The following is a 72089-nucleotide window of genomic DNA, read 5'->3' as shown; positions in this document are numbered from 1 at the left end:
CTTTACCAAACTCTAAACAAATGTAACTTCTTATCTTTCGTTCAATTCTGACATCCTGCCTTGCCTTTGCACCTGACCTGCAGAAATTCTCCTCATTCTTGAGTTGTTTCTCTAGGCTGCGAATCACAGAAAAGAATGGGAACGATCAAAAAGGAAAACATGCTTAATTTCTGCTGGTGGGATGCTTCCCTCCACCCACACTGGCCTTGTACAAGAGGCTGGCAGTGGTGCCTTCTCTGTGCCATGCACACTGCGTGGCTGACAAAGTTCACCCAGGGCAGCAAAACCAGGTCACCTCAAGGTCATCATCAAATTAATATCTGCAGTGTTTTGTGGCCCCTCCGAATGTTCTTTAGGGAAGAGACAGGTCAAAGGGAAGGCTATAGAGTTTGGAGGGTTTTGTCTTTTAAGTCACAGGCACATCCCCAGTTGAAGAGCAGCACTGGGAGCATCAGAGCATCATTCACCATGGGCAGGCAGAGGAGACAAAGAAAGGGCAAAGCTCTGGAAACTAGCCAATGCCTCTATCCCTGCAGGAGCTGGGGATCACAGTAATAGAACGGTATGGGGTGTCTCTTTTGGTCTTTGTGCTACAGCTGACACAGCTCCACAAACTACAGTTTGTCATCTGGCCTCTATCAGAACCCACCCTAATGCTCACACGCAGTTCAAAATAATGTCTCCTAACTCCTTTCTGTTCTCCCAGCTAAAACATAAAAAGGCAGAATTCACTTGAAAACCAAAATTTCAGTACTTCTTTGTTTTTTCAGTAATCTATTTTACAATGATGTATACTTTTCCTCTTTTACCTTTCTCATCTTTCTTTCCGCCAAACATTTTCCAACGGACACAGGCTAACAATAAAAGCAAAATATTTAAAGTACCAGAAAGAAAAATCAGATTTATACTGGTTGTAATAGATCACAGCCATGGAAAACACACAGAAGCAGCAAGAATGCCAAAACTTCAGAAGAAGCACATTTAACAACTGAAGGAATTGACCAAAACAGATTGGAATGAGTGAAGCCTTCTTTTAGAGGTATTGGTTTCTAGATTTTCTGTCTGCAAAATCTTGCGCTGTTTGACTTACGCTCTTTGTATATCACAGGGTTCTTATCTGAACTTCTGTTCATTCATAACTATAAATACAATATTTTTAGTTTAATTAAATTTAAAATAGGTAAAGAGAAAAAAACTGTTTGAATTTCATATGTCACAAAGATGCTGTAAATGGTAGGATACAGGACAACTGTAGAAAAACGGCAAATGTAGATACTTATACTATGAAGAGATACACGCGGTCCATAGTACTATCCGATGCTTTTTGAATAGCTTGAATTCTGGGAATTCCTTAGAAATTTTACTTCATTTTTCCCAAAAAAATATACATAGTTTTTTTTTCTCCATTTTAAAAATAGATCCTTAAGGTTGACTACAAGCATGATTACATTTGAAATAGGATTAGCGTTCTAGTGAGTTATAATATTTAAAAAGTGTATAGTAAATCATAAGTGATTTTCAGAAGAAATCATCCATTTGTACAAATTAAATATGCAGAAAGTCAGAATGAAATTAATCTTTGTTTGCCATATGTCTCTTTCTGTACCAAAAGGGCAACAGTTAATTTAATATTTCTAAGTTAGCAAACAGTCAAATTCCAAAATATTATAACAGAAAATACTCTTGCAATGATTACAAACTTTATGCTCTGAAAGAGAAGAAAAGGTGTAAAGAAATGGATTTCAAAAAGTATTTTGTTTCTTTAAATATGGATATTTTCGTGCAATCCTGTAGACAGGAATTTTGTGATCTATCTTTCAGTTTATTTCATTTCTTATTTCCCTTTTCTCAGCCGACAAATACTTAATACAAAGACTGTGATTTGGTGTGGATTTTGTTTACTGATTACATTGAAAATACCACCTTATCAGTTCTGAAGACCTTTGTTATAGTGTAGATCCCTCTTGCCTCAAAATCAGTTGATCTTAGTGAATGTTTGATTTTCTTTACCGACTTGGATAAGCTGTGCCAGGGACACAAGCAAACAGCAACCTAAGTCTCTGTTATGTGGGAATATGTGCAGAAGCAATTATTTTGCTGGAGAGCTCTGTGAAACAATTCTGCAGACCAGCCAAGAATTGAGCTGCTTTATTGATGCGAATAAACGAAATCCCACTTATGTTTGGGTGTGGTACTGAGCTATTTCCGTTTTAAAGAAAAGGAAGGAGTGTCATCTACAACCACATAAGATGTGCAAGTGTGAGTGGAACCAGATCATCCCAAACTCACCTACATTCTTTGTGAAAGGCTCAGAAAATATGTGCAATGGATGTACGAATTTTGTTCAATTCCTAATTCTTACTCACACTTCAGTCCATTATTCTTGGTGTTTTGGCTTAAAAATATGCATATATGCATATATTTTTTTCTAAGCCTTTTCTTTGTAACCCCTCTCTTCTACCAGTGCTGAAGTTTTACATGAAAGCAACCAAAAATACAGGCTTTCTTTTTGAATACTTCTAGGTTACATGGAGTTACCTGCTACTGGATATTTGGTAAGAAATTTTTTTTCCACATACAGGTATGTGAATCCTTCAGAGAAGCTGTCAGGTGACACTTAGATATTTACAATTCAAGCTACACCTGAAAGTGTCATTAGTTAGCCCTGGGGCTCTGATTCGTGAATGGCTGGCGCAGCTGTTGCAGCTGAGAAGAAAATAGTCCCTGCATGTATTCCCTGTCCCATATGTGGGGTTAGCTAATGTTCATGTGAGCAAACCACCGACTTGCTGCAATTTCTAGTCAAAATGCTACAAAAATTAAGCATAGACAGACCTATAATGAAAATATTCAAGGTATGTAATTTGAAGCAATAAAAAGCTCCTTAAACTTAGTGGGAGTCATGGCCCGAGTGTGCCCACAGGTACAGCATTTTGGGGGGTAAGGTTGAAAAAGTGGATGATAAGAAGATTTGGAACATTTTAAATCCAAACCAGTTCCAACCAGATACCCACTGACTTTTTTTTTTCTTTTTTTTTTTTTTTTTTTTCAAGAGGTGTACAAGAACCTGATTATCATTTTGATGCAGCCAGAAGAAAAGTTGTGGGATAGTACGACTTGTGCACTATAAACCTGTCTGGCTATTTTTTGGCATTATTGTTAAATTAGAATTATATTAAAATGAAACACTTCGCTATTTAGCTTTCTGTCTGCCTGGCAGGTTTTGCTACATAGTTGGAGAAAATTGGCCCACTTCAAATGGACATTGGATATGGCATTTTTGCACCATCAAGAAAAATGGCTGCACATTTTTTTAATTGTTTCCCTCACATATAATTTTTAAACAGTCTTATAAAAATGTTTTCCTTGTTTCACTCCCCACTGAATTAAGAATGCACATGAATAGTTGCCAGTTGGCCTATGCAATACTCATTCCAGCAGACAGCAATGAGAAAGTATGAAGTGGTTTTTGGAAGAACTACCTTTCTTTGTAGAACACACTCGACTTTGCATAGCTTGAAAGAGATGCCTTTTATTCCCTGCAGACCACTTCCTTCAGCTCAAGAAGAAGAATTTCCTAATTGGTGAACATACAGAATAAATGTAAGGAGTCTTACATGCACTACTTACGATCTGCTTTGCAAGTAAACAAACTTTTGCTATTTTCTTGAAATTTACGTGACATATATTCTCCAAAGATCTTGCTTGTGTATTAAGAGAGAAGTCTCTTGTTGCTGTAGGCACGTATGGCGTTTTAATTCTCTCCCCATTCCCTCTGAAATCTGCCTTTCACAGAAACATACGCATACCCATTACCACGTATAGTTGCCCAGCCATGGTTCATAAAGACATTATTTGGGGGTTGGGGAGGAAATTAGGAGGGGGACTCTCACTCTGGAAAGTCACAGTTTCCTGGAAAAACATCATCATGCCAAAACACAAAATGACATCTGAGATGTGTGGAAGTCAGGACAACAACCAAAATATTTTGTGCTGCTGGCCCATTGGACAAAAGCAGTGTGAAAAGGTGCAAGTGGTGCTTTTATTCTATTTTGTTTCATTTTATTAAAAATAAAGGTCAGTCAACTTTCAGAAAATAAATAGGGAAAAAAGGTGACACAGCTCAGATGGGGAAAAAAAAAAAGGAGGATAAGGAGAAGGGACTGCAGGCAGGATGGGTACATGGTGTGAACGAAGCACAGGCATTAGAGGGGGCTGTAGGGGCTCCCTGCCATGCTCCACCGACCCCTGCCTGGGGGGCACAGGGGCTCCCTGGGGCCCCCGGCCACTGAACAATTGCTCACTTGTTGCAGGGACCGGCCGCCCAGCTGGAACAACACTCCCTGCTCCCAGACTGGCCTGGGGACCTCCTCTGCCGGGTAACTCCAGGCAAACATACAGGAAGTGTGAATAATTGAAGGCTTTTAGGAAAGAAAAAAAAAAAAAGAAAGAAAGAAAGCCTCACAACTAATTTTCTGTTCTGGTGCTCGCTTGCCCGACTAGTGAAGGTGATTTATTTGGGAGCACTGCTGCAGGGGAGCGCAGTGCCCACGAGGGACACGTGCCTCTCCCAGTGGAGATGACAGTCCTGGGGCAGTGTCTTGAGCAAATCGTGGATGCTCCCTGCCACCTAGCAGACACCGACTATTTACTCCTTCCATGCAGCTCCATCTAGAGAAATGCCAGGGAAACTTTGAAAAGACATCTTTTGTAATGATCTTTTCTCCTTTCTGTTTTCGAGGGTTTGGTTTCTTTCAGCGTGCTCTGGACTGTGTCATATGGCGAAATCTGGCTCTATCTAGATCTAATTGTTTTCACAATTAAGCCTAGAGAGAGAGATTTTCCCTCTTGGATTACCAGGCTCATTTTAAGGAGGTAATTTAGTGGCTTAATTTAGTGACATTAAAATTAAATTTTAACTTCATTTTTTCTCCCCATGCTGAGGCATGTAATGAATAAGTTGCCTCCTGGGAGGGGTAAATTTTCCTCCTGTTTCTCCTTAGTGGAGAAGACACTAGGGAGGAAGTAAGCAAGAGGTGAGCTGAAAAAAATAAAAATAAAAAATTAATCCTTTCACATTTGGACCCTAAGTCAGAGAATTAAGACTAGGATAAGAAAAATACAGGTTGATCCTGACACCCCCAACATATAATCAGAAGATCTTCCTCCTGCTGCCAGGATTCTTCTACCCAGACCAAGTTGTGAGGAATAGAACAAGCAGTGAAGATGTCTTTTTTTGGGGGGATTTGGAAATACAGCACCATGTGCTCCCCTTTAAATTGGGCAGACCAAGGCATGGGCATCTTGATCCACTCCTTCCTGATGGCAACTGTGGTATGGCTGGAGGAGCAAGCAAAGAGAGAAGAGCATTTCAACCACTGCTTCCTCACAGAGGGACTGGAGTTTTAAGGGGATTTATACACTTACAGGTTGCTTTTCTGGATCCTATTCAGGTCCCTTTGTTTATGCTTTGCCCAGACAAATCTCTTGACTTCTTGAGGTCAGTGTGAGCTTTGTCTGACAAGGATGTAAGGAATATTGAATAGGGCTTCTTGTTCCTGTATTCAATTTTATTTTCCAAAACATACAGTGACACACAGGACAACATGGCTTTATAAAAAGACGAGGAAGGATTCATGTGCCAAAGAATCTGTAAAAGAATGTCGATTACATTAAGAAAACTGCCATCTGAGAGTCGACGTATAGTGATGTGTTTCTACTAGTACTGCTATCAAAGGAATGGAAAACACTTAAGTGGCAGCTATATTGTAAAGCACAAACATTGTTCTCCAAATTCGTCATCTTGAAGATGTATGCTTGTTGGGCTATGATATTTTCTTTTTGTAATGCAATTCACAATGCATAGATGATAAGTGTTATTCCTTACCTGAATTTTTACATAAACTTTCAAAACACTAGGACTACTAATTATGCCTGCCTTACAAAATTATTAGTAATTTTGTCTTCCTGACAAAATTTGCCTTTTAAACATGCGCCTCAACACTTACCCATTTATTTCTCTTTCCCTGTCACGCACAAAAGTTCCTTTTCACACCTCTCCCTTCCCACACACGATCCCTCACTCATACCTCACACGTCTGTGCAACAGAGAAATAACAAGAAAAATAGCAAAGCAGGCTTTTTTCCTGATGTCAAGAGTAAAAAGCATCTTAAAAATTCTCACTGAGAAAGAAAATTCACTGTAATCAATTTGATCTTTTAAATGTCCTAGCATTTTAGATTTTTTTTTTTCACTTTTAAACACAAATTTCATTTCACATTCATGTACTTCCTAAAATTATGGATGCTTTCTAGAGATTTTTTTCTGAAAAGGCAAATAGTTCACTATTAAACCTTTCAGTAGATAATAATTTTTTGACTAAGAAAAAAATAAGTGATTGTTTCAAGAAAAGTCTGTAAATGTGTTTTTTTTTTAATATAATTCTGTTTGTCAGTCTTGACTGATCCTCCTGAGTACCAATTGTATTTTATTTCTAGGCATGCTTCTAGAAACGAGTCCCATAAACATAAAAATTAGAGTTTGAGATTGAAAGTCTATTGCTCCGTGCTAATTTCAGACTTCAGTTTAATGCTCTAGGCTAATTTCAAACTTCATTGTATAGGCTGAGCTCCGTTTCACATGGCGTGCTGCACAGAAAAAGGCAGGCAGGCAGGCAGAAATTCACCTCTGCTGTAACTCTTCAAAGCAGCCCCAGAGATGACTCTGCTTTGTTAGTATGGCAGTTGAGTCAGTAGTAGCTAATTCAAAGGTGCAATGAGGCCTCTGAAATGCTTTTCAAATATTTTTACAAGAAATTGAGAGATTCAGCCTTGAGAATTCAATGTGCCTTGCAGAGGGCTCATAAATAAACAGCTTTCAGGATAATGTTTCACACTTCAGCTAGCTCAAGAAAAGAGAGTATGTTACTCTGAAGATTTCTATGGAAAAGAGTTCCTCACAGAGCCTTGTAAAATACAGAAGTGCTTTCTGTCAGGCTTCACTTCCACATGACCGCCTTTTCTTCAATGTGAATTAATTACCTGTATTCTTTTGGTCTCATATGTAACTATGATTTTATTACTGAGTTTTCAGTGGCAAACCCTTGCAACCCCCCTAGCTGTTTCTCAAAATCCTCACCACTTCTTTTCTGCTTGTGTTGTTGTTGTTTGGTTTTGGTTGGGGCTTTTTCTGTTTTTCTGGGTTATGATTTTAAAAATGTTTCCTGTTTCTCTTCAGTTGTGAATTCATAGCTCCATCAGAATAGCAGAAAATGCCCCATAGTCACAAATCACACATAAATCTGATCCCACATGGCAAGAACAAGAATATACCAACCAAAAAAGTCCTTTCTCATTAGCTAACTGTTTAAGCAGCATTTACAGGGAGCACTGCAGAATATGCCTACTGCAAAAATAATAATAAAAAAAATGACAATAGCCTGTTTAAGTTTTAATTTTGTTCAAGCTATTTGATCTATACCATTACAAGAGAAAAAGGGTTTATGCCTCACCTTGGTATATCATTTAAGAAACCTCTGTGCCGTGTGTGACGATCCGTTTCATTACACTGGATCTCTGCTCAGGGATTTGAGCAACAGCTTCGGAGTTACTTCTATCGACTTTATCAGATGCTAAATCAGTCTTAAGTTATGAATACTGTGTTTTTCTTTGCTCCATGCTGTTGCTTCTAGTGGGGTTTCTTGACAGCTTCTCAGCTCCTAATTCAGGTACCTGTGAAATGCACAGAAATGTGCTGTAGAGATCAACTGCCTGCTCTTATTCTCAAATAAGAGGATTAAAAAAAAACATGAATATTTCTGTTCAAAACCAGAAGTTTAATCTATGAATGAGAAAAGTCCACAGCAAATGAATGTCACATTTTATCTTGCTCCCTTCTTTTCTACTGCTTCCAGTTTTACTTTTCCAAATTTAAAATCTATTCAAACAGTGTTGTCCTATTCCTGTGAATGGGATGTAGGATAATAACTGCATAGTAAAAACAGCTTCTCACTTCTTTACACTAAGGTATAAATTCTTGACTCATTTCTATGTTAGTGCAGACACAGCAACCTGAGTCAATGTGCAATCATAAAGTTGATCATGTATTTGATTTTTCAGGTCATAAGTAAAAAGACAGTATTTCTTATTTTTATTTTCACCTTATCCTGAAAATAATATTTTTCCACCTTATCAAAAATAAAAATTTCATTGTGAACCAAATATTTTGTGAAAGGAATTCATTTCCTGGAACATTTGTCAACTAGATTTTAATTTTTGTAAACTGTATATTGAAATATTTTTATTTTCAGAATAAAAACCAAGCTATTTTAGTTTGAGAGTGTCAAATCCATACTGTGAAGTTCTCTCACATTCTTTGGAGGGACTTTTTTTTTCCAGTCAGAATTATCCACCTTAATGAGGAAGTACATCAAGCACCGAAGATCTGGAAGGTGGCCAGAGCAAGTCCTTTTGAAGTGATTAAACCTTGTGATTAAACTTTCCTTCAGGATTTTTCGCACGGTGCCCTGCCCTTATAATCTTGACTGCAGGTGAATTGACAGAGGGATACTTGATAGAAAAAGCCTATGGAATTTAAAAGCAAAAAGGTGAAACTAGTGGAGTTTCATAGAGATGGTTCAGGGCTTCACACTTACAACCCTAATGGCAGTGAAGTTTAAAAGAGAAAAGTAATTTTCAGTAACTTGTCAGCTTGTCCAGCTGTTTTCTAAATAATGGATGTATCCATACACTGTTTTACAGTGGGGATAAGTTTACTTACAAACACAAGCCTGCAGTAAAATTCGGAAAACCCATCTAAAGCTTATTTTCTCCGCTAAAGTGCGACTGGGATGCCGAGACAGGGAGCAGAGTGTGGTGGCCAGGGCGTCAGGTCCTGCTGTCTCGTCACCCACCGTGGTGTGAAGGACCGCTGGTGGCCTCTCCTGGCTGGCTGACCTCCCCCTGACTTGGGGCAGGGAGAAACAGAAAGATTTTGTGCTCTGGCAGAGCTGCGCCTTCCCGTGACCCGGGCGAAAACCTCCAGCCCCTTTCCCACAACGCCGCGCCGAAGCCTTGCTGCAGCTCTCCGTTTATTTTTTCAGGTGAGTAAAGGCTGTATCAAGTGCTGGTTTCTCAGTTGCTTTTAATTAGGCTTCTGGAAGCCACTCTTTCATCTCGGGCGAAGCCTGCGTCACTTCGCTCCAGCTATTTTCAGTCCTAAAGCTGCGGGTTCACTTTCATGAGGCTAATTGAAGGCACACGGGAAAGCAGAAAAGGACTAATCCCAATGATTTGAGATATTTTATGGTTTGGGTGAAACCACACGTTTTTTAGTTGCAGAGAACCACTTTCTAAATTTTAACCACACAACCACTTCCCTTTGGGGGAGGAGGGGGCATGGGAGAAAGCAGTTGCAACGGACACGAGACCCCAACAGGGTCGTGCTCTGTGCGGGGAAGGTCGAGCAGGTGATGGAGACCTGATGTGATATAATAGGCTGGTTTGGGTTTTAAGGTCCTGCCTGTCTGGTCAGCTCCTCCTCATCTCCCAGGTAAGCAGGTGAAGAAAGCTGAGGGAAGTCCACCAGATCACCAACCAAAGCGCCATGCGAGGATGCTTAAGGTGTGTGACTGCCATTAATGTTAGTTGGACTCCTGCAGTGGGAATTACCTTCCTGGGCTGGAAAATAAAGAAATAAAAGACATTTCACCAGCTCTCACAAATGGGAGCCTTTCATAGTCACCATCCAAGTTTTCAGCTCTAACATCTGTGCTGCATTTGGCCAAGGCATGTCACCCCATGATACAGCCACCAATTTTCTCAGTAGTGCCACTGAAGTAAGAGCTTTTGATAAGTATTTCTCCTATAACATCAATATCTAACACTGTCTGGCATTTCTTATTTAATTCTGAGGCAGGTAACCCACAACAATACTCATGTGTTGATTTCTAAACATACATATATAAACAGATACAGATATAAACATATACAACAGTTTGCAATTGTCTGTTCATGAAAATATAGCAGTATGCTTTGCATAGTGGTTGAATGAATAACACATGCAGTTAGGATCAAAAATCTCTCCACCTGAAAACCTGTTAGTGTTATGAATTGCCAGAGAATGTTTAAACACAAAATATTTAAGAAACAGCCATTTTCTGCCCTGGTTGTTCCGCAGGCTTTTGATAGATCTTGTCCTTCATGTTGTTGGATTCATATTTTTTTTTCTGACTAGTTGGTGTATTGTGCAACACATCAAGCATGTGAGCAGCACTAAGAAAGAGTGAAAAACCAGAGAGAAGGGACATCACCGACATGGTGGTCTGTGGCTCCAAGTACAGGCACTCTTTTTCCTTTGACAGAGGAAGACTAAGAGATATTCAAGAAAGAACCAATTTTATGCTCACTGCACCTTGATTAAGTTATCTAGATGAATGGACAAAGTTTTGCTGCTGTTAATTCCTCCTTGCAACATGGGTGCAACCTCTTTACTGATGGTGATGTATGCTTGTACCTGGGGGGAAAACACAGTTCTCTGCTCAGGCATTGGTGGTAGAGATGGCTGTGTTCTAGGCCAACAAAATCAGCATAATCCCAAAGGTTTGGGATCCAAAGTATGCAAATGGATGGGTAGTGTAGGGTAGACAGAGCAAGGAGACCGAGAAGTCAGGGCAATAATAGTCAGAAGCAAACACAATACAGTATTTTTGGTCTTTTATTCTTTTGAACAACAAATTAGTAGAAAAAATATTTTTTTCTAAGGGTGGGACAAGGCTTTTTGCAAATCAGAATCATAACTTTTGAGAAAATATTATGCATTTATGGGAGGAATTGGAATTGTTGAAGCAGCTTGTCCTGATAATCTTCCAGGGCGATAAGTTTAGCGTAACCAAACCTCTCCGAAGTCTGATGGGACACCAGGACTTTCACTCTGAAATGACATTTTTCACTTCACAGGCAATCTAGAGCTTCTAAAGCATTTTAAAAGGATTAAGTAATTTAAAACAGAAAAGAAATAATTCCAGTCTTTTTGCATTTCAAGAAAATTTGAAAAATTCTGCATTGGTTTAAACCAAATGTTTTTTTCCTCTGATACTTCTGCTCAGCAACTGAACTGAAAACCCACTATTCATCCAGTCCCTACATAGGTAATTGCAGTTTGAAAATGGGAAAGGTTACATAAATTATGCTCAACGGTCCTTCTACTTAAATATTTGCTGGCTATTTTCTTGTAGCTTCAAAGCACAAGTGGCTCTCAAAGCAAGGTTTGAATGATGTGAAGGTATTGGGCTAGCTTGCAGTGGTTATGGGTTCATATTTTGCATATGGAGCCATTATTCCAACTAATAGATCACCACCAAGAGAAGCCATTTAAAATATCTTTATGGCCTATATCCTGACAGGGAAGAAGTTGTAAAAAGGTCATAAACTGTGCCAAGAAGCATAAAAAGAAGTTGGTGTTCTGCATTACAAGAAATGCAAGATAAGGTACTTGCACGTTCCAGGCATGGTGGGTGGGTGGGCAGGGGGCCTAACAATATCCAGATGGGCCCAGAGCACGGGCTGGAGGTAGACTCTGCAGAGCTGACCCTTTTTCTCTGCTGCTTCTTACCCACGCCATTACCTCCTTGACCCTTAATTTCAGCCTTCTCCTTTTGCAGCCTATGGTCCTTGCTGGGCTTGCTGCCTGGTGTCCCTGTGACTTCCTTCCTTCAAAGCCTGGGCTTCTCTTTGCTTTTCCCAACTAGCTAGAGGCCAGGCCCTCCTGGGCTTTGTCCCAGCCCTCAAGCCATGCTATACTGCCCTCTCCTCTGCCCAAGCCAGAGCAGGTGCCAGCTGTCCCACGGGCTGCTTCAGGGATGGTGTAGGGGTGAAGGAAGCCAAAGGGGTGGTCTGGCTCTGCAGGAGTTTGCAGTTTCTGGTCTTGTCCCCTGACAGCTGTGAGGTTGGGGATTCGGTAACTCTGTCTGACTCCTGCGCCCACGTCCTCTCCCAGTTTCCCCAGGGAGCTTTTAATCAAAACACTGTGGTGGCTGGTGGCTGACCGGGGTTTGTCTGCTTTTGCACTACCACAGATTGCCAGGCAGGACACACTTAAGTCCCCAGCAGATTTTAACCCTTAGTCTTTATGCCCTTATGCATAATGCCTTATGCACTCCTGCTCTGAATTTTGTTTCAAGCAGAATCTTCATTTTTTGTTTCTAAGCTGACTAATATTTGGATGTTTTGAGACAGCTTCAATGCCCTTAAAATATATATATATGTATTTTTTTTTCCCTGAAGGAATGTTGTTTTTTTTCCAGACTTGTTAACAAAATCTATCAACAGAAACTGGAAAGAGACAGATCCACATTTGTGCTGTGCCTTTTTTACCTTATTATGACCATTTAGATGGATTGTATGCTGGGTAAGTTGGGTGCCAAGCTCTTTTCAGATATCACAACTGTCCAGAAGAACATTAGTGTAAATAAGAAACAGGCTGTAATGACAAAATGTTTGGGTATTAATTCAGTCTTTACTTTGGCAAAAGCCTCCTACTGTCTTCAATGAGAATTTCCATACGTGAGAATGGAGCAAATGCTATAAGCCAGTTTTCACAACCTTTGTACATGCTTGCATGCACTTATGCAGAAGTTTAGTCACACTGGGATGAATTCTCTGGGGAACTGCTCGCCTATCCTACTATTGGTTTGCACAGTCTGCTTCTGAGTAAAACCCAAGAAGACCTTTGACTCATAAAAAACAACATATCCTTGCATGGGACACTCAGGGCTTCCCTGTCACATTTGGTCTTCTATAGATAGTAACAGCAGCCCTCTATTTACAGCTGTGCTTGCATAACTCCTGCAGCTGAGATCCACTGAAGCCAAAGTGGCAGTGTCAGCGTTATGCCATGATTTGCTGGCATATCACACGTTAATCCCTCTGCTGCAGAGACTCACAAACCTGCTGGTGCTAAATAATCACTCCCTTTCAGCCTCTTCACTTGCACCAGTCCTTGCCAGACCCCAGTAGAGATGACTTAGCCAGTACCAAACTCTGCAGGAGAGCATGGGTCTCAATGCCTGCATTTGTTTCTGACAGACCTCCAGCCAACCTGGTTCTCTTTTTTTTTTTTTTTTTTTCTCCCAGCAGGATGGAAAAACATACTTTACCGTTTCTAGCTCTGCTCCCTGCTATGCAGTCTTATGAGCTCTTTGTCTCACCTATGTATTATGTAGCTCTCATACTTATGTAATGGCTCTACAAAAGCCAAAGCCCAGAGGAAGCTAATCCAGGGATTTAGGTTCATTATGGTATGGGATCCCCTGGAGTGTCTCCTTCCACTTGCAGTAGACAAGGCCAGAAAATCCCCTTGTTTCCGTAAAGGTGGGTATTGTAGCCAATAACACCCTTGCCCCAAATGCACCAAGCACCAAGGGAGTGTATATGGGACTGGAGATGAGAATAGGCTCATTTTGGATGCTACTTGAATTGTAGATAGCACTGAGGATTTAGCTTTGCATGGCAAAGCCCCTGATGAAGTTTGGGGGCTCTGATTCTGAGGGCTCTGCCTGAGGAAAACACACTGGTATCAGTTTCAAAAGGCTTGAGAGGCTTAAATACTGCACCTGAGAGTGCCTAAAGCCCTTGCTCAGCTACCACCTAGTTGTGTGAAGTCCCTTGTCACTTGTGTTTCTACCACTGCCATCTAGCCACCCAAAGCTCAGGCTCTTAGTCTCAACATTGTTTACCTCTCATTTACCATGCTAGGTTGCAAAGCAAGTACTTCAAACCTGGGTTTTGCCACAATCCACAAAAACTTGTTTTGTGCCTGTTTCACTTGTGAAGCCAATCTTGGACATGCCAGCTGGACGTGTGCCTACGGAAGGCACAGCCAAAGAAGGTGGTCCCCTCTCACCGTCTTCTCCCAGTGGCTGAAAGGTTACAGCACTCACTGAGGATCTGGGAGACCCTGGTTCAGATCTTTCCGCCCTCTGCAGTAATTTGAACCTGCAAAAATAGCCAGTATGCCAGGGAGAAAGTGAGTGATAGTGTCTCACACAAAGGCCACACACAAAGGCTTCCCTTGGGATGAATGACGCAGATCTCCTTCTTCCCGCATAAATGCCCTGACCTCTAGACCTCACCTTCTCCAGTCCAGTGAAGAGTTATTACCAACAAATGAATCAGCTTAGTGGTGGGAAAGGCCTGGCCTGGAATGCCATATACAGCCTGGTCATGGCTCACATACACCTACCCTGGAGGTAAAAGATGTGCATTCAAATGCCCTCAAACAGAAGCAAGAATTAAGCTAAGAGAGGACTCAACTCAGAGTGATTTTCAGTGATCCCAGCTGTGCCTTAGGGCTGTGGCTGGGAGAGTCATTACACCATCTAGTGCCAAGGTTGCCCGTAAAAGCCCTGTAACACCGTACAGAAAAGTGTCCTTACCAGCCACTGGCTACCCAACAAGCGGGTAGAGGCTACCACACTTACGGCTCTAAGACAGGCATGTAAAGGTGGTTATGGCCAGAGCTGCAAATCTCAGACTAATGCATATGATTTTCTAAAAGTGCCGGAAACTTCAACAGTCCAGGTCACTGTCCTGAATACTATGGCAAGGAAATCTTTTCAAGGATCCTTTGGGCATGCTGAGATAATAGAGGCAAAAACAGTTTCTGCAGTGTCTTCCTCTGGGAGAGAGGTAATGAAGCAGAAAGTTGGGTCCATACACATTTCTGTTTCTCTTCAAATTTTCCTCTTTGTGGCTGTGATGCTGGAGTCACCCTTACCACAGTCTTAGCCTATGCACAAGCACTTTATATCCCATGCAGTACCGTCTAGCTCTAGCCATTTTGCATGAGCATCCAGCATCTCCTTGTCAGGGTCAGATATAAATTTATCTAGAATCCTTCCCAACTATGAGGAAAAACCTGTACCTCAAGGGTTGTTGTTTTTTTGTTTGGCTGGTATGTTTGTTTGTTCTTTACTCATTTGCTTGTTTATTTATTTTTATTAGTGAATAATAGTTATGTGTGTGTACACAAATTCTTATAAAAGTATGATCATTTTGCAGTTGGAAACTTTACCACCAGCCTGCAAGTGTGTCGTGAGGACAGACAGTGCTCAAGTGATACTAAAGACCATCTCACGTTCATTTTCAGATCATGGCGGGTGATAGATTTCAACATCCTTAATGTGTAATATTTGGAGTGTTTTTTGTTTTGGTTTGTGGTTTTCTGTTGTTTTTTTTTTGGTTCTTTTTTTCAGTATGACATCATTTCACAGATTAGTGCAGAATGACAACCAAATTCCCATGGAAGAAAAGGCAAACGGGTGATCTTCACCAAACTGAAGTCCAAAGGCTTGTTTTTATACATGTAATGTTGCTCCTGAAGAGCTTTTCTGTCTTCAGTATTCACTGCTCTGGCAAACTATGTACATTGCAGCAGACAGGAAATGTTCATCACTTCCCTGGACTAGCCATGAGTGTGACATTGAAGCTCATAATCCTTTATTTTCTTCTTAATTTAACCATAGTATCTTCAGTGCAAGAAGGCTGTGTAAGCAAGAGAAGAACCGAGACTTCTTTTTTCACCCACCATCTACATACCCAGCCTCCTAAAGAACTGATTTTTATGCAAGGTTCCCTGAAACACAGTCCCAAAGACTGCAGTCAATGAAACAAACAAACAAACAAAAAACAGATCAGGCATCAAGCAAACATTGAGAATAGCCCTCAGGGTTGATTTACTAAGTGACAAGACACAGCTGATTATATGAGATATCAGTGATTATATTTGCGCTTTGCGTTTTCCAGATGGAAATGCGTTCCTTTGTAGAAGATGCAGGAGGGAGCAAAGGAGATAAACCTTTGTCCCTGCCTTCATGAATGACTCCTTCATAAAGAAGCTGTGACTGAGGGAGGTCTTTAATGTATTCTACATGTTGTCCCAGTGTGGGCAGAGGCTGTCAGCAACAGCAGGTAAAATACCGCTCAGATGTAAATCCTGGCCAACTTGTCCTGATCCTGAAGTCTGAGAAAGGACAATGTCTGGGAGAATTCAGGGAAGAATTCCACTCCCTGGCCTATAACCAGTAAAAGCACTGTACAATTTGGTATGGGAACATAGCCATGGTAGGAAATTTACTGTTGGAGGAAAGAGGACAGAACAATACAAAAGCCGTTCACATGATGTTTGAAGGGGGTTCTTGTGTCCAATATATATGTAAAACAGCACCCCAATATACACCATTGCCAAGGAAATGCAGTCGGAGATCCTGTGAAGTTAGCTTCTGCATGAGCAGTAAGAGTTATGTTAAATTGCTTGGACATGGAGAGTTTATCTAATGTCTCAACTGTGACTGCTTTCTACTCCTGATATTACTTCCAAGATACCATGAAGCTTGAGAAGGATTTCCTATGGTTTCTTCTGGTTCTTACGTAGAATTACAGAACGGTTTGGGTTTGAAAGGACCGTAGTGATCAGCCTGCCATGTGCAGGGACACCTCCCACCAGACCAGGTTGCCCAAAGCCCCATCCAGCCTGGCCTTGAGCACCTCCAGGGATGGGGCATCCACAGCTTCTCTGGGCAGCCTGTGCCAGTCCTTCACAGAATCACAGAATCACAGAATCGTCTAGGTTGGAAGAGACCTCCAAGATCATCTAGTCCAACCTCTGTCCTAACACTAACAAGACCTCCACTAAACCATATCACTAAGGACTACATCTAAATGTCTTTTAAAGACCTCCAGGGATGGCGATTCAACCACTTTCCTGGGCAGCCTATTCCAATGCTTAACAACCCTTTCAGTAAAGAACTTCTTCCTAATATCCAACCTAAACCTCCCCTGGTGCAACTTTAGCCCATTCCCCTTCGTCCTGCCACCAGGCACCTGGGAGAATAGACCAACCCCCACCTCGCTACAGCCTCCTTTAAGGTACCTATAGAGAGCGATGAGGTCTCCCCTGAGCCTCCTCTTCTCCAGGCTAAACAACCCCAGCTCCCTCAGCCGCTCCTCGCAAGACTTGTTCTTCAGACCCCTCACCAGCTTCGTTGCCCTTCTCTGGACTCTCTCGAGCACCTCCATGTCCTTCTTGTAGCGAGGGGCCCTTCACAGTAAAGGATTCATCTAATCTAAGTCTACCCTCTTCTAGTTTAAAGCTAATAGGTCATGGAATCATAGAACTGTAGAATATCCGAGTTGGAAGGGACCCACAAGGATCATCAAGTCCAACTCCTGGTCCATCTCCTTCTTGTGCTGGGGGCCCCAGAGCTGAATGCAGTGCTCCAGGTGGGGTTGCATGAGAGCAGAGCAGAGGGGGACAATTACCTCCCTCGACCTGCTGGCCACGCTGCTTTTGGTGCAGCCCAGGATACAGTTGGCTTTCTGGGCTGCAAGCGCACATTGTCAGCTCGTGTTGAGCTTCTCATCAACCAACACCCCCAGGTCCTTCTAAGGGCTGTTCTAATCCATTCTCCACCCAGCCTGTATTTGTGCTTGGGATTGCCCTAGCCCAGGTGCAGGACCTTACACTTGGCCTTGTTGAACCTCACAAGGTTCGCACAGGCCCACCTCTCAGGCCTGCCCACGTCCCTCTGGATGGCATCCCTGCCCTCCGGTGTGTCGACTGCACCACACAGCTTGGTGTTGCCTGCAACAGAACCACAAACATCACCAACAGAATTTCAACATTCATGCAAAAAGACCAAAGTGCACCTTCAATGATATCTGCAACTGGAGGATATGACAGAAAACAGACTGCAGAATTTGACTTATTATTAATAATGTCTCAGAAGCCAGTGAGAGCTGAGTGTGATTTTATTTTATTTTAGATCCAACAGTGAAGCTAGAGCAAAATATCTTTTTCTTTAAAAATCAATAAATTTAATTCCATACTTATTTCAGTTTCCAGAATATGGAGGCATGTCTTACTCTTTAGAGAATAGTTCAGCTGCCCACATTTTTAGAAATGTGCCTTTTACTGTCACCCCAGTCCATTAAGTAGCAGTTTTCAGGCAGAGGGAGCACCATAAAATACAACATTCTGTTCTGCTAAATACTTTGGCAATTATCTCAGACCTAAAAGCAGTGCTGGCTTAGAACTTTGGTTGTAGACCACTCTCTATTGCTTCTGTGCACAGAAACATAATTTGCTTTCTTCCCTTGATAAATAGTTTTCTGTATTTTTGTCCCCTTGGATTTTAACCTTTTGTATGGAGTTAGCAGAAATGACTGAGGAAGGAACATTTCTTAAGAGCTTCTTATGTGACAGACTGGGAAAATAAGCATTCACATGCTGCCAAGACTGGAAGGTAAGGAGAGAAAGGGCATGTTTTGGGCAGGATGGGGATATTTTGTGGTAAACTGTCATACTAATCTGAGGTATTTTAGCCCAGACAACTACAGCTGCTGTCAAAGAGAAAAGCTCTTCATTTCTGCTGATCTCGCAGCTTTGGGTAACGTGTATATTTGCTGTTGCCAGTGAAACAAAGGGTTCTTCCAGAGGGCACTGCTGATCTAGAGGGCAAAGTTATATATATAATATTTTTTGGTATACCATGATATGTTGGTCCTAAGGGAACTCAAGCATCCAGGAAAACTGAAGTTAGAAACGTGGGTGGAAGCTTTGCAGCCCACAGATATTTCTAAATCCAAACGACATCCTGAGGAAGTGAGTCTGGAGAGGGACTTTCTCATGCTGCGCTCTTTCCCAGCTATTAACAGCATTATGTGCTTCACAGCACCGTTCGTGCAACAGAAATGCAGTCACTTATCAGAGGTGAAGGCTATGTAATCTACTAAGGAATTCAGCCTTTGGATTAATGCATGGTATGCTGCTGATACTCCCTCTCCAAACATAATGTATTGCAGCCATAAATGGTGAAATTAGGCATGACAAATTGAGACTTGCAGTCTAACTGCCTCCCAGATGGGTTTGGGTTTTGCATAGCCGCCCACACTGAAAAGAGTGTCCTCAGCCCCTCAGCCATTTTAGGCGCAGTTGGAGCAGTCGTAGCCGTACGGAAAATGGCTATTTGCTACAGGTACTGGTTAAATCTGGGCACTTATAATTGGATATGTAAATGCATAAGGAAGACACTTTTGTGGTGTACTGAACACAATTTTTAAGCATTTAGTTCTTGAAATTTTGAGGCAAGTATATGTCACGAGCAATTGGGCAGCTCAAAATACATGATAATTTGCTAGTTGGAGTTGTCTACACTTCCTTCATTTGACTCTTAGATTTCTTTGGGTTCTTCTTTCTTTATACCACCCTCCTCTGTCCAAATGACAACATCTTTGTCTTTGTTCCAGATATCCTAAACCCAGTGCTGGTTATGATTTCTGTACATTACTCTCATTTCTTTTCCCACCACGGACACAAAATAATAGTTGAAAGAAACAAAATGAGATAAAAAGCCAAAATAGCGGCTGCAGCAGAGTAAGTGGTGAAACACATATACTGTTTAAAAAAAAAAAAAGTTGGAAATGCTTTTTAGCATATTTGAGTCTGCAAAGGACTGAACTGCTGGGGAAGTCACAGCTTTATGATCTGACAGCAGCTCTGTCGTGGGATACCTCCTAGTGAAGATGTAACAGCTCCGTGCACACACACATATACAAACACCCCCAAAACACATCTAGTATTACCTGACATTGTAGAGATATCATGGGTAGAGTGTATTTTACCTAGAAGTTTTGGAATGATTTCACACAGCAGTTTCTTCGAATTTATGGCACCATTATAGGACAGAATTATTTCTATTTTACAGATGAAGAGAATCAGAGTCAATAGGGCTGGTGAATTAAGGACAGGTTAGAAGAAAAGGGTTAGGCAAATAGAGACAAATATAGAAAGGTATTCAGGAAGCTAAAGAAAAGCTGGGTATTTTTTTGAACCTAGATAATGTCTAACTATTATAATTCCCTACTGATAGCTTCATCAAAAAGGCTAAATAATTAAGAAACATGGAAAATAAACTGTTCTTCCCTCATTTTAAAGATCTCCAAAGCTGAGAAGAAGTCTCTTGGAAAGGGGTGGGCAGATGCTCATACTGCTGCATGTGCAAGTATGATTAAGAGTTTTTCAGTATTTATATCTTTCACAACAGGGATGCATTTTCAAACAAAGAAGCACGAACTACTAGCAAATGACTTAGTGGCCTGTACAAAATAAATAAATAAATAAATAAAATAAATCAGAAACTCTTAGGAGAAAATTAGAGATTTAAATTTATTTTTTTTGAACAATGTCTTGCCATTACAAATCCTATATTACATGCCACTCACATCACTGCTACAGATTTCAAATTGTTCTGAGCATTTATTATGTATATTTTCAAAGACTATCTGGTCCATTAACCATTTACTTTCCTTTAGTGGCATCAATATCCTTGTTACTGGAGTCTTTCTCAATCTTCCTGTTATGCTATGGTAACATCTGCTGGTGGAAAAGTCTCTATTACAGTAAATGACCTTCAACTATCCAAGCAACTTCTAGAGTTAGTTTATCAAGCTGCTTAAAAAAACTAGTTCTAGGAAACACTTTTAGGTGGTGTCAATTTCAAATAAGAAATTCATTAGGATCATAGAAACAAACAAGAGGGGAGGAAGGTCAGCATGTTCCAGCAGAGGAGAAGAATTTATTTCCCCAGTCTCCAACTTACAATAATATGCAGGGTTCCAGAGATTTTTCTGATCAAGTATTAAAATTCCTTCTTTCTAAAATGTGCTGCTTGCAAATGTTTGCATTTTGTACAGGAGCAAGGCCAGAGAACTGGTAGCTGGTGTGGTATGATAGTACTGGAGTTGGGTAAGGGAAATAAAATGAATTTATATCGTGACATCTGATTTTCTCTCTCTGTTAAAAATACGCTATCCTAGACAGGGATATTCAAAGAAAAATAAATGAATAAATAAATAAGCAGGTTATGTTTGTAGGTACCCCAGTATGAAATCCAGATTTCTCAGACCTAAAATTCAGAGGTCTGTCTGAATTAGGACAGAAAGGGTCAGACACAGGTACATTAGACTGTGTAAAAACAGAAGGAAAAGGAAGCTTCCTTCAGCAGACCCTATGCCAATAAACGAGTATACTGGCCAGAACACAGGAACAAATCTGTCCAGGGAAGGGATATCTGTAACTGGTTATTACACAGTTCCCTGCACCTTTGTTGGATGCAGGGCAGCTGGGCTGGAGGATGGCCTCACTGACTTGTCTTTTCTCAGGCTTTTCTGGCAGGAAGGCTGATGTGTCTTCAAAGGGCTTATTCACACTTCAGCACCTGTGACACTCAAGATGATAAAGAATATTTCCTTTCTCCCCCTCCCGATTAGATACTCCATGTCCATGATGTATTTTGTAGTGAATTATTTCTCAGTCCCCCTGCAAGCTTTGAAAGAGATTGAAAAAGAAGGAAAATAATGTTCTATGCTGCAGAAATGGCAATGGAAACAGCTTTCATATGTGCCTGGGGGCTCAGCTTATAAAGACTGATTTGGTGCTGTCTCCCAGTTTTGTGTGTGGCTGGTTTTTTTTGAAGGAGAGGTGAAGAGCGGGGAGCAGCTTGACAAACTCATCTGAGTTTTCTTTATTTCAAGCATTTCTTGTCAGGACTTACTGAGAAAAAAAAAAAATTAAAGAGCAAAAGCAGGAAAGGGCCATTTGGCTTATCTTGTTCACTTCCTGAAATCCAAACAAACTTTCAGAAAAGTCTGTATCACACCCTATCCATTCACCCTGTTTCCCTGCACTGAGGATGGGAGAGTCTAGACGAATCTCGGCTTTGGGAAGCCTTTGGAACTTTTTCTGAAAATAAGTTCCAAATATTTTGCATTCAAAGGCTTTGAACGTATTGGAAAACACTAGCTGGAGGGTTCAGGGAGGTGTTTTTTTTCTTTTTGTTTTATTTATTTGCTTTCATTCTAGGCACCGTTGCCAAGAGCGCAGGAGAGATGGGCTGGGAGGTCTGCACCAGCGAGCAATGAAGCGGTTTGGGTGACTTTGCTGGGATACCACTTGCCAGTAGTGACTCAGCCAGCACCACCCGAGGTCTAGCCGCAGCTGGATGTGACAGCCCAAGGGACCCTTCCATGCCTCAGGCGAGCTCCTGCCTCTATACCTCTTGCTCCAGGTGCAGCGGCCTGGTTTTCCAGCCTCTGCCGACCAGGCCTTCCTCTGGCTGTGCCCTGCGGCTCCTTGCTCCCTGTGAAGTTCAGCAGCACGGCTCCTCTTTACGAAGGCAGCTTTCTGGACCCGAGAAGACGTGGGTGTGAGAAGCTGCAGCCCCTTCCTGGTTCCCATGCCTGGTTTGCAACGAGTGGAAGCCAGGGCTACAGCCACATACAGGCACCGCACCCACATAAGGTGTCCAAAATCTTTTGTGTGTCTGGGCTTTGGTTTCTGCTGAACCAGGGTGTGTTTTAACTGGTGCCCGACATTTTCTAGACAGGCGAAAATCTGATTCTTCTTGCAAGTCAGATTAAACAAAAAAAGAAAGAAGAGCAGTGATGCCGATATCCACTGCAATACGGAAGGGGGGAACTTCCTCAGAGCTTACGCCCACCTCCTTTCCATGCTCACTCCGTTGGCCTTCTGCTATGGTGCTGGCTAATAAGTGTATTTTTTTCTTCTCTTGAATCCTATCCTTCACAAATATTCTGTTCTTTCTCATGTGTCCTGATGGAAGAAATGCTCTAGAAATGAGCCCATCTGTCTGGACATCCCAGAAAACACGTCTGTTAATTTTCTGGCATAAAATTGAAGCAGCCAGTGTAGCCTCTTCAGTCTGTGGAGACGTAATTGACAATTCACTGAGCTAAGGGATGAAAGTTGGGAACCTTCATCATAGACTGAACTTCTTAATGTCTTAAGCCTTTCTTGTGAGAACTATAGAATGGGCATGTTCAATCCTAGCTGTTTAAAGTGCTTTATCTAGTCAACCTATTTGCTTAAAAGCAACAAAATTATATATGAGGCTTTCAGAATACTTTTACTACTTGTGCAAACTTCTAAAATTTATTTTAAAAAGTTGGAAAATCCAAATGTTGTATAGCATTTTTGACCAGCTCAGTTGACCATAGAGCAACTAACAACCTTAGGAATGCTGTCAGGAAAAAAACGTGGGACGATGCTTCTGAGATAAAATGAAGGATTTAAGAAAAAATGCCACCAGAAAGATGACATGAAGGAAGTTTTGATTGGTTTCCTGTTAACATGAAAACCAACTCTCATAACACTGGTGTGAGCTCCTGAAGTAGCCCAGTTCCTTCGTCTATTTTATTTAACAGTGGCTGAATGACTTTGGGAAAAAGCTAACTCACATGCTTTCCTGGAATACAGGTTGAGATTTGGGAAAGTGCGGGAAATTTGTGTAAATGTTTTTCACACACCGCAGCACAACTTACATTTAGAACTGGAAGAGAAAAGAGTGGAACCGGGAGGTGGATTGGATTTTGGTGGTTCTATGTTTCTCATATATCCAAAATCAAGGCATCCTGGGGAATTCATAAGGAATCTCTATCTCCGGTGAAACTAGGACCAATTTCTAGTTTGGCCATGCACAGTAACAAATTTGGCTAATCTCCTGTAAGTTTGGATTAAACTGTTAATAAATTAAGCCTAAGCAGCAGCCAAATTTCACAACTTGCAGCTAAAATCTGTAGTTGATTGAAAAACCCTGTAGCTTGAAAGAAAAAGGAATTTTGTGCCAGTTTTATGTTGTTCCTTGGACCGGCACTCAACTGTCTCCTCATGAGAGGCTCGTGAAAACCCAGGGCCCTCCCATGACCTGCCCCGTGCCAGGAGCACGGACCCCCTGGTCCCCTCCAATGGCCCCTCTCCTGGCTCACACATGGCCACTTTTTGCATTAGCAAGCTATAGGGCCCAAGTGGACCATGCCTCATTGCATAAAGAGGAAGACAAATCCAAGGCACTCAGCCAGTTTGTAGGGATTAAAGGGCATAAATAGTCATGGAAATGCCTGGAACTTAAATGATTCCTAAGAAGGGAAAAAAAAAAAAAAAAAAAAAAGGCCCCAGTCCATCCTGTAAATTGCAGCATGAGCATAATATCTCAAATGTGTGGTCCTCCCGTTTAAATAGAGAACTTCTGTTGAGTGAAAAATATGGGAGATATTTTTCACAGATTACATCTTGTAATATATATTCATGACAGGAACAGAGATAGGACTATAAAACAGAGCACTCCAGTACAAATTGTGGTCTCCAAAAAAACACATCCCAAAGTATTGCACCCTTCCACCTACCTGGCCAACAGCCCCTTTGGATGCACTACCTTCTGAATTTCCTTCATCTGGTAACAGGTGGTGGGGCAAGGAAATCTCACTGAATACCTGAGAGATGAAGCTGACTTTTGAGAGTTAAAAAAAAAGGGGGGAGACGTAGAGAAGGGACAAAAACAGTTTTTGAAGGGTGGCAGAGGCAATTTGCCCCTCTGTATACTGCCACTTTTAACCTTTGAGCCAATTCTGTTGCACATTTATGACCAAGCAAAAAAGGTCAAGCTGGCAGAGCCTTAAATTTGGGGTAAAGGGAGGCACTGGTGTTGTGGTTTGCTGTTTACTTTGGTTTCTTTGTTGAGAGGTATGTTTTTTTCTTTCTTTTTTTTTTTCCTTTTTCCTCCTAGTCTGAACTACAGTGATCCATCCATCTCTAAATGTTGACACTTTAACCCAATACAAATCCCCCTGCCTAGCTTTCTGTCTTTTCCATTTTCAGTTCAGATTTCCCTCGTGGACTTGCAATTCACTCTCAGGTCATTAATATCCTTTGCTGGCAAATCCTTCTCGATGTATGAAGTAAGAGCGCCTGCCGACGACTGATCTTCCCTCACCTATTACTTCCAATAAGAAATGCAACCTCAGCTGCCTTTTGACATTTCCAGCTCCTATATTTCTACCCCTATCGTTCATAGTTGCACAATGGCCACTTTACCTCAGTTATCAAGGCTCTTTATTCTTGCTCACTCTCTGCTGATGTTTGCCTGTAACCCCATTTTTGTGGAGGGGTGGCAGACAGGAGGCAAGGTGGACTCAGGCTGCTGAGCATGGGCTTTTCTAACTATCCAGGATGTGGCGCAAGCCAAGAAAGTTCCCCAGCGTTCTGAAGAAATAAGGATGGGGGGAAAAAAAAAAGAAGCAGCAAGCAAGTCTCAAAACCAATTTAGGCAGAATGAATGGGTCTTTGTTCTCTAGGGCAGGGTTTGCATTTATATTTGCTGTGTTAGCCACGGTCATGATTTAACTGCACATCTTAATGACTTTTGGTGTTTCCCTTAAAGAGCCAGAAGCTGGAATCAAGGGATTCCAGAAGGCTCTCTGCATTCATTCAGAGCAAAAGGTAAACCTTTATTTTTGCAACAAAGAGGAAGAAAATTCTCCCCAAAAGACTCCAAAACCCAAAGGAAAATAAAAAGAAATTGACTTATATTTTATTATTTTTTTAAGAAGTCTCAGCATCTTTAAGCCACTCTCAGGATTTTGGAAGGTGTTGAAGCTTTGATGCTCAAAATTAACAGTGCTGCCTTTACGTGGAATATGCTACTACTCAGGAGTTTGCTCAAGAAATTAAGGCCTCCCTCCATCTGCTTTGCCAGCACTTTTGGTCTGTTCCTTATTCCTTTGGTTCAGGTGGTAGCAGGGAGAGAAGATGCTGCCCATCTCACTGTGGCTGTCTTTTGAGATTGCCCATCCCTCGTGCCTTTGCTGGTTAGGCACCCTGCGATACCTGAACGTGAAAGTTGGTGTCAGCACATGCTATACAGCGTGGAGCTTTTCCCATTTAAATGCAAACGCAAGAACACAGGGTTGGGATTGGCAGGAGAATTAGGCCAGTGTTTGACCTCTCACTGTGCTGGGGTGAGACCCTTCCCCACAAACCAGCACAACCGAGGGCCCCGACCCTGTCTAACCAAATCACCGATAACATTGCCTTGCCTTCAGAGGTGCTCACCATGGCAGGAAGCAGAGTGTGAGTGGGATTGTGTCCTCCACCTTCTGCTGCCTGATTTTGCCTATTTGTAACAAACTATTTTCTGTAGCCTTCTCCTCTCCTTTACCCATTTTATCCTCGGGATGACTAATAGATTTGTCAATGTCTAGCTGAGCTGCTGGGCTCACATTCATGTACCCACTTAATCGCCCACTTTTTTCAGGTGACCTAGCCACATTCCCTGCCTGTGTCAGGGACTTGTGCAGGCAGCAGGAGCTGCAGCTGGGATAAGCACCAGAGGCTGGAGTTGAAGCTCTTCCACAGAACATGCTCGCTGGTCCACCAGCCTGCAGCCAAGCTGGCTGTGGACATGAGAAGCTTCATCCCACCCCTGGCTGTTCATCATCTTCCCTCTGCCAGAGCTGCTGCCAGAGCTGCATTTGTGAGTGTTTATTAGCTGCTCTCTGTCAGCATGAACTGGGTTAGCAATGATCTACTGCCTGAGCTCTGTTTTTGCTTGGGAAAGGCTGGGGAGCACTCACACAAGTGGTGAAGCAGCACACCTGGGTGGCAGGGGCTTGCTGGTGGTAGGGGTGGGTGGTGGCCAGCAGCTGGGAATGCAGCTTGTTTAGACAGGAGAGCAGCGTGTGAGCAGGGCTGGAATGGGAGCAGACTCTGGCCAAGCCACTTTGCACCTCTGTTCTCTTCGCTGTCTTCAGCTTGCTTGTCTGCTCGGACTGCAAACTGTGCGGGTGAGGGACTCCCTCAGTCATGAGATGGAAAAGCGAAATGATCTCAGAGCAGGACCCCTGGACATTATCATGCTATGGCAGTAGTTGTAAAGGTGAAAAGCAATTAAGCAATGAAGCAGATGAATTTTTTCTCATTTCTTCTCCAACTTCCATTCAAACATTCTGCTAAACTCTCAAAAATACTTTTTCCTCACTGGCAAATGTAATACTGCTAGATTTCCTCACTCCTACCACCATCAATATCGTGAGCTTACAGTGAGCCAGTTTTCTGACTTTTCTTAAGCCTGGATTACTTGCTAGCTCACTGCCATACTTGCTGTGGATATTTTCCTTCCCTTGACCCCCACAAACAGAGCCTTTCTTTATTTATGCAACATTTCCATAACAAGTCTTCACTGCTGATGCCACTTGTTTCTTTGGAATTTAAGCTTTGATCGAGAGGATATATAGCTCCAGCCACCAGGGACTGGGGTGAAAACCCTTGGACTGACCTGAGACACTGCTGTCATATGGGTTCTGCGCCTGGTACACGGAGAGAAGGCAGGGTCACTCGTGGAAAAACAGCATTTATTTTCAGGAGCCCAGGAACTGCCACCTACACACTGATGTTGTTAGCCAAGTGCCGAAGGAATGCAGGCCTGCTCAAGGACTGGGAACTTGTGTCCTGGCAAGTGGTGAAATCCAGGCACTGGGAACTTGCAGGTCTTTGCTGTAAGTTATTGACCTGATGAGCACCAGCAAGACTAATGGCAACCAGGAGCATGGAAATGGGCAGATGGGGAATGAATACGAAGGACCCCATTCTTCTATTACACCTGACACTGAGGTGACAGATAATGGCATGCTGTGTTGTATTACGGTGTCTGCAGTTTAAGAATGGCATCAGAAAGCAAGCATATGCATATGAAAGAGATACATGAAAATGGTGAAAAAGGGAAAGAGAATTATCTTAAAGAAAAGGTAACGAATGGGCTTGGTCAGTCTAGAAGCACATAAGTGAGGAGAAGATGCTTGCTAGTAGGGATTTGTTAAACCTGGCAAATGTAGGGCAAGACCCAAAGGCTAAAAGGTGAACAAAAGCAGAAGACATAAGATGTATTTTTTTAAATGTGCTAAAAAAAAAAAAAAAAAAAAAAAAAGTTTAAAAAGCAATTGCGTGAGGATTTATGTCACTTTATGTATTGAACAGCAGACATGGCCATCACAGAAGCCTTCTCAGATCATATAATTTCTGTTTCTACTTCAGTTATGTTTGTTTAGCTTTTATAGAAACAGAGGAAGAGATAACACATGGAACTTGAGACCTCTGTTCTTGTCCTTTTCCTCAGGACAACCATAGGATTTCTGTGCACAGAGCGAAGACAGAATAGGTGTTTTACGACATAAAGAACCAGCCCTAGTTGTTGCCTAATGCTCTCACATCCCATTGAAGCCAGTAGAAGAGTGGTCGTCATCTCACTCAATGGATTTAATATCTGATAGAATCTCTCTCTCGATGTACAAACCATATGGTGGAGAGCTCTCTATTTATGAGAGGGGTGTGCACGTTTCTTCATGCTTTTCTACTTATGTCAGCTGATTTATATGCAAATCCTAAATCAGATCTGTCTGCTGTTCCTGTTCTGCAGAGGAGCTAAGGTAGCGCTGTGGCTAAAGTGAGAGTGGTATGAAACAGCAGTAAGCAAAAAGCTCTCCTGGCTCCTCCATTTGTTCCCCACATTTGCCTTGGCCAGTCTCCATGTTGCACAAGCCCTCTGATCCCTTTCTGGTATTGTACCTCAGGCGCTTCCCTACGTCCTTCTACGTCATGTAAATACAGGCTAAAACCTGTATTTTGTGCAGTGCCTGAAAATAAAGTGTTATATCAGTTGGAGGGGTTTGAAAGGCCACCCATCTCCGCATGGAGGGGCTGGCGAGGCGGTCCCTTAGTGGGACTTGGGGGTGCCACAGCACTGTGCACCCCAGCCAGCGTGGGCAGGTCTGGATACAGCTTGACTTTCCAAGGCAGCCCCTCAATAAAGAGATTGAAGGGACCGTTTTATTGACTAAGAAACAACAATGCTGACCTCTCGCGGCCACAGCAGCCGTTTGCAGCGAGGTGTCCCAAGCGGCGTCCTTGCTCAGCATCAGCGGCAGGGCTCTGCCTGGGGCTGCCTGGCCCTAGGGGTTGTACCTACCTGCTCTTCGCCTCTTGAGACGCTCCCCATGGGGACATCACCTTCTCATTGCTCTCAGCTCCACCCCAGTGGTGCTGGCTGTCTGCTGATTTTGGCCACAGCTCAGGAGGGCATCCACAGTCAGGATCCGTCTCGCTGATATGCAAGGAAATCAAGCTAGCTGCATGCTTGCACACTGAACAGTGACCAGTCTGAAGGACAGTGACCATAACACATTTCAGTGAGGAAAGACCCTGCCATGTATTTCTAAGCCATTTCCAGCCTCTGAGCCCACACAGTCCAAAATGGGATTGGTATATTTAAGGAATTTGCTCTGCTGCAAGTGAGGTGTCTTGGTATCCTCTCTGCGGACTCACTTTTGCTTCTGAAGGACCGAGATCACCCTTGAACATCATTTGCCATGACCTGTTTTCAGTGGTCAGATGTCGCACCTACATATGTTATGGAGCTAGCCAAAGAAGAGGTTATGAAACAATGACTGGACACCTAAAGCAAAGAGGGGAGGTGCATTTAAGTTAGCTGGTGAGGGGTGGGTGAGTCTGGAAAAGGACAAGGTTCACTTCCCTTCTTCTTTCTGATCTGGATAAGAATCAGTTATGCCCTGAAGATTGCTTCACATCTGATTTTTGGTGGCAGTGAGCATGTTCCTCGTGTACCCAGTGGGGACGGGTGCAGGTCAGGAGGCTTTGGGCTGGGCAGCTCAGCACCTGAGGATAAAATAGGAGCACAGCAGAGGCAGGAGCAGCACTGAGGGGACGACAGTCCACATGCTCCCTGGTTCACACCAGTGCTATTTGGCTTGCATTTATTTCCTTATAACTGCTTGCGGTATTTAAGGGCGGAAAATAACCTGCTTCTGATCTTAGGATGTCAAAGGTTGTTTCTGTGTGCTTTTTTACATGACTGTATGCACTGCACTGGCTGCTAGGGCTTTCACTGGTTTGTTTCCTGATCCAAAGAGGGCGAGAAGCACTCTGCAGGTCCAGCCCTACCTAAGACAACATCACCTGGAGCTGTGAGCACTGGGTCCTCGTGTCCTCACCTCTCACCAAAGTCACCAAGACCCAAGGGACCCACAGCTCCCTGAGTGCGTGATGGATTAGCTCCCAAATGAGTACCTGCCATGGGCAAGAAAAGTGCGTCACCCTGGGTGAAGTGATCTTTTTTTTTTTTTTTTTTCCCCTCTTCCCTTCTCTCTGGATGAGGAGTCTTCAAGAGAGGAATTTGGAAATCTCCAGTCCCTTTCCAAAACCTTTCATTAAAACAGCCCATAAAAGCAGTCTCTGTAAACTTTAGGAGGCCTTTAAGAAAAAAAATAAAATAAAAAATTAAAATTAAAATTCCGTTTTATTGAACAAATGGGCAGGACTGAAAATATTCAGAAAATTAAAATTAATTTGAAAATAATTAAAACTAAGACAAGCTTAGTGTATGTTTCCAAGTCCTGGGTAATATTAAAGTAGCATTAAAAAATTGCAAAGGAAATTTACTGTGAGCAGGTGTTTGAAATAATTGGGGGAGAAAAAGGGTTGACTATTAATTAATGAAGAATTATGAATGTCCCTTGTTGGACTTTTTTCCTGTAGTCAACATATTTTTAACCACATGCACTTAGCGAACACATTTTAAAAGTGTGGAGTTGCTTTACAGACACATATAGGGAGCCGAGTGTTATTTTATCCACATTATTTTATTTTTGCCAGTGGCATGTATTTAGCAGGAGCTGTTGAGATGACTGAGGTACTATGGCAAAGTCTTCCTCATCAGCTATAAAGCCCAGATGCTAATATTTTCAAGGAAAAAAAATTCCTACATGAGGGTCAAAGGCATTTAAAACTAAAAAAAAAAAACAGTGACTGGCTTCAGAAATGCAAATGAAAAGCAAACATGGGTGCAGCACCTCAGTAAGTCCAAATAACACCATGTCACAGATAACATTAAGGACTGTTAGAAGACTTTTTCAGGAGAAAGGGAAGACAGAGCCTTTGTGCAAAGGCTACACAGCCCACTAACTTGGAAGAGCAACCTCTCATCTCCTTGCATAGGACACACCAAGAAAGAGGCAACCCAGCAGAGCTCTGTTGAAAGGATCACTGGTCTCAGGGCTGCATCGAGCTGGTGCTAAGAGGCAGCATCTGCATGTCCTACACTCAGCTCTCAGAAAATTGTTTCCTGGGCTCTTTGCTCCCTCCAGCCCCAGGATCTACCAGCTGGGTTGTGCTGGCTTTGCTCTGTGTTGGCAAGGATTGTGGCGCTCCCCCGGGGATGGGGGTAACTTTTTGGTCAATTTAACTTATAGATTAACCAGGGGGTGTCCTGTTGCATGCTTAGATCTTATACCTGGAAAGCTTGGCATTAAGTGTGACTTCTACTGTAAGAAATCAAAGCCGGTCCTCAGGTCCTCAAGCATTGTAAATGTCTCAAGTGTTGCAACCAGAGTTGTGCATAAACCATGGAGGAAAAGTGCTGCCCACTGAATATAGCCCAGTGCCAGTGAGACGTTGCTTCCTGCTTTCTCATCCTATAACATTTTCCTATTTTTCTTGCTTTTTTTTTTTTTTAATTAGAAAGTCCAATTTGAGGTTAATTTAACACTGCAGGAAATATTCCTTTTGATTTCAGGTTGTTTTATTAGTTGGTGATCTCCTACATGGGTTAAGTATGTTCCTCAGACAGCAATACTGAATAACTAGCCAACAGTCCAAAGTGTAACTATTTAGGGATAAAAGACTGGCACCAGCTGCATTGAATGAATGAGCACTAGAAATATCAGCAATTTCTTCTTTCCTCTCCACTGATCTGATCTGAGGATGTGCAGCAAGATTTTGTCCAAGGGTACGCCAAGCCCTAGTGATTTGCAGAGAGAGCAGTGGCTTTGCTACAAGGGGTGAGTAGAAACTGTAAGCCTGAGCAGACCTTTGGCTTAGGTATCTGCATTTGTTTCAATGGAAATTACTCTTCCTTTATGTACCTAGAGACCCTCATAGCTAGTACCTGGCAAAAAGTCACTGTTTCTTTCTATTGCTTACTAGCATAAATGACAGGCACATTAAATACAATAAACAAAAACGATGGAGTAAACAAAATCAGCATTTATTCCTGTCATCTGTTTACAAGGTTGCTTTATGTTTTTCATGAAAGAACACGTACTGGAGATACATGAGTTAATCTACAAAACCAGATGTGCAATGAAAATGGTATGGTACATTAAAATCCACATGCTTTGTGATTTAGTTCTCATATGCCTGTTGTCTAAGAGAAGTTGCTGTGGGGTACATAAACATTAGTTCTGCCACACCAAAATGTGATTGCTAACTCTACTGACAGAGCTAAACAACGTATTTACAAAGCATTATATCTACCAGTCTTCATCTAATACTTGAAACAGGTAGTTAGTTGTTCAGCTATTAAGCCTTCATGGAAGGTGAAAGAGTCTAATGTGTCCCTAAATGGATTCATGCAGTGTTTAGTTTTATTTACAGGAGACATGAGGACAAGTATATATCGGTGACACCAGAAGTAGTATGTGAAATTGCAGCATCCTCCTTGAAAGCAGGAAGGAGTTTGGAGCATTGGTGCTCATTCATCACCACTGCAGGCTTGACACTAAGCAGAATTACAATCCTTATCCCATACTAAGACTCCACAAGCTAAGGAACGCTCTGCTTACTGGTGAGGCCAGGGGAAGGGGATGGGAAGTTTTCAGATCCCCATCAGTGGAGAAAAGCAGAACACTTGCTGGCAGGGGCCATTTTGCTGAAAAAGGCTGCCAGTAATTTGTAATGTCAGCACTGAACTGAAGATGCTAAAGTATCTTGACTCTTTCTGCAGCAATTTAACCACTGCAGAAAAATATATCTTCACTGAACTACTTCAACTGCTAAAAAAGTAAGGTTCTTTTTATTTTAACTGCTGAAGACTAGGGCAAAGTAGGTTTTTTTTAATTTATTTATATGTATATATTATTATTTTTTTGGTGAGGAGGGGAGATTAAACTGGGGTCTTGTGCTACTTGCATCTCAAAATGTGGACCAAGCACTTCCTTTATTTAATTCTGTGGAGCTGCACTGTTATTCCTGCTAGGAATCAAGTTACAGAAGAGTTTATCTTAGTTTTTAAGTTTTTTTCAGCTTCTGACATTAGAGGAATATGGAAAAGAAATTAAAAAGTAGCTTCTGTTGTAATCTCCAGACCAGATTATCACAGATTGCCAGCTGCTTACCCTACGAGGGTACTCAGGGGAGTGACCAGCTCCAGGTTTGCACAAATATGGATATGATAGTATGGAAATATTTCTGTGGTAGAGGTTTTTACCCATTTCATAGCCTCCAGGTTGTTCAACATGTAAAGAGTTGGAAAGCCACTAGCATCCCACCTTGAATGAAACAAATTTGCATATAACTCTGATGATAATGTTAGACTACTCTAGTATAACCTGAGCAAAACTCTGAGGTTTTATCTAGCTGGGTCTCTCTGCTGTATCTATAGAATTAGGAATAACAGCATCCTAATTCTTTTAAATGCCGGACAAATGAAGTTGTGCTTCCCTAAGTAAAGTTACCTCCAAGACCATGGGAGAACTTGGCAGTCAGAGAGTGTCTTCAGCTCCCCGTGAGTTCCCACAGGTCATTCCTGCAGAAGGGTTGCTGTGTAATATAATTGTTAAAGTTGCCTGTGTGAACGGAAAGTTATTTTCCTTTTTGCAGCCTAGCAGAGAGTCTATATGCAAACTTGGGGTCAAGTCATCGCCTGGTATAAATCACTGTGTTCCAATGGTATGACCTCTAATTTTCATGTCTGGAAGAATACAATGGCATACACAGAACAAATACTTCATCTTGGCACTTTATCCCTTCTACCACAACTGATGTTTCCAGATCAATCTGTTCCCTTGTGATTCTTGCAGAACCTGCAGCCACCTCTGACTGTCTGTGGTTATAGAGCTGAATGGAGTAACTACAGCTAAAGTAAAGTGCCCTTCACACCTAAACCCGCTCTCAAGCATGGTAATTCACAGTTTCCAAATAAAGTCTCTCAAACCAATATGCAACAAAAATGAACAATAAGCAAACTCACGTAGATGCAGTTGACTTAATAGAACTTAACCAACTTATTATTACCTAGTAGAAAATAAATAGTGATGTGTCAAAGCAATATAGCAGTCTTTAGTTATTAGTCATTATGGAATATATTTAAGGAAAACAATCAACAACAAACTTAAACACACACTGAACAGCATGCTGCTCAAAGTGCAATGAGACAGAATTAGGAAGGCACTAAAATGGAGCTGTGTCAAGTATTATTTAACTAAACTGCAACAGTCAGCAAAGATACAAACAAGCATCTCTGGAGACACTTTTCTCAGGCACACCACTATACATGGTAGTGATAATTATGCAGCAGTGTAATTTTTTTTTACCCTTAATAGCACTTATGTTCGTAGTAATGCATATGCCTCCCTTTTGTCTCAGTGCTGCAAATCTAGAGTCTTTGGGGCAATAGCAAGAAGTACGCTTGGGATTTTTCCTCCTCAGCTGGATACCTGTAGTCCTGCGCTTGTGCCAGACATTAGTCACTGTAGACACTCGCGCAGTCAAACCCCCTCCAACTGTCCCATCCCTGCTTCACCCCTCGTTACAGGAGCAGTGGGGCACTTTACAGATGAGACTCGAGAATGTGACCATCATTATCCATGTTAGTGACAATGGAATTTAAATCCCTCGAAAATATTAGCACCCTGCCCAGTTGCACAAGCAAGGAAGTAGAGAGGTACCCCCTCCTTGACTCAAGCCTTTTGAAAGGGCCTTCCCTCTCAAAGCAGGTGAAATATGCCCACCCTCCCTAGTAATTTATGTGTGTGTATTTCTGACAGAGAGCTGTACAGATGATCTCTGTGGCTGTGTGTAAGAGGCCACGTTCCCCAGTAGACTCCTGGAGTATCAGTGCCTGACTCAGTGCAACACACCCTAACATGTGGCTGATCCTTATGGCATGAAGCTCTGCATCACAACTCAGCTGCACAGATCTACAAATGATAAATTCTCTTAGTTTAACTGATCAACAAACCAGATAAGACTATAGTCACACTGTTATTTTAGTATAGTTACTAAGAGTCAAAATGACATGCAATTATTCATACTTATGTAAATGTCCACCACAGGAAAAACAAAACTCAAACCTACAATACTGGCACTGAAATGCACGATGAGATCTAGTCATTCCAAAGTTAGCCTGCTGTATGTTAGTATGATCATTGAGTTGTTTACTGCACAAAAAGCTAACTGTTTTGAAGGTAGTCAGATAGGAGTGGGAATTCCAGCCCTAACAGAAAGGTAGCTTCTCTGTTTATTTTGCACATGGAAACTTGAATGGTGACTAAAAATAAGCAAACTAGTTTCTATCTCAAGGTCATATTCTGGTTTTCTTGCATTAAGGCTGCTCAAGAGCAACTTTCCCAGAGAGACTTCCATTTCTGCTAGTCAACATTTACTTCAGTTAAGACTACAGATAAGGATTTTGAGGTGGCAGTGCTCTACATGGTATCACAGTTACATGGTAAACCATTGTGTGATTGTAGTAATGGTTCTCATCTATTTGCAACAACTATTACAACACATCAGTATTTCTTAGATTTCACAGCTGTAAAAAGCCCTGTTTGTTTACAGAAGCAGTCTCAATAAATCTACTACAATGGCGTTAAAGCATTGGATCAAACTGGCTGTAGAGAATGTCATGATGTGATGTCCCATTAATGGGCCCCTTTTATTTCATATATGAGTGCTATTCAGAAAGGACGAAGGTATGAAAACAATGCACTGGGTAGTGATGAATAATGCTGTTGAGTTTTGTCTTTATGTTGATCCCCTTTAATAAAAGACATAATTCAAATATAAATATGTATGAAATGTATAGATAAATATATAGATATTACTATGTTAATATGTAGTTTTATCAGAACTGGATTAATCAAAGAAAACCTAAAGGCACTGCGATACGTGAGCATCATGGAATAAAACACTTGCTATATTTTGCATGTATGTAGTTCTGAAACCAAGCAGTCAGAAAGCCATATACAGCAGGGAATAATTCTTATTATTTTAACCTTGCAGCCCAGGCAAGTAAGATTCAGATTCACTTAATGAAGAGCCATACTCAAACAATATCAGGTAAAGAATTCAGCTGTTTTGATTCCCATTTTTTCCTTACTTAGGAGTCAGAAGGACTTGGTAGCAATATAAGAAATGAAAACTAGAAAAACAGAGGTTATAAGGAGAAGCTCTGAGTTACACTTGCAAAGTGGAGAAAAGATCCTGCATGGGTATGAGTGAATAGTGCCTTGTTTTCTTTCTTGTTGAATGAATCCAAGTGTATTTAAAATGAACAGCAATTCATCAGGCTAAAAAAATCCTAAAATGTATCATGGTTGCAGCAAATTCACCTACCTGCAAGGAAAGCCTAATTTCTCACTTCCATTGGTAGTACATTATCATGGCTTTAACTTTCATTGAGCTAATCCTTAGCTCATTTTAGGATGACAGGAAAAACAAACTTCAAATCTACATAATGCAGCTTTAAATTGGCTCTTTGTTTGTTTGTTTCTTTGTTTGTTTGTTTGTTTTTCCTATGATTTGATTCCAGGGTCAAATCATTTTTGGCTACACATATAACACAGTGCCAATTTGCCTTCTAACTGAGGAGAAACAGTCAATTTAATCTGATAATTTGAATCCTAACAAGCTTTGATAACTAAATGACCCTCATGAAGGCAAGTTAGAGAAAAGATTGTTGTGAAACCAAGCAAATGTAGCACTCCCAGACATGGAGAACATGGTGCTCCAGAAGAGACACCTTCCTCAAACTGGAGAAATACTTTCCTTCTTTTGAGAGCTGAATAGAGAAGCAGCAGCTCAGCAATGCTGGGATTTATCCTGCAGCTAAAATGCTGTTGGTCCATTTAGTAAAAGACTCGGTCATGGCAGGGGGGTAAAGCACCAAGACTGCTGATATTTTCAAATCTCTTAGCAGCAGTAACCACACAGCAGCTTTTCTGCAAAACAAACAAAACAAGAATCCAGTTAATTCAGCAGTGTGCTTTTTTATTTGGTTACGCGTTCTAGGACAACCGCATGGTGGTTTCTTTGTGCATAAGGAAAAGAAAGCAGTGCTGAAGCTTCTTGCTTACAAAGGGTTCTTGCAGCCACCTTATTAAAAGACACCTTAAAAAGACAAGGCTTCTTTGTTAAGTGGAGAAAAGGTCCTGGAGGTCTCCCTTGAAATGTAGCTACTCTGCTTTTTTGCCACTCTTGTCATACAGATCCCAGCATGGAAAGGGAGGGTGCAAACCTCTCCATTTATTTGTGTTACCACTGCAAGCATTTATGATGCCAGGCCTAAATCAGCTGGCACTTGAGTGTATTATTTTGGGTTACATGTGGTAACCACACTACTTGCCTGATAAAAATAGCTAAAGGGATTCTTTAAAAACAAAGCAGTGCTATGACTTTAGATCCACTCATTAAGTAAACTCAAATAAACTCCAAATAGAAAAACACACACAGAGGAAATAACACTGCAAAAGCCAAAACCAGGTTTTCCTGCAGGTTAGATCATGGGTAAGTTATGACTTTACAAAACTATAAAAGGTTTATTTAAAAATAATTTTGACTGCCATTGGACAGACAATTTATCTCAAAGATGATCTTGGTGGCAATAGAAATTTGTGTAATGCAGTGCTTCCTGGTTTAAAGCAGGAGATTTTTTAGCATTTGGTTGCTGTGCAGACAGTAGCTTGAAATGGCAAACGCAGATTAAACAACCAGGAAAATCTGTTTTGAAATCTACTATGTAGAAGCGCACCAGTGATTGGACCAAAGCTTCATGTAACATGTCCCAGCACCACTGAAGCTGGGATGAATGCTGAGGATCACAGAGAGCTATTCATTCCCAGTGGATTCCCACTGCAGAAGGTGATGCTGGGACTTTATGTATCAGGAAGTTATGTGGCTTCACAGGGCAAGCAGGAGATAAGAACAGCCTTCACTGACCTCCAGTGTACCATGGAAAGGCAGCTTCACATACTTAAGATAGCTCATTTAAAGATAAATAACTTGTGTGGGACTACACCACACTCATAAAATCTGTGCTAATCTTATGCTTAGTCAAAAATTTCAACCACTCACAATAATCTGTCTTTTTTAGATGTTTCTGGACAAAACCTGTTGCAAGTAAAACCCACCACATCTCCTGCCCTATCAAGCAGATGGTGGATGGTGACAGCACTAAAAACTTGCATGCGGTGAGAAGTGGACCACTTTTATTTTGGTGTCCTGGTTGTTACGCATGATGCATGAGTAAAAGGAAGTGGTTTTACAGTGTGTGTGTTCTCAGCCTTGTTCTCATCTTGACCCTCCACTGAGTCTTGTCCAGAGGTGCCCCCAGAACCTCTGAGTGGTTCCCATGGTCCTTCAAGAGAGGCCCCGCCTTCTGTGGTAGATTGTAAAAGGGGCTGTGGGAATTGGTGTGCTGGTTTATGGAGATGTTGCACTGCCTGAGGTAGCCGGATTTCGAAGTGGCTGAGTGAGCATGCTTTGGTCAAAGACCAGAGGCACAACATGAGAGCAGACTTTGCCTCTTCCTGGCCACCCTGGGGGAAGCAGCCAAGCCAGCCTGAGAACCACGAATGAAGAGTTTGTTGATGAAAAGGCAAGGACAGGGAGCCAGAAAAAAAAAAAAAAAAAAAAAAAAGGAAAAAAAAAAAAGGGTCAGAGAGATGCTGTCAAGATTGTTCTGACTGCTACACACTGAAAGAGCAGAGAAATGCCCTGTCAGAATCGGGTCCTCTAAAGTGTGGAGCAGCTCCTTTTAGGGGACACCTCACTTTTCTTTCAGTACAGTTACTGGAACTGCCCTAAGGGTCTGGCCCGGGCTTTTGCTAAAAAGTAATTACTTTTCATATTTCTACCCCTTTAAAACCATACTCCTAACCACAGCATGAAAACCTGAAAGCTTTCAACACTGAGAAGTTATTGGGTGAAATCCTGCCCCGTGAGAGGCAGGGGAAGCAAAACCATTCCCTCTAAAATGGCCAGGGTTTGCAGCACATATGGCTTCATATATACGAGGGGTTTTGTACATTGCTGTGACTTGGTATAAGTGATAGGGCCAGCTTACATTTTGAATGCATTCCAAACAACGGTGAGGATGGTGGTGGTGAATATATTTTGGCCTGTGCAGTTAGGACTGTACAAGGTTTTTGGCCTCCCACTGATCCCTTACACACAGGGACTATGATATTTATGTCTGAAGAAACACTCAGGACCCCATACAAACCTTCTGTTTGGCAGCTCTTTCAGAGAGATTATGGAGCTGAGGGTGCTTGGGACACACAGGTGCCTTTAGCCTTCTTCTAGTGAAAAACAAACAAACAAAAAAAAGATAGTGAAAGATAGTTGCCATTATTGGAGCATTAATTGAAGATCAGCCCCATCTTACCTCTAGTTAGGGTATTGGCAGAACACTGCAGCATCAGCATGTTTAGTGAAGCTAGTTTAGAAAGTGCAAGAGGTACGAACAGAAAAATACCAGAGGAGGAGCCACAAGGATGAAATGAGTTGCAAGGTTTCTATGAGGATAGGGTTTCCCCAGAAAAAAAATTGCTGATAGGAAGCAGCGTACCAGGTGAGCAGCCTGTACCTTTGCAGCATTTGGAAAGCCAGCCTGTTCTCCAGGCTGCAGCAATCAGAGCTTCACTGGAGCCAATTAGTTAGGGGTTGAATGCTACCCTATGAAATCCTCTGCAGTAGGTGAAAAACTCTGTTATTTTTACTGTGTATGCTCATTTATAAATCTAATAATCTTATGGTCATTGTTGTACTGGGAGATTATCAAGAAAATTAAGTTTCAATTAAAGTGATAACAATTTATTTGATTATTAGTATTTCCCATTTCATCCTATTTCTAGTTATCCTTACTTTGTTTAATAGGAATATCTATCAAGGATAGAGCTGTTAGGACACTACTCAGTCCATCCTCCCCAAAACTCACACCACCTTACAAGCAGAGCTACTATTGTTTTATTATCATTGCAATCTTTGATCTTATTTTAATAAAATTGTTGTATTAATTAATAAGATGGTCTAACTCTTAATGATGGCTGCAGTTCAAAAGGCACCTTGACATATAAGTCCTAGGTACTACAGCGGTCATTTTATTTAACATAGATGTGCTTTGCCTGGAAAGGAATAATGAATATTGCACTCCAAACTGAAGAAAAAAAAAAAAAAAGGGCCTGCTTAAAATGATGATCCCCCTTGAACCACTAAACCACAGCGTGGACTCAGTTAGATTCAGCCAACAGCAAGGTCATCAACAGTCTGAATCTCCCATACTTACTGACCACTTAAGAGAGAAATAATCAAAATGATTTAAAATCACACTGATTCTCCAACTCAGCCAAATTGAATTTTTTGGGTGAACAAACAATGGCTTTTTTTCTTCTGGCCACTAAGCTGACTATACTTAAGGGGCAAGAAGGTGCTAAAATAAAAAGATATGCACTGGCTGAGGTTCCAAGCCATACTGCGAAAAGTAACCCTTGGGAAGAGGTAGGATGAAATCTAACAGCACTCATATGCAACTTCAGGACAGCCTGAAAGACTTTTCAAAGCAGTAAGCAGAATCATCCCCAGCTGAGAAACTCCTCATATTACCATATTTCAACATATGGTAATTCTGTGTTCATTATTTAAACAACCCCATTTTGCTAAGAAATGGATCCACTCAGCAACACACACCAGTCGCGTGATGATATATTTCTTCCCAGCCATGCAAGAACTGATAAGCAAGTGTGAGCATGCAAATTATAACAGCTAAGTAAAAACAAAGGGACACACATGGCTCACAGTAGCAAGAAATACGTCAGAAAGGTGGACTCAAAAACAGATGAGAAAAATGTCAAAGCAAATAGTGATACTGCAACATGAGAAGGCAATAGCAGATCTACAATGCACAAGGATATTTAAATTTAGGGACCTGGAGTCTGCAGTGGAGCTTGTGGTCTGATAACCAGGGGTGTTTTAAGGCAGCAGTTGCGCTTATTCTCCAGCTAAAGGAAAACCAGAATGCTAGTAAGTGTTTTTCCCAGAATATTACAATCCAACAATTATCTCCTACAGCTCTTGTGTTCTGCCATCATGCAATGCTGTTGTTTCAGGATGCTTTATGCCAGATGGCAGCTAACCCATGAGACCAATAACATGAAAGCAAAAACTCATTCACGTAACTTCAGAGTACTTTATGGTCATAATGAACATCAGTGAAGTGGCACTGTAATATTTTACATGGACATTAAAAACTTTGATAAGTCATGATAATTCTGCAGTTGGGCAGTATAAGTTATACAACTGTGGCATGATGGCATGGAACACAAAAAAACAAAACAAAAAAAAAAAAACAGTGATTATATACCATTTTTCCTTGATGAGAAGCTTTGAGACGAAATCTTTGGCCTGATCAGAAACACCTCGAAATTCCTCATCTTCAAAATCCCAGCTGCAGGCCAGGATATTGTTGAGAGTCTCACTGTCATCATCACCCAAAAAGGGTGACAATCCACTAAGGCTAAAGTAAAAAGAAATATGTTAAATCCTTCTTTGCCCATTTCTGTACATAATCTCTGATGTGCCATCTATGATTGTTCTGTTACTCCTGGCCCACCTTGCAACTTGCTATTGTCTAAGAAAGTTTCCAGACCATTCCCATTTTCTCTTTTACTTACATTTTTAAATAATCACCCTTCTTCCCCAACAAATCAAGCATTATTTTCTTTCATTAAATTCATTCATGTTCCAGACCACTGTCCGCCCTTGTACACACCTACTGGCAGTTTATCAAGAGGTCTACATTATTCTGGAAGTGTAATGTCCAACTGCTCAAGAGAGATGCTTAATGGAAAAGAAGAAAAGTTCATGGTGCTTGAAAAAGTGGGGAGATTCCTGAATATGGAATTTGGAAAGAGGCCTATATTTTCTATTCTGTCTACAAATTTTGTCAGTCTTCCAGTACAACAACGTATTTGGATGACTGACACACTTCAACCCAGAAACAGCTTACAAAGCAAAGACTGAATCCTACTTACAGCATGTAAGCAATGACTCCTACACTCCACATGTCTGTAGGAAAGGAGACAAACTCATAATTCACAACTTCAGGAGCAAGAAATTCTGGAGTCCCAAAGTTAACTCGAAGTTTTTCCCTGGGTTTATATCTAGGCAAAGGAAATGTTAACAAAGGACATGAAATACAGCTCTGAAGTTATGTTGTAAGTTGTCCAGTTGGATTTCAAAAGCATACAGGACATTCAGGAGGAAATCAAGGACAGACAGAGGTACAAAGTAATAATAAATGTACACATATATATAAGAATAAAAAACGTTTGCAAGCTTTTTATCATACTTCAGGACAAAAAGAAATGGCAAAATAAAGGAAGAAATTCAGATTTCAAGGACTCTTCAGGGGAGCTGTTACTGTCCTTTTGAACCTTCCCCGTATCATAGGCCTGGAATTTTTAACCAGTAAATTCTTCACTGAGGTTGTGGTATCTTCTTAAACTAGAAAGTGATATAGCTTGGATTATATTGTAAGAGCCTTTTATGGTCTCTTACAACTCTCTTTTGGAGAACCTCACAACACTGGGAGCAGGAGACCAGATGAGAGGTACCAACAGTTTCAGCTGTTCCAATATACTTATGTGCATGCTCGGTCAGAATCAGACCTCTTTCAACCTTCCACCCGAAAAAGGCTTCAGAACAAAACTTTTTACTCAACTTCAAACCTTCCATATTAGAAGATGTCCCTGGTAAAAAGAGCCATACTAAACTTGTCCCAGGAACAGCAGGAGACCATTATTGGTCAAATGTGTCGTTGCAGAAACGTGATACTTTTTTTCATTGTTTCATAGTTCATTTACAACTAGCAAGAGCACATGCACATACCTTCTTGCCAATCCAAAATCAATAATTTTTATTTGATTTGCAGCTCGGTTCACACACAGGATATTCTCTGGCTGCCAAGAGACACCAGAAAACACTTCAATGAGAAACAAGTATGACATATTGGGCTTTTAGCAAAGTGTAGTATGAAAAAACATCATATAAGCATCTTTTGCTTTACTCCTTGCTCAGATTTCTCTGCATGGGTACCCCCCTGCTATCACATAGCAGTCGAGGTTGGGTGTTCTGTGCCTTGTAACTGCTGCTTCTCCTTGGCATTTCAATTTGACATAAGGCAGCAGTTCAGATAAAGAACTCATTAGGGGAAGTGGGACAGAGAACACAGACTTCCAAAGAGAGGTTTCAGGATGCTGGCACTGTGATTTTACAGACCTTATTAAGCTGACACTGGAATTTAAAAACAAAAACAAGACAACAACATATTTTACAATTATCTTTTAGCTTTACGTTTCGGAGTTCATGGATGTTGTGGCAGTAACTGTCTGATTGAACACTGGTATGTTAGCTAGTCATATCAACTTCACATTTTCATTAGATATTATAGCAAAAGGTGGGATTCACAGGTTAAATCCCTCTGGATTTTCACATGGCCAAATGTAGTTCTTCATTCTCTGGCAAGAATCCACTGGCTTCCTAGAATTTGTCCAAATTCATACAGAAGGGACTGAGAATAGAATTTGGCCAATTGTCTTTGAAACGTAAATATCTAAAATAGAGTCTTGTATTCACTGCCAGAAGTTTTATAGCTACCCTGTCTTGTTGCTCTTTGAGTCCTCTTTGAAATAAAACAGCCCTCAGCACTTAAAACATTAGTTAACCTTTGTCACCATTACTAATTCTTTTTACATGTAGGACTCTTAAACACCGTATGTCCATGGTTTCTGAGGTCCTGGATGATTATGGTCAGGATGAATTTCTTTCAATTTCAAGCTTTCTTCCACAAACTCATGTGTCTGTGAGCAAACAAAACAGAAGGGAGAGGCCATAGGTGGCTAGCACACGAGTAGGGAGGTCTCTGGGAAGAATTTCTTGGATTGTATATGTGTCTTTATGTCAGCAGTTTGACCTCATATTTAAACTGTGCCATCTCCAAGAACATAATTAGCATGTCCCAAAGAACTTTGTGAAATTCTGCTTGACAGGTTTCTAGTTATCGGTATGTTTATAATCAAAGAGAAAAGTGAGTCTGGTCATCGATCAGCAACTGAAGCAGATCCCAATAAACATCTGCTCATTTGCTTAACCAGTACTATAATATAAATGCTAACAACATTAAATATGTACTATGTTAACTCAGTTATTACAAGCCAAAAACAGAGCTTATAATAAAAATCTCACTAATGAGAAACCCCTCTTGTGCGCTTTTTATTTCTTTTTGCTTTGTTGTAAAGCTCAGGGATCATTAGGGGGCTTTATAACCAGTCGTAAAACTTAAGACATCATCCCCTTTTATTCCTGCACTAAATAATGGTAAGAAACATGTCTTTTATTTGATAAAAACTTGGTTTAAGGGAAAAAGATGCAGCTTAAATGTCCAGCTTAATGAAAAATACCGTTACAACATGCTTTCTGAGGGGTGACAGTAAACCATTAGCAATCAACTAGTGTAAGAACATGCAATTGGTGAATTCATTTTTGGAAAGAAAGAAGGGGAAATTTTGTGTATACAGTTAAATAGTTCACAAAACTAAGCAAGCTCCTGATGGAGAATCTGCTACCCTTTTCTGGACTTTTAGCTGTACTGGCAGCTATTGTTAAACCCAACACAGAGATGCCATATCTGTTCCATCAGCCACTGACTGTTTTTTATTGCTTCCATTTTAGCAAGTACATTTTAATGTATTTTCCCTCAGGCTGGCTATCTACTGATGCCTTTTCATGACCACAACAGTGCAGCATAGACCTTAGAAAGATATGTTGGGTTTTCACTGACCACAAATGACCCTCGAACGACCCTCCACTCACTCTTGCCTTGGTTTCTGCATGGTAAAAATGCAGTTAATTCCCATGGCTGATGCATAAGACAGAGATCTTGTGCAGCTGAATTAAGTAATAGTCACACAATATCTTGAGATCCAAATATCAAAATTGAAAATAGCAAGATATTGTAGCCAGTTGCTGGCTTTCTGTAAATTAATTCTGTAGAAAACTCAAGAGCTATAGGGCTTGATGACATGTGACCACATTTCTCATCTAAATTACTTACCCTGTAATGATTTAACTGACTCAATGTGGTTAAAGTAAATACCCATTAGTTTAAGGAAAGCAGAATAAGGACATTTGTTGTTTCTGCCATGGGAATCTGCTAAGCTGTATAGCCTACCCTGAAGAGAATTTCTACAGCTGTCATTGCACAAAACAAACATGTCAGTTCTCTACCTTTAGATCCAAATGAAGAATGTACATTTGGTGCATGTACTGAATTCCCTCGCAGATCTGTTTTACGAATGAAATAGTATCCATCTCTGTCAAATTGCAGTTTTCATCAATAATTCTGTCAAATAATTCTCCTCCTTCCACACTGATGAGAGAAAGACAATGAAGTGGTGACTAAGCCCAAATCCAAACCCATGTAGTTACAGTAATACATAATTTATACGATTGACTGTTTTAATCATTCACAGTCAGGCAGGTGTGCAATATGAGATTGTACTCTGATCTGAACTTTCCAAGTACTGGGTTTTGATGCATATCGTCCTGAGCTTCTTCAAGGCTTGAGAGCCCAGTCTCCCATTCATTGAGATGTGCCATCTTGGGATGTAGTTTTGTACCAGTGGAATGAATGAAGTCACATGGAAAAACAAGATAATATGCTAGACAATCTGCATTTAAATACTTGGTCTTCTCCCCCAGAGTTTAAGGGGAACATGATCCAAAATCTCAGTGTGAAGCATGCAAAATCAGTGAAAATGACTTCTAAATTTCTTATTACATTTCAGAATGTCTCTAGCTTACCAATTCATATCTACACAGACTTTTAGCTTTTGTGTTATGCTAAACATGTAGATCAAATTCATAGGGCTATATAAGAATATACTGAAGAGTCAAGATCATATGACTTCTAACCTTTTCCCATGTATTTCATTGTTTTAATTACATTCCTTTTGGCTTCCTTAAAACATCTTTTTATCTTGACTTTAAGGCAGCAATTTTGAACCCAATTAGCTTGATAAATTAGCATAAAAGCCAGGTTAATCCTTCTGGGGACCCAATATAAAGATTATCTGCAACGTGTACAGTTGGCTCCTCTTCACTCTAAGATGTATTTTCATTTGCCTTACAGAACTGGAGATAGTCTGAGATGTCTGTTTCTTAGCTGACACAAAATACCATATGAAATTAAAGAGAATCTATATAACAGTTCTTTAAATGACGTAATGGTTTTAAAGCACCAGTAGTGTGGACCATCACTTGAAAAAAATGAATAAATGGTTCCATGGGACAACTTTTTTTTTTAATTCTTGAATTTTTATTTTTATTTTTTATTCCTGGGGACATCTTTTATATCTTTTCACCTGTTAGAAGCCTTATTTCTAATATCAGGAGAAAGTAAGAAGGAAAAAGATAATTCCAGCAAAAGTGGTAAAGACGGAAAGGGAAAGAAAAGAACGCACTTACTATTCCATTACTAGGACAATATCATTTTTGGATTCAAAGGCATCATACAGCTGGATGAGGTTCACGTGATTCAGCTGGTTCATGACACTTATTTCATTCTTCACTTCATCCTGTAAAAAATCATGAGTACTGTTTCAGAAGCCTTTATTCTAAGAAAGCTACACGAACCAGGACATCATCAGTTTGAACCAAACATCTACATTATCGTCATGTTTTCATTCATGGCAACCATACCCAGGGTTTGCCTTTGATTGCTCCGACAGTGGTAGATATCTCTGGACTGAACTCATAGCTTGAGCAGGGGACTGCTTCAGTTATATATTAAGAGAAAAAGGAAGGGGAAAGAAAGAGGGAGAGCACCGATGGGCAACTGGTGTGTTCAAAGATATATAAAGAAAAGAGAGAAGTGAAACAGGATTTGTTTCAACCAGCTGTAGGTATGAAAAATCAATATGTGTAAGAAATGTCCAAGACAGTCCTCAAAACCTCCCTTTGCAGTCAGGGGAGAAAGACTGGTACCTCCATTCAGCCCAACTATTTTACATGCTTTGGCTCCAATTATGCCATTCTCTCCACTGACTATAAGGGGATTCTCAGTGATCAGCTTGGCCACAGACAGCTATGCCTTAGACAGATGGCTGAGACAAATCCCACCCTTGAATGCCATTAATGACACAGCTGTCATGAAAAGGATGCTATGCATGTCTTTCCTGTGAAAGCAAGCCCTGGATGGCTATGAGGTTTGCAAAACAGGCCAGACCTGTAGCTGAAGAACAATGCGGGATCCATTATGGATAAAAGACTCTACCAACCTTCTCTTTAGCACCTCTGGCTTTTATAATTTTGGCTGCTAGCTTGAGACCCGTTGCTTTTTCTTCACATTTGTGCACTTGACCAAATCGCCCTCTAGGGAAAAAAAAAAGAAAAAAAAATCATCTAGTGGTGCTGGTGTTGGTCCTGAATGTAAACTAGGTTATGCACAGCAGAAATGATCCTCTCCCTAATGAGCTCCATTTCAGTTGCTCTATCGTTGCTATTTTGTTGTGTACATTAAACTTGTTACTACTCATTTAGGTGCACCAAAATCACACTGTTTTAGCTGATATTCCATTTGTATGATTCAGTAATACTTGCTTCATTACATCTACAAGCTTTTAATATGTTATGAGGTATCCCAAGCAAGCTAACAGCCATACATACTGTAAGGATAATAACTCAAGTGTACAATCTGCCTCTCTCCATGTCATTCTACTCCAAGGGAAGGATGTGATTTCATTAGCAGCTGCTAAGACCATGCTGCTATCAGAAATTATATCACTCTATCCTAAATTATGTCATCATGAGAGATCAAGCAACTCTCATCAAGCAACACGGCCTGGCAGATTAGCTTTCTGATCTATCTGAAAACATGCATGTATTTTCAGGGATGGGCTGTGCTGATGGGGAGAAACCTACATGTCTCTACATTCTGCTGGCTGCAATGTGAAGTACTACAGAAACATAGGAGCACTGTCACAGAGCCTGAGGGCAGCTGGCTGACCTAGAACAACACCAAATACAAGCCAAGTCTGGTGATGCCAAACCTTCAGCCAAAATTCACTCACACAGTAAAATCAGCCTCCTGTTTTCATTCCTCTCTAAAGCACTGTTAGAACTTAGACTTTCACGACTTTGCCTCTAGTGAGGCATGTTGCTTCCATTTACCTCCTGGGGTGTCTGGCTGTAAATTTTTGCCTTGCTTTTTGTCTTGATTGGGTTCACTTGACTTACCCTCCCAGGATTTCATTCTTGTTAACGTTATAATAACTGCTGATCCCCACCCTTTTGGCTGAGACAATCCGGTGATCAAATGGTGCTGGTGGAGTAGAACTATCATCTACAAAAGAAAAAACAAACAGCATATGAGAGGTCACAAGCAATGCTCATATATGTCTCATATATTTTAGTCCCTCTTCCCCCCAAATAAGTTAAGAACTGAATATACCTACTGTAAGTTATATAGATAGTTCTTTGTTATTTAGAAATCATTTTACTCCAGAGCTCTGACTCAGAAAACAGGGTGTTGTAATTGGGAGCTATTCTATCAAGACAAGCACTCCTTATTTAGTTAGCATTTTTTGCATTGTGAGTAACAAGAGTAGCAACAGGCAAGGTGAAGACAGCTAGACTAAGCCAGTGTAGCTTCATGCCCACAAAGAGCCTGAGCAATTTGCTTAGATGTTTTGGAAGGAATCTGGCTTTTTCTCTAATCAGATTTTTTTTTCCTCAGGGACTGTTAATAGATGAGTATGTACTGTAATTCTCTCTTGGGGAAGGAAGAGACAATGAGATCTCCTGCAAGCCCAGCTAGAAGAGGTCATTTCCCTTCATGGAAACACCTTATGGTGTTCATAGTGCAGAAATCCCTTCTCTACTGACAATCTGATTGACACAACTTGTCATTCTCCCCAGCATGGTCATTGCCTTTAAAGATCGCGTTTAGAGCTTGTGAACGTGATGGAGTTTCATCCTGGCAGGTAACACCTGGGATTTCCACTATAGCTCAGGGCCCAATGTGGTAGGACACATGCTACTCTGAAGAGTTTCTGTGCTTAATAAAAGAAGGCAGATAAAGGCTAAAAAAGGACACGGGGAAGGGATGGTTTCCCAAGATCAGCCTGCAGCAGCTACAGAGTTTTGACACAAATGCAGATCTCCAGTATTATTGTTCAGACCTTCACATGTTGGACCATTCTGGCATCCTGATGTCAAAATCCCTGCTGGAGACCAGCCCTGCATGCCTAATTTCTCTTTGGATTTTTTGCAGGGTGTTGCCATTTCAATTTCATACCCATGTTGTTTTTCATTTGATTGATAATCCCGAGAGCGACCTTTGGCTGACCAAGGTGACAAATACTTCTTCAACTGGTTGGGAGGGCTAGAGCCACAGTGTTTCAACATGAGCTCTCTGGTCTGGAATGCTGGCTCCCTTTTGTGTGGGTCTTGTTGAGCAATTTTAAACCAGTCATTACTCCAGTGAAAATGATTAAAAACACAAACAAAAAACCCATGACAGCATGTAGCTGGCAGGAACACTTTGGTCATTAATGTAACAGTGCATTGTCCTTATTCACAGTGAATGTCCATTTTTCCAGGACACCAGCTGTGTACCTAGATTTTTTTTTGACAGTATTAATAACTTACATGATCAGGAAGTTAGTTCATGTTCAAGGAATTGAGAAAAGCTGGGACTCCTGGAAGTTTGCCACCTACTTGGGATTCTGCAGAGCTTGAATTGCATGTCCTTGAGTATGAATGAGCCTTTGCATGTTACTGAGACCCAAAACTTGCCAAGAAAACCTCTATCCTACAGGAAGAATTTGACCATAATGGCACAAACTCCAAGAGCCCCAGCATGTAAGAGACAGAACATGGATTTTGGAAAGCTCAGTTCTCAAATGTTACCAAACTTTGGGCAAGGAAGTGCTCATTTAAAGAGGCTAGATTATGTGCCAACATTTTAGCCTTCAAGATTTTCTCAATGACAGACCCTCAGTTTTAATTTTCCTGCACACCAAAGGGAATTTCTCCCTATTAAATAATGTTCTGCTCTTACAGATGAAAGATGCTCCAATAGAGAGAAACTAACATTAATGCCACCGGTAACAGTTTACAAAAGCTTAAGACAGATAACAGAGTTCACAGTTTTAGTACACTATCTCTTATTTCTGCTACTGAATCTAAGAGCCTAGCATAGACATTTAATAACTGTTTCCTTTTTCCACTCCACCCTCCACTCCCAAAGCAAAGAAATTCATTGTGCGCTATGCGTGCACACGCACATACATATAGCTTCAAGTGCATCAGGCCACCACCTCATGTTCTATCATTTCATATGCAGGGATAAGCACTGAAATCCTCAAGCAAGAGATCTAATGTTAGAAATCTCTAATTCACTCTGCTCCAGAGTTCATTGCGTGAACACCATTTATCTGACTGTTTGGCAGGATCAGTCAAGCTCCCACACAACAGTCTGTATTTCTTTATTATATAGACTGCAGTTCTCAATTCAGATTGCAATGGCACTAATAGGAGAAAGTTGGTTTTGCAGGCTATGTCCAGAACATTGTAGATTCTGTGTTAACACATGTTCTTAGTACTTCCACAGGTCAACCAGTTTTACCACATATGATGTAATTTCTCCCACCACTTTATATCTACAAGTTTTAGCTCGCTGTTATTAAAAGAAGAGGGAAAGAAGATGGTAATAGTAGAGTAGTTGTGGGAGAAGCAAATCAGTTGCTATTAATTTCTGTCAGAACAGAAGCCTCTAAGAAAAGATGAGCCAACTCCTCAGGCAGTAAATTTTGGTATAATTTGATGCAAGCAAACAGAACCATGGTATTTCCCACCAGTTTAGGATGTGGCCCATGAACAACTGCTTCCCATTGCAGTTACCATGCTCTTCTTTTTCCCCTAATAATTATGATCATGATGTCATTCCTTTTTACAGATGTCTTTGCCTGATCATCACTCTCAATACCAGTGGAATCAAATCTTTGGGTTTTCCCTTTAGGACTACTTCCCGTAAGAACTTTTTTTAGTTTTACATATGCCACCAGCACTTTCTGCATCTAGCCTGCTCTGTTGTCGTCTTTGACTAGGCCTTCAATGTTCACCCGACGCATACTGCTACTACTATGCTCAAATTGGTGAGTCTGCTCAGTGACTGAACTATAATTTCCTGTACCTTTTCCGCAGCCTTTACACCTGCAAGGACAAAACATGGCATTAGAGTACAGTACACATAAAGCAGAACAAATTTAGAAATATACATGAAAAACACACAGACACATATTGCATTAGGCTATTTTGTGTTATGGTGTAAAATAATAAGGTCAAATAAACTGGTTTAATAGTCACTTAGAGGAATAAAATGACCTCTAAGTAATCGTGACAGCAAAATGATTGTCCATTACTGAAATGCCCACTTGAATTCTACTGATTTTAACATTTGGCTATCAATCTCACCTTTAAAGCAATGGGAGAGGACTGGGATTTCATTCTGTTCATATAGGTTCCTGAGAGCTTAAACTGGTTTATCCCTGAAGGGCTAAATATAAATGCAGCACAGAAAGAATTACAGTAAACAAGTTTATCAGTTTAATTGCCTGGGCAAAGTTTCACAGTTTTATATTACCAAGTAAGTTACTAAATGTTGTAGTAACTTAATTACCAGTTGGTACGTGGCCTAACCTAACCTTACTTTGCTCACAGGTTATATGATGCTGCAATGTATAAACATGGCAGAGTGGGAGAATTCTCCTCAAAGATTAAGAATAGCATCACAATTTCCATCGTCCTAACCTTTCTCCCAAGCAAATCATCACAGCACACTGCCAGTACCATAGATTGCCTGTCTGTTCTTAGGGTATAACTTCAGTTCAGAGCTTAGATCTCAGACAGGTAAACTAACTTTCCACTTTTGTATTAGGCTGTATTTTCACCAATATTTATATTAAGCAGCCACTTTGACATGAAACTTGAACTATGTGTTTTTCTAAAGCAAGTATCTCTTAAGCATGTATAGCCTAAGTTTCAGATCTTACCTTCCCTCTGTTGCCTCTTCATCTTGGCTTTGTCCTGCCTCATCTTGATTTGGAGAAAGTGCTGGTGGTTCCTTATCCTCTTTTTCATTCTTATCAGCAACTCCTTCCCCTTCATTCTTCCTCTCTTCTTGTTTTTCAGCTACAGATACCTGATATTCCTCCTTCCTCTCCCCATCTGCTGGGGACTCACTCTCTATCTCCTGACCATTTATCCTTTGACAAGCATCATCAACGGCTTCTTCTTCTTGCTGCCTTTCTGTAGTAAAGGATTTCTGAACAGAGCTCCTCCTGTGTCTGTTATAGCTTTCAAAAGCCAAATTTTCTTGCTTCTGCTCTGGCCCTTCAGGATGAAGTCTGGGAGGATCCATTTGAAGCAGAACAGAACTTTCCCTCTTGGCATTTTCCTTGTTGAGTTTATCAACTTCTTCTTCATGAGAGCAGGACTGGCTCTTCTGTATGGCCCCCTCTGTAAGTAAACAGATCAAGAAGGAATCTGTCAGTAATTCCCTGACAGTCAGTAGTGGTATTAAAGTAGGAGTTGCATGCTCAGCATAACTTCCATTGCTTTTTGAACTAGGCACTTGCTATCCTCTCCTGCTTTCATGTTCAGTGTAAATGTCTTATAAGCAAGAGAAGGGTTATAAGCTTCAGCAGAGTACTTTTTCTTTAAAACTGGGATGTCACGGGCCACAGATTCTTTCCTTTCAGACATAGCACTGGAAAATGTTTTGCTCACTCAAATTTATTATCAGGTTAATAAAGTCCTTATGCAAAGCACTTCTTTGAGCAGTTTGCCACTATGTGCATAGGCACATGACAAGTTAAGTTGCTTGGATGTGATGGCAACGTGATGTTATTTGGACAATTCTCACTCATGCTGGTGAGCATGCATGTAACCCAAACAAGAGCTGCTCAGGAGAGTAAGGGTTATTTCTGTGAAGAAGTAAGGGCTCTACAGTTGTACCCTTAGGACAAGAAACTGATCAGAAAAAAATAATAATAATAATAATAATAAATTCTAACCTGTTGAATCTGGAGGTTTCTTCTCTTTTATAGAATTTGTTCCCGTCTCACTTAAATGTGACTTTTCTTTGGTGTCCTGTGGAGAAGGCAATGGATATGTTAGTGCGTACAGTATTCATGTTGCATTGTTTCTCATGAAGCTGCAGCCTGATTTGTTTGGTCAAATCCAAATACTCTATGATCTAACTCATGCTTGTCCTATGAATGACGGTGCTTTTTTTAATCACTACAAAGCTGATCAGATTGGTACTGGTGTAAAGCAGGAGAAATGATCTCAGTTGTAATCAATATCATTATTGGCATAAAAACAGCCCAGAAAAGATCAGGATTGAGCCTCAGGGACTGAAAGGAAAGCCTTCCAGAAATGAGCTGTTACCCTGCACCAGCTTTTGCTGTTAAAACTAGGTTAGTTAAAACAAAACTAGGAATATTTAATATTCTACTAAAAGTTTTAGTAACAGTCTTACTGACATACTGCAAAAAGATTTTTGCTGTTAATCAACGTCTGGTAACAGCATTTCTAATGATCCATTAATTTATTACAGGCTGACCGAAACAGTTACCATGAATCAGAGCGTATAAACCATCCCATCAGCTTTGTAGTGTTCTCTTATCTACATTTTACAATGTTACAGTGACATCTAGAGGTGCTCTATCCTTAGCCAGCTCCTCAAAAACTTAGCTATTACTTCTGTGTTTGTCCCTATTTACAAATATTCCTCTGCCATTTGCTCAGTGCATTTTTTCATTGGCCACTCCTCGATGTGGTAGGAGGGTGACCAATGCTTCTTTTCCACCTACCTTCTTCCTCTCACAGGACTATGCAACTGGCACCATTATTAGTAGTAATAGATCCAAAAGGTGTGAAAAATGCAGATACTTCCAAACATTTTCCAGAGAGACTACTTTCTCTCTTTGAGCAGCATGGTACGTTTCAACAAAGTATACAGGGGTAAGGCACTAAATTTTGAGTGTTTTAATCATGTAAGCAGTCCCACTGCTTATTCATATTGTACTCTGGGCATGAGTCAGTCCTGTTACTAAACACATTTCTGGTAATCCCTCTGCATTTTTATGCTTCTTTTTTTTTTTCAAATTTCTTTTAATTTCATCAAGCTATACAGAAAATAGGCATGAAAGAAACACCCTGAGAAGCAAAAACAGTTATGAAAAACTGGATAAAACTGCATGGAGGGATTTCAGCAGGACTTCTTCAGAAAATCTTAATCTGCAAGGGAAAAAGAAACTGTACTGTGAGCATGAGAGTTGAGGCTGACAATTCTTTGGGATGCAGTCGGTCCCATGAAGGTGCAAGCTGCAAGATGAGAAATGTCTAAATACAACAAGCCAAGTAGCCTTGAAATATAAATTGGAGCCTTGTTCACATGGAATTTAAATATAAATGTCTTGGCCCCAGGTGGATCACAAAGAATCAACCAATGCTCATTCTGTTTTTCACAGTGGAAAAAGCACTGAAAGAGGCACGGAAAAGCCTTGGAGTTATTCATTCTGCAATGTGACCGCAATTAGTAATGTACTCGGATTCCTGTAAGTATGTCAACCTCACCACACCGCTGAGGACATCAGCTCTGATCAAATACAGTCAGCTGAGCAAATAACCAGAGAAACGGCCTCCAAGCTCTTTGATGCATGGTGCCAGATTTCACTTCTGCATTCAGAATTAATTGCAGGCACACAGTGCTTCCTACTCAATATTGCTGTAGTTTGCAGGTGTGAAATACGGAAGCCAGCTTTTGAAAGTCCATCTAGTGGAATATTGGATGATGCTGAATATCTGAAACTGCCATGGTGTTACATAAATTACTACAGTGTTTATTCAAGCATCGCTTCTGAACTCTTATATTTTAACAGCAGAGGAGGAGTTCATACTAATCCAAATGAGAGCGGAAAAAAAAAAAAAAGAATACAAATAAAACATTTACTGGTATTCTTCAGAATTAATCAGTGCAACTATTTGCAATTAGTATAGGGCCGGTAGTGCACCAGAATAAGAAAAACAAATACGAGGACTAGATATTTGACTGATACAATCTATAGACACGAGTGGCCTGTCTGTGCACACTCTAGTTCTCTCCATGTGAAGGGTTTTTCTCTTAGTAGCAGCATGTGACTTCAACTTGTCAAATTGTAGTCCAGCAATAAAAATATGACTTTCCCCTCACTATTTCTTCCCTTGAAAGGGTGAGATCACACCAGATCTCCTGGAGTTGAGTGAAGTCAATGGGCTCCTTCACCTGTGAGCAGCCACGGCCATCACACTTCTCTGAGGACCTCATCTGAAAAGTGTAGGGGTTCGTAACATGCTTCTTCCTTCAGTGTGGGTACAGCTAGGGGTCCTTTTAACTTAATCCTTATGGGATTTTATTTATTCATGCATTATTCTTCCTGAAATTTGGTGATGTGTGACTCTTTTCAGTCCGTACTTCCTAAAATTATATGAATTAATATTTCTCAGTGCAAATTATGCCTCCACCCTATTATTTTCCCTTTCTTTAATGACTTGAATATACACAGTGAGGTTTATGGCACTACAGATATTTTCCCTACTCATACAAGCCTGAATCTTTTAATGAAGTTTTCATTTTAATTCCAGAAAAGGTTAAATATTAAAATTTAAATTGCGAGCCTACAAAATATACCAAAGCAGAAAGATGTCTGTACCCACACAAGGTGGTATTGTGTATTCAAAAATACATTTTCCAAACTTAAACATACTCTTTCATATTCATATTTCATTGCTAGACCCTAAGTAAGAGAGAGAGAACAAAAGCCCACATGGTGATAACAGAATAATGTAAGATACTCTGGTGGCTAAAACTCCAGTATAGATCACAGAAAAAAAGACACTTTTGGAAATTATTTAAATTGACTTCGGAAAGTATGTCATGAAACCTGCAGAAATTAAGCAACAAGCAATCATATGTATAAATATAACATATTTTAACAGAGATTTCAAGTGCAGTGAGAAATTAATGTTTTTTATAGACATCTGACTCCTTTTTAATGAGCTGTACTTAGTTAAATTCCTTCTTTATACTGTAGCAGTACTAACCTTGGAATGTTTTCCTAGCTATATTTCAATTTTTTTTATTCACCTAATAAAACTCTTTGATTTTTTTTTCCTACTGCAAAAATTTTTGTAATAAATGGCCTCATGAAGCAGCCCCAAGCTTTTAGTTAGAGGTCCTTTATCACTCCATTGCATTTCTCTTGATGTTAGAACATTATGTTCAACTTCAGTCGGTTGATACCAAGACACAAAACTTTGCATATGCCTAGAACATGCTTCTTACACAGTTTCTCTTTCTCAGGTTTTTAATATACTTTGCAGAGCTTTATTATGGTTTTTGTATAAGACCTGGTCACCATCCATTTATCAACATGATTTCAGCAACTCAGGCTTTGTGAAGATTTCTTTTCACTACCAGACAGAAATCAGACATGGGTTTTTCCACCTGAGCACAGCACAGTGGATCCTCTCAGCATCTCCACACTGGTACACAGGAGAATGTGTCATGTATGAAAGAGACCTTGGGGCATCAGAGTGCATGGTGATGCCTCCTGTGCTATCCCCAAAAGACAGTATCCATCCTTACCTTGCTCTTCAATATAAACCCTGTTTTTATCTTCCTCTCAAGAACCCAGCAATGTAAAATGTGAATGCATTTCTGATTCAAACTTATTAATGAGAGAAAATGTACACATGGGAACTCTGCTTTTTCTGTCAGGTGGTACATCTGCCTCAATATCATTATTTTTTCGTATGCTACACAACCCACTGGCACCTTCTGGCAAAATTTTTGATTTTCCACAATCTTTACAGTGCTCCTTGAACTAGATAACGAAATCACTTTTCAGTATAAACCAAACCCAAGTCACAAGACTCTTTCAGTCACACACACAAATACCCCCGAGCCATGAGTTATTCTCTCGGAATAACGTCACCCTAGGTGAGACAGCCTCAGATCCACCCCTTCTCCATACTGCTTGATGTCCTTTTGTGTGTGAGAACTGATAGGGTCCCATGTGCTTCACAGGTGCACATGTACATCGTATGTACCTGGGCCACATCCCAAAAACTTCCTAGGTGCTATTCTCCACATTTTTCACATTACCAATAAACATCTCATCCTCTATAGCGGGCTTCACTCTTGTCACACTGTGAGAAAGGAGGGGAAAAGTCCAGCTCAGAAGTCAATAAAACCCATAAACCACCCATCTGTCAAACTACTGGGGCAACTTTTTGCAATTGTATTGGTTGAGTAGCCTCATTGGTATGAGAATATTTCACAGGTTTACATACTTAGCTGAGCTAAGCATGCAATGATATGCATGGCAAATATGTTCAGACTTCTTGAACAGCTCCTCATAAGTTGCTTTTGGGAAATCACAGCGCTGGGAGATTTCCAAAGTGTTACAAACTTCAAAAATCATCCCCTGCAGCTCTGATGACTCACTTTTAACTGGAGTCCAGAAACGCAGGTTTCCTAATAACGCACTTCATTTAACAAGAAGGGGCTTTGGGTGGTGGTGGGGAAGATCTGGGATTTCTTTATTTCCCTTTTACAGACACACATTTTCCTGTGGCACCTCACCACGAAGGCAGCACACACTGAAAGGAATGTGCTTGGACTCATCCCAGGCTCTGCTGGGGCCGCTGCCCAGCCAGGCATCGCTGCTCGGCATCACTGGTGTGTGCGCACCAAGCCCAGGGTGCTGCCAGTACAGCACCAAATTAATTACGTTCCTGAGCAGCTACCCTTCTCATCAAAAGCCAGCATGGTGGAGAGCCTGCCTTTAATTGGTGGACTTCTGATGACTGGCATGGGCAAAGTCCTCTTGCCTGGGCAAAACCCTCCTACCACTGTCTCCCCTCTTCAAGGAGCGTTTTGCAGGACTCCTCTCCAATAACCTGTCTTGTCTTGCTCCCCTGCACTTACCAGTTACCTCTTTGTCTCATATGTCTCTCTAGATTTGCAAATGAATTGTAGTGGATTCCTGAAATGCTGACTGTAACACGCAGCATTGATGTCATGCCAATAAGCCATATGAGGATGTATGCAGTTATTTAGAAATCAGAGGTGCCTGCTTTAATTCCACGCGTTCCTCAGAGGTATTGGGGGAGCAAAACTGCAGCAGCAGCAGTGCCCGGGGCAGGATGCTACCCAAAGAACATGACAGCAGAGAGCAAGTTCAGAGGCTAAATGAAAGCAAAATTACACAGCATTCTGAATTAGAAGTGCATGAAAAACCTCCTGTGGTTGACAGTAGGGGAGAGAACGGGGCGACATTAGATGAAGATGTCTTGTCTGAATAAAACACCCTGGTTTTACAGAAAGTGAGGGGGAAAATATAACTTTGATATTTTAAAGCTCACTGAAAAACTGGAATGCTCTACTGAGGACATATTTAGGTAAATGCATCAGTCCTGAGGGACAGAAAAGCATTCCCAAATACAAAGGCAGCTAAAGCCCATGCAAGGCTGCAAAGGCAGCGCTGACCAGCTGTGTTGCCCAAGCAGCAGACGACACATCTGCTGAGATCCTACAGAAAGACTCTGCCCTCAAAACCACTGAGGATTGCAGAAACTTGCAGACAGAATAAAAAAAATGAAAATCAATTCCTGACTACTTGGCTGGAATATGAAAAATTCACAGAACACAGCCAATCTGGAGAGAATGTAAATAATGCATAAGGGACCAGTTAGTATTTGTAGGCAAAATGACGGAATGAGAAGAATGGTAAGAGGCTGAGGCTGAACGGATCTTAAAACACAGGTGGCAAACAGAAGTTTCATCGCAGACTTCTGCTAAAGCAACCAGTGACTTGCAATCACAGTGATACCCGCACAGGAGGGACAGAGGATTCAAACAGAAAGCACAACTCCCACTGATGGGGAGTTTTAGTGTGGGAAACAGCCTTAAATCGCTAATAGTCATTAGTCCTGTGGCAACGCCTGTAGAAATGGCAGGAGACTGAAATTATAGCAACCTGCAGGCAAATGCAGAACATTCAGCACTGCTTTTATGATGGCAACAGAAGGGGCTTTCTGACTCTCCAGGTGAGTATTTGCAGGTTAATAACATAGGATCTCTAAACCGTTTAATTTGGAGGAAATAAGTGAAGTGAATTTTACCCTCTTTCTTTATGGGTGGAAGGACTAAGACTGCAAATGGAGTTACAGAGTCATTTTGCAACAGGATTATCACAGACTACTTAGAAAGGTGAATTTGAGGAAAACCTCAGGACTTTTAAAGACACTTACTGTAGAACTGCTGATTTCCCCGGGCGGTAGTAGTGAGAAAATAACTTAAAACAACAAGTAATGCGTGCTACTCCTCTCAGCCACATGGTGATGGGGTCATGCTGTATGCGGTGGAAAATGGCTGGGAGACATTTGGCAGCAGTGACAAAGCACAAAGTGTCTGCAGGCTACACAATATTATAACTCCAACCCCAAACAGAAATAAACTAACCTCCTGTACGAGGCAGCAGAGGTATTTTAGGATGGCAGTAAAAGGCAGGAAAGCAGAAATTTTGTTTCAGAGAAGAGTGATCCCTATATTTTGCAGAGCACAAAAAGTCCCTGTGAAGGCTGTGATCTGGAAACTGTTCCAGCTGCTGCTGAAGCCAGAAGGGAGATTACACACCCCAGATGCTTATCACCACTTCTCTACCTCTCTCCCGTTGCCCTTCTTCCCTCCCAACAGAGGCAGCTGTCCCCTTTGTTCTGCCTTTTCAACTGCTCTCTGCTCAATCCGGTTCTGTAAAATGAGCAAGTTAGGAAAAAATCAAAACCATCTCTACAATTAATAAAGCAGAGCACCTCTCCAAAGAGGGAAGGATGGAAGGGCAGGTGATTTAGCAGTACGTAAGCACTGCTTTATCCAAGTGTATGGTGGCCACTTCTTGCACAGCTCACTAGTAATTAAGGATGATTGGATTATTTTGCAGACCCAAGCTGTGGACAGCCAGGTATTTATCAGAAAGCTCAGGCACTATCAGGCAGCACGTGCTGGTAGCTTGGGGAGGGTGGGTGACAAATTGGCCCGTCACCCAGGACATCTGTCCACCTCCAGCAGTGCACAAAAGCAGGTGCTGTCCTTCCAAAATAACCGTAGAGAGAGGATCACTTTGCTCATGGCCATAAGGGAACAGAATAGGGCTGTCCATGTCTGGAGCGACGACAGGGTTGCTCAGCGATGCAATACGGATTCCACCTGCAGTAACACCGATTTTGGTCTTACCGACTGGTGGCCAGCACTTCTGTGTTGGTCAAAATTGTCTTCAGGTGGGGGCTGGGGACAGCAATAAGGACTGTGTTAACAGAATAAAGGGTTAATTTTTGCACAACTGGGTAGGTCTGTTCATTGCTATGCCACCAGGTATCACTGGTACGTTTCAGGTGCAAAATTCTGCAAGGGTGAGAAGATACGCAATCCCCTATTTCTCAATTTCTTTTGGAGAAATTTCTTTTTGCTTTTCTTTTTCTTTTGTCACAATATTTTAAAACTCCATTTGTAAATCTATTTTGAATAAGTGGCAGGCAGAGGCACAAGCAACCGACTTCACAGTGTCTCATGCACCTGGCGTTTCACTAACTTGGTCAGAGATGCTGTTTCTACCTCCTCAGGCAGGGGAGAGTGTTTGTCCTGAACGCTGATGAATGCTGGCTCCCACCAAACTAACACCCAGGCTCAGCAGTCTCTGCTGAAGGATATCATACCATTTTCCATTATTCTTAATGCAGGGCTGAATTCAAGTCTGTTTTTGCTTAAAGCCAAGATGACTGAGTGTTTACTAAAGCCAGCTGTTGTTCGCAAGATAGCTTGATAATTTTATGATGGTCCTTTACTAATAAATCAAACACACAGAGAGGAAGGTAATGACAAGCTAACATATGTATGCTATCTAATAAAACAAACATAATATTAACAGAGTAATAATATCACCAGCATGACTCCAGACGTGCTCCTGCTGCCTTTGCTAAGCCCTGGTGCTATACAAGCTCCTACTGAGGCCACTACATTGCCGAAAGTCTGCCTGAACAGCAATGAATTAGCAAGGGGATTACAAATGGAGCTGCTGCTGGAATAAAGACAGAAACCCCACTCACCCCTCCTCTTTTTGAGTCTTTTTCAGTAGGCTGCCACCAGCAAAAAAGCCAGCACAGTCCCCTCCTCTCTCTTCCCCCATGTTTCTACAGCAGACGACAGCCTCTGTCACCGACACAGGCAGAGCTCTACCTCAGGCTGCAGTGATCGCAGCTTTACACAGATGCCCTCTGCGTCTCTCTCTGTGCATGGGGCTTTCACAACAGATGCCCTTGTTGGTGTTTTAAAAAGTAAAAAATAAAAGAAACCTTAACTGCAAAATAAATAATATTTTCTCATCAAGGTAAGGGCACAAAAGAAGGAAACTTCTCTTTTGTTCTCCTGCACTGAAACCAGCCCGACCTGATGTTCAAAGAAGGCCTGTAAAAAATCACTTTTATTGCCTGTCTCCTTTGGCAGGGCAGCAACTTCTCCCCCCAGTTACTGATGTCCTGGGAACAAGGCTGTGCATGTTATATCCTTACATGGTGGCAGAGCAGACAGTTCAATGGATGGAGCTTTACAAGGCACTCCTCTGCTGCTGTTCAGCACCAGCCACCGTGAAGTTTCCCATGAGGGCTCAAATGCTTCTGGTCTAGCTGAGAAGTGGGGCTGCCTACAAGTAAGCCAGCTGAGCAATACTGGGCGCTTCTGTTTTCAAGGGAGGCCATTTCCAGTGATAACTTCACACGATGCTTCTCCTGGTCAAAAACTTTAGAAAACCAAACTCCCTCAATTACTCTTTAAGTGTATCAAACAGTGAAGCCTGTATGTGATCTTTTTTTTCTTTTTTGAAGGGGGAAAAATAAAGCAAAGCAGAAAAAGAATATGAAAGGCAACCTTTTGGTTCACTCTGGGTTCAGCATATTTTGTTAGAAGAAATTCCTTCATTTTCTAGTGCTATTGGGCTTCTTTACCAAACAAGGAATAGTCAAACTGCCTCACAAGGGCCTATTCTACTCAGTGGAACCTTTCAAGAGATTTTTGTGGTCTCTTAATCTGGCCTGTAAAGAACATAGCGAAACTCCCATTACGGTGACACAGGCATTTTTTCCCCTGAGGAAGTTTACACAAGCCACAGCTCCGGTTACAGTGACCTTACCTCGGATCCCAGTTTAGAAGCCCTCCCTCCCCACTGATGTCAGCAGAAATACCAGATTGGAACAGCACACTTAAGTTGTTCTTTGAAATAAAGGACATCATACACATGCACGGCCCCAATCCAAAGTCCACTGTAGTCATCGGAAGGTTTTTCATCAGTTTCACTGAGTGTAGACTACACGACATACAACATGACTCCTGAAACTTGATTTCCCCCGATCATTATAAATCTGGTGAATATCACAGCAAAATGTATATCCAGGACCCAAGCCCACTGAACTCTGTGACAATCTTGTCACCGATGTCAGTGACCCCTAACTATGTATTATAACTGTAAGGAGATCATTAGAAAAAAATAAACGGGGTTATCACTAAGTAGATTTTTGTATCTTTTCCACCAAAACTTGCTCAGTTTGTTCTAATACGTTTCTTTTTTAAAGCATATGGGCTGTTCTCGCTTAAATGTTAATGAAATGACAGAGCTAAGCATACAGGAGAACATATCTGTGGCTTGCAATGATTCTTGACAAGATGAAAAACAAACCTAGGCTCACCTTTTCAATTTTCTTCTTGAGCAGGGCACCAGCTGTTGTCTGCGAGAAAATCTGCATCCCAAAACCATGTCCAGCTCCTTTTGTGTAATCACCGAACTTATAAAGCTTACGTTTTTGAACATGGTGTTTTAAGCTTGAATGATGAATTATTAATGTTTTAACCTTTTCAGCCAGAGGCCCTACAAGCTTCTGTATTCCAGAAACACTTTGCTCCAGTCCATCTAGTCTTTTAACTTGCTGCTCTGCATTCCTGTTTATATCAGAAAGAGATTTTTTCATTGTAAGGCAAAGCCTCTTCATTTCATTACTTTTTAGATTTTTGTTTCTTTCCATCCTCGACGCAGGTTCAGATGTCTCCGCTTTTACAATCCCAATATCTTTTTCAATGCAACAGATTTCTTGAGAAACACTGTTGAGCTTCTTAAGGACATTGTCTTGCAGAATCAACAGCTTATCTATTTTTTGTTCAAGGGAGGCAAACTTCATATCCATGATGTTAAAACTTTCAGATGTGCTGACATCACTGCTTTCAACACGAAGAATTTGGGGTGGCTCCATTGCAATATCAGGCCCTTGGTTTTGCAAAGCATTTGGATCAAATATTTTGGCTAAGTTGTTGACCTTAGTTGTAGAAGAGCTCTGCCTGCTGGATGTGGTCATTTTGCTGGCTTGTGTAGGAAGAGAAAATGCTCTGATGCTCAGCTGCTTGAGGACACTAGCAGTTGCAAAGGCTTCCCATCCAGACTGCGCAGGTATACAGGCTACTTTGGCAACTCCAGCTCAACTAATTAACAAACTACTCTCATACATTTGACTAAAACAGAGGGAAGAGACATCCAAATTATTTAGGAAGGAAAGCGTCTTGAATCCATTATTTTTTTACATACATATCTGTTTCCAAATGAAGCAAATAGAGAGGTGAGCATCCTAAATGCACTCGGTTCAGTGACATCAGCCCTAGCAGGGACAGAAGTATTTGCACGCAAAAGGAATTTGTCAGCAAAAAGGCTACACGATATGTGAGAAGCCTCTAAGGGCAGAGACGCCTTGGCAGTGGTGCTGATGCTTTTCAAAAGCCTAGTATGCAATGTGATCCCTGCTCTGAAGAGAATAAGGGCCCTAACAGGGACCTTAAATGTGGCTGCTTGAAATTGCTACGTCTTAAGGTGAGCTTTTCAGATGAAAGCCTCTATTGCTTCAGAAGTCTCTTATTCCAGGCAGGAAGTTGATAGAGTTGCTAAAAACAAATACATTACAGAAGGTAAAAGAAGGAGATACTGGAATGCAGATACTTGAAAAAGTCAGAGCTTTTTCTCTACCCTATAGCTAGCTCTCCACACAAGCAATTCCCTTCATAGACAAAATATCATTTACTTCTGTATTTATTGAGACTATACTAATTTGCCACAATTGAAGAGGCTCTTACATTTTACTATGACCTGGTCATATAAATTCCGAAATACAAAGTTTGATAGAGAGTCTATTCTTTGCTTTGTTTGCCTGACAGTAAAAGTCTCAAAACCAGTGGTTAGTATTCATAACTCTGACAGTTTAATTTTTTGCTTCTGCAAAAGGCTTTCATTTTTTTTTTCAGAAAGACAACATTGGACAAAGAAGAATCAGCATGACTGGGAACAGGATTCCCTTAGGCGTAGGTTTGAATTGTTGGTCATTTTTCATGTTGGTTGGAAAAATAAAAGCAGATCTAAAAAATAATAAAACCAGAACTTCTCATCTGAAATCAACCATATTCCACATGAACACAAAGCACATTAGTATGGATCACCTTGAGGGAAAAAGGCTGTCTCTGAAATACAAAGAAAAAGTTACCTTGGACAAATGACTGCCACAGACTGACTACACGTAGGTCAATCTGCGCTGGTGCGGTGCCTCTTACAGAAAACAACAAGTCAGCCCACTGGTTGGAAGACAGACAGACTGTTGCTCTACTCAGAGGATTGGATCAAGAGCTTCTTCTGAGATCCCCGTGATTTATTTCTTTTCCCAACCTCAGTTTCTCCAATCTTTAAATGAGGAGTGTAAGGAATAATGAGGTAGAGCACATAGTGATTTCTGAATATCTACCACACCAAATATCCTGTCAAAATCAGTAAATCAGTTCTGCTCATAAACTGGAGAATATGAAAGGTCTTCTCCTTATTATTATTATTTTTTTTGGTGCCAAGCATGTCTTTTACAGCCAATCACAGCTGATGTTTTTAAAAGTTTCCAAAGGCATTCTCACATAGTCATTTATGAATCGATATGTAGACAGTGTTGATAAGCTAATTCAGGAGCTTGTTCTCAGGTTACCACAGGTTAATAAAGGAAAAATGTTCCTAGGTACATTTGTCACCTCCTGAGAGCAGCATGTTACTGTGAGTGAAAGGTGACCTGTGTCCATGCGTGACCCTAAAACGTGGATTGAAATCTTTTCTTTACATAACAGACATTACCAAGAGGTGTTATTGTGTGTAGCATGTTCGCTGAGTGGATTGAGAAGGTTAAAGGATTTTAAAATAGGAAACAGGACAGGAAAAAATGAAAAGACAGGGAGTTTAGAGATCCCTATTTCATGGAAATAATAATATACAGGACAGCAGTTAAAAAAAAAAAAAAAAAAGACGAATGAAGCAAGGAATACCATGGAGTCTACTACAGAGAGCAGTTATGTTTAAACTCCTTTGCCTTCTTTTGTTCATCTCTGTTAGAAAGATAAACTAAACCCTTCTGACATTTTTACATTTGCAGAAGCCCGTTAGACACAACCTTCCAGGAGAGGTGTTTGCATGGCTGTAAAATGGACTGGTTTGAAGAGCCATTTACCTTGGGTGAAGCATCCAGGCAAAAGTTCACTGAGAGCTTTCTCCTTATCCCCAGGCCCCCTGCAAAAACACGAGGCTAAAGGTTTGTTGTACCTCGCCACCCATCCAGCTAGGGCTCCTGCTTGGGTGGATTTCACAGGGAAAGCTGTCAGCCACCAGGATCCTTTCCAAAAGGAACATTATTTTGTAAATGCACGGAAACGATAAAAAAAGGAGATACAGATAGTAATGGTAAAATCATGTGTTATATTACTGCGCACAGCTACATATGTTAAACATTTAAATCTCTTCTAACAGTTGTCCAGGGAAACGTTACATGAAATACCTCAAACCAGTAGTATAAACACTAATAAAAGTTTTAAGCATTGTGAGGTAAGATCCTATTATCAGGTATCTTCTGTAAAGTCCTATTGATTTAATATTATGCCATGACATGCAAAAATGCCAGACACATTTAAAATACAAAAAGTCAGCTATAAAAATTCTTCCTTACAAACTCATCAGTATGTGCTAGTTCTGTCTGAAGCTGAAGTGAGCTGGAAGAGAGCACTGCAGTGTAGTGGTTAGAAGAGGAACAAATGAAAGAAATCTAACAGCAGCTTGCTTTCTGGACTCAGCAAGCTCCTGTCAGTAACTTCTTCAGAGCTGGGAATCTGTGAACCCTGCCTCTTGCTCTGCAAACTGGAAATGCTCATACATGCTCAAATACCTCTCAGGAGTTCAATGGGAGTCAATTATTTAAGGTAAAGTCTTCTGTAAAAAATAGTATTATTTAGAGTATTTGAACATTTCTTTCTTTGCAGGGTGCAAAAGAAATATTAGAATATCTCAGAATATTAGCAATACGCCACTACGTCGTGGAATTGACAATATCAGCCCAAAGGCTGATACTGAACACTGGGAATTTTTACACACAGTAACAAACACCTGCGCTATATAACATAGTGCTAATCAACTGTGATAGTTCGTGGTATTTAATAATCTGACAAGAGTCTTATTTATTCCATACAATCGCTGCTCAATTGGTATTGAATTCTTTTAAATGGCTCATATATAATAATAGTAATAACAATAACAATAATAATAATAATAACAACAACAACTGTATTTCTTTTTTCTTTCAAGTTCAGTGGGAAAAGCTCTTAAAGAAGCATGTGTAATTTTCAAAGTATATGAGCACCTAAAGTTTGAGAGAAATAGCAAAAAAGTAGCAACGGAAAAGTGGCTGCTCCTGTCATTTTCACATTTTAAACACCTCTACAGACATCATAAAATGAGTCTGCAAGAGATGTGATAAATCGACATAGCATTAGTGTTACATTTGTGAACAAGATGCATATTTATGGTTAAAATTCTGCCATTAGATGCATAGAAATTGATAAAGGGGTTAAACGTGAAGACTGGGCAGGCTAGAGAAACAAAGTCTTCCTTCTGCTTTCTCTCTTGAACTCCACCTGTGGTCAGTGTTATTTTCTCTGGACATATGAATATGAAAACCTGGCTAGCATTAGGAAATTACCACCGACCAACCAGTTTGCTACCCCAGGTCCATTAGCTCTCTGCTTCTGAACAACAAGCCCCAGGTTCAGAAATGCCCAGACTGAGCTCTTAGCACGTTCCGATGCAAAGCCTATGAAGGACAGGAGGACCTCAAGCTCCGTAGCATTTGGATGTCAGTCTCACAGGTATAAGAGAAAAACATCTTCAAAAAAAAAAAAAAATCCTGATAGCCCAAAACATCCAAACAGCCTATAATCAGTAAAAAGAGCTAATATTTGTTTTTTTTTTAATATATATTTCAGATGTGAGAGTTTATCAGTGCAAAGAAAGCCCAAGAACTGCTTTCTGCTTAAAAGAGACGTACATTCAATCTTCACCAGCTCTTGGTCCTCTGGCGCTACTACTGAGATGCTAAGTTCCCTGCCTTACCTTCTCTTCTTCTACTGGACTCGTGTTAGAAGGATTTTTCCTCCCTCTCCCCAGTTTTTAACTTGAGTCTTTTCAGTTTAGCTCAGTTCTTCACATTTCCTAACTGTTAAAGGCCCAGACAGAGCACCTCGTAAATTTACGGCTGCTGGCATCAACCATTTAAACAAGAGCACAAGTGGAAATGTTTGAGTACTGGAGTCTAATTCCAACTTTTTGGGCTGTAAGCTGTGCAACGGGATATGCTGAACTGAACTTTTTCTGGAGAGTACAGTACCAGGCTCATCTATCTCAAATTGGTCTAAACAACGTATCCCCCAAACTCCCATGCCTGGTTTGATATTTTACTATTACGGAGGGTTGGGGTGTCTTTCCAGTGCTTTTCTCCCCCAAATAAAATGGGGATGCCTGCCGTGCAGGAGTTTGCAGCATGTGTGTGACGCACGCTCCACATTCCAGCCATTACTTGCTCCTATGTGTAAGCAGCATGTGTTCTTTTGACTTTTCTGTATTTACATCCTGGCAAGGATCAGGTTTGTATAGGGCATATATTTATGAAAAGAAAAAAAAAAGGAAAGTGTGAACAATTAGCTTTGACTTACAACTGCTAATTTAGACCAGGCCACTGTGACCTCCACTTTCAGAAAAAGTGGCATTAGAAAACAACCTCCCCAGTTACTCAGAGATGAATTTTATATGCTTTTACACAACCTAGGTGAGAGTGGATAGGATGAGATGTATTTCAAGTTATATCCATACTGAATCATCCTGTACACCTATTATTAAAATGGAGGGAAGATCTGGAGGAAAGACAGCTGTCTTTATGCTGCTAAAAGGCAGCATGTAGCAAATCAAGTTTTTCATATAAAAGCTTGGCTTATACATTAAGCATTTTAAAACTTTCAGTGCTGAAACTCCCATAATTTCTGTAAGCAATCTGTTGCAGTGTTTACAATTTTCAATGTTAGAAAGTTTTCTTAATCTAAATTTCCCTTTGTGAAACTGAAATTGATTTTTTCTTGTCCTATCTATGGATGACAAGAACAGTTGTCTTCTCCTTTTTAGATGCCTTCTACTACTTGAAGCTTATTATTGTATCCCTCTCTTGGTCTTCTCTCTAGTGTATATGAATATTGTGTACACATAAACTCATTACGAGTGTGAGTGGACAGCATTTTTGTTAAAAAAAGGGGGAAAATGCTCATGAATATTTTTCTTTAAAAGCTGCCTTACTTATGAATAGAAAGTGGAAATATTCAAGAGTGGGGTGGAATATGCAATCAATTCCTCTGTGAAAATGGTACAGGTCAGCTTTTAAGCTGTATCTTCTAGAAACAAAAGATTTGGCTTTCCTTTGAACATATTGATTTCCTCTTCTATTAAAAAAATAATTGCTCACATCCCTAAAATAAAATCTCAGAAGAGATGAAAGAAAAAGAGACATTCAGAAATATACAGCAGGAGTTAACTTTTTAGAAGCTCAGACAATAAAATAATCTATTTTTTTTAATGACTTAAATTAAGACCTTTGTAAAATTAACTTCATCTACAATTTCCTTGTTTTTCTGCCATCTTTTCCCAAGTTGTTTGTTTATTTTTAATCCTTTCAGTGTCTATTTTGTACCTTATAGTATATTGCTCTATATGACTGGGACTTCCATGTTCTTCTTCCCTCCTTAAAAATGAACTCTTTCCAGCAATCTTGACCACCTTCTTGTCTTCAGCTTTTATCCCAGGGTTTATCTGTATTCATTCATTTAATGAAAACTTAGCCATAAACCAAGAAAGAGCAGAGAATATATGTAAGCCTACTTTTATCAAGTTCTACTACAAATTCACTATTCTAATGCTGGATCTTTTGCAAATAAGCAATAACAATCTTTTTCTGAAACTATGATCAAGGGAGATGCAGATTTTGTTCTCAGATTCGCCTTATATTTTGTGGTTGGACTGGCCTTAGGGCTTAGCAGAGAAGTTCCAATAATATTGTGTATCTTTGAATCATTGTTGTATTTTACAGACAAATCATGTATTTGTATTTTTCCCCATTGTGATAGTGGTCATAAACTGTAGATGTCCCTAGCAAGACGACTTCCTCTTTTAATCATTTGCAAACAAGGCATTTTGAGGAGGACCGTTACATCATTTACAGAACATTTATGCAGAAATCTCCAAAGCCTCAAATAAGAAACAGCTTTTGACTACGGGGAACAGGAGAGCCACTATCTGAAACTTTCGGGGATTGCATATGCTAGTCACGAAGCAGAGAAAGTACTGTATACGGTAGTGCACAAGTGAGAATTAAAGCATGTCTGCTCTTTCTCTCGTACACAACAACATCTCCCTGAGAAACAATATAAGCTTACAGCTGCTCAGCTCTGAAACAGATTAGAGAGCAAGCATGAAAGCTATGAAACAGATTCAGAAAGTCATGCTGTTTACAGAAAGTTCACAGATGTCAATGATGGTAGGAGAGGAAAACCATTTTCTCTCCCCCCTGCCACCTCCCAAAGGAATCAGGGAATTTATCCAAAATGATACATTTCTACAATCAGCAGTCATGTTGGACTCCTTCACCATGGGGGCTGAAATAACTGTATGGCTAAGATTAAGTGACATACAGTGTCATAAGTGATATACATTTATGGCTCCCCTGGGGACTGCCCAAACCATTAGTCTGGAACTTTGCTCAAGATCAGAAAAGGAAACAGCTTTATACAGGGCAGGAGCATACAGCAAGGGAAGTCTGGCACTGAACTTCATGAGGTAGGACTAGGGAATTTACTGCTCCACAGGGCTCTCTGCATACAACTACTCTACGACCTGTTAATTAATTATGAATTCTGACTTCCTTTGCTATAATGACCCTGCTAACTAAGTATCCTGGAGATACCCTAGTGATAAATCACGAGAGCAAGCCCCCAAAACGAACTGCAGAGTGAGCCTGGCTATAGTTCAGTGATCGATCTGCAGATGCCATGCAATGGCCATTCAGAACTAACACCACCTTCGATTTCTGAAGCTCTCTGAAAGTATTCCTACAGTCACCTTTTGCAGGAAGAAAAAAAAAAAAGAAAAAAAAAGTGAATTGAGCTTGCATCTTACTGTAGAAAATATCTAGCTCTTTGAAGATGAAGATGATGGTGGAGGACAGTAACCATATTCTGGGGGTGACATTCCCCATACTGTGGAGCTCTGAAGACCTCTTTTGTATGGGAAGATATTTGCTCAGGAGAGGCAATCAGCTGCTGCAATCAACCGCAAGACACATGGTGCAGCATTTGTACAGGTCAAGCACAACTCACCCACTCAAGGCATCCCAGAGTTAGCAGATTTCTCGGGGTGAATAAGAACTGCACAGTGCATACAGAAGCCACTATAATCAGCATCTGTATGCTTAATAGCTGAAGCCGAAGGTGAAAGCACTGCACCACTGAAGTTCAATCACCATTGACATTTCTCTGTTGAAGGTCAGTCTCCACTATCATCATCTCCTGCTGTCAAGATACCACCTCAAGAGTCTCACCTCTACTTGGCTGTCCCCATTTTACTACACTAAAAAACAAAACAAACCTCAAAACCCAGAGTTTTTTAAGGCTGAAAAATACTGTGTGATAAATTACCCATTAATAGCATAAAACTCTATTTCCAGGAAGCCTGTTTAAAGGAAAATTCCTGACTTTCTGAGGCTAAAGCAGAGGTGTCATAACTCTGAAACAGAGCAATGAAAGAAGTACTGTCTCCAGGTGCAGCAGGAGCTGTACCTCATTTCATCTGCTGGGTAGACTGGTTAAAATCTTTGGTAGCAATCCAAAACGTTCTGGCAGCTAGCATCCTGTATTAAAATTTATAAACCACGAAAGGCCTTTTCTAACAAAAAAGTTAATTCAGGATGGATAGGCTGAAAAGACTTGAAAGGGACAGTCATCAGAAGTGGTTATATGGAAAATTGGATGTAAGTAACACCTTTCGCTCCATCAGAACATACTAAAAATACAGCAAATGTAATTTCAGTGAGAAAGGGAAACTGTATTGATTAAAAGTTCTTTAAAAGGGCTGTGGAGAAGAGCTCCAAAGCTGCCTGGCCTGTTGGGAGGTAGGAGTTTTACAAAGGATGCATTATCTCCTCCAGAAGAAGCATACCAACAGCTCAGGTGGAGCTGTAAAACTTACCTATCACCCAGTCCCTGGTATCAGGAACAGTGGGCATTGTCTGTGGTGGCTGCCCACCCAACAGGCAGCATCGACAGAAAAAGCAGGTGAGACCGGTGGGTGTCTCGGGCTGTCACTCTGTGGCCAGCTAGATTTGTGAAACTAATCCTTAAAGAGCGAAGGCAATTACCTTCAGATTCACTAGAAATTAACCTACTGCTTACTGTGAGAACACTGCAAAGATAACAATATCAAGCTTAGCGAGGGTCCCAGTGTGGTGACTGGGGGAACGTAGTGCTCTTCTGCTGAAT

At 40.9% G+C, this 72089-nt stretch overlaps 1 protein-coding gene across 2 annotated transcripts; it reads right to left on the bottom strand.

Annotated features, from left to right (window-relative positions):
• Window positions 1–32843: 32843 nt before the first annotated feature.
• Window positions 32844–63328, bottom strand: MYLK4 (myosin light chain kinase family member 4). 2 transcript variants are annotated; one of them, XM_040549432.1, is made up of 14 exons: window positions 62876–63328; window positions 53107–53182; window positions 52084–52549; window positions 51225–51244; window positions 48266–48371; window positions 47308–47401; window positions 46496–46605; window positions 45257–45398; window positions 42860–42930; window positions 42004–42132; window positions 41334–41486; window positions 40899–40971; window positions 39198–39273; window positions 32844–36915 (listed from the first exon to the last, which is right to left on the bottom strand). In XM_040549432.1, exons 1-13 carry the CDS (start codon window positions 63206–63208, stop codon window positions 39226–39228), a joined length of 1821 nt encoding a protein of 606 aa, XP_040405366.1. In that variant the 5' UTR covers window positions 63209–63328; the 3' UTR covers window positions 32844–36915; window positions 39198–39225. The 2 variants fall into 2 exon arrangements, with proteins under 2 accessions (XP_040405366.1, XP_040405367.1); XM_040549433.1 differs by having other exon boundaries at window positions 39198–39270; window positions 62876–63326.
• Window positions 63329–72089: the final 8761 nt, after the last annotated feature.

The sequence above is a fragment of the Cygnus olor genome, chromosome 2 (assembly GCF_009769625.2).
Source record: "Cygnus olor isolate bCygOlo1 chromosome 2, bCygOlo1.pri.v2, whole genome shotgun sequence".
Taxonomy (NCBI): domain Eukaryota; kingdom Metazoa; phylum Chordata; class Aves; order Anseriformes; family Anatidae; genus Cygnus; species Cygnus olor.
Note: the sequence above shows the minus strand (reverse complement) of the source record. Positions and strands in the feature narration are given on the sequence as shown.

Coding starts and splice junctions, on each gene's coding strand:
- MYLK4 (XM_040549432.1), bottom strand. CDS start 63,208: ATGGAAAGAAACAAAAATCTAAAAAGTAATGAAATGAAGAGGCTTTGC. Junction 51,245..52,083: donor GAAGAGGCAACAGAGGGAAG/GTAAGATCTGAA, acceptor TTGTCCTTGCAG/GTGTAAAGGCTGCGGAAAAG. Junction 41,487..42,003: donor GGAGTCATTGCTTACATGCT/GTAAGTAGGATT, acceptor TTTTTACTTTAG/CCTTAGTGGATTGTCACCCT.